General features: G+C 37.8%; 2 protein-coding genes across 2 annotated transcripts in view; both read left to right on the forward strand.

The window, feature by feature from the left end:
* Positions 1–6716: 6716 nt before the first annotated feature.
* XPOT (exportin for tRNA) lies at positions 6717–41264 on the forward strand. Its single transcript, XM_082664993.1, has 24 exons — positions 6717–6862; positions 10752–10834; positions 12767–12823; positions 13827–13896; positions 14664–14882; positions 15757–15941; positions 16042–16210; positions 17918–18154; positions 19829–19867; positions 20002–20064; positions 21446–21570; positions 21947–22091; positions 22250–22369; positions 22724–22818; positions 23402–23471; positions 25593–25831; positions 26749–27034; positions 27981–28170; positions 30806–30922; positions 31097–31212; positions 32508–32555; positions 35664–35735; positions 38225–38281; positions 40667–41264. The coding sequence occupies exons 1-24, from the start codon at positions 6803–6805 to the stop codon at positions 40691–40693; spliced, it is 2889 nt and encodes a 962-aa protein (XP_082521119.1). The 5' UTR covers positions 6717–6802; the 3' UTR covers positions 40694–41264.
* Positions 41265–44649: 3385 nt separating this feature from the next.
* Positions 44650–72089, forward strand: part of TBK1 (TANK binding kinase 1) — a 38978-nt gene continuing 11538 nt past the window's right edge. The window contains exons 1-11 of the mRNA XM_082666484.1: positions 44650–44720; positions 47156–47273; positions 51228–51368; positions 55124–55253; positions 57341–57522; positions 61922–62082; positions 64984–65094; positions 68473–68652; positions 70441–70637; positions 71499–71557; positions 71954–72045. Coding sequence (XP_082522610.1) covers positions 47187–47273; positions 51228–51368; positions 55124–55253; positions 57341–57522; positions 61922–62082; positions 64984–65094; positions 68473–68652; positions 70441–70637; positions 71499–71557; positions 71954–72045 — 1340 coding nt within the window. The 5' untranslated portion in view covers positions 44650–44720; positions 47156–47186. The remainder of the gene's footprint in view (positions 44721–47155; positions 47274–51227; positions 51369–55123; positions 55254–57340; positions 57523–61921; positions 62083–64983; positions 65095–68472; positions 68653–70440; positions 70638–71498; positions 71558–71953; positions 72046–72089) is intronic.

Consider the following 72089-nt stretch of genomic DNA (forward strand, 5'->3'; position numbering starts at 1 on the left):
TCTTGTAACACAAGTTAGGAGTACAGAATCTTAGAACCCGAAGTAGAGAATGGGAGATTATCTTCATAGAAATGAGTGTTGAAGCCATGGAAATAATTACTGAGAGCAAGTGCAGAAAACAGAAAGCCAGATGGCTAAGGAGGCAGCCTTGGGGAAGACATGGTAAAGAGAACAAAAGTAGAAGTGCAGTGAAGACAGAGTAGTCATCAAAAAAAATAAAAGGATTTTGAGGATAACACAGGGTCAGAGTCAAGAGAGGAATTTCAAGGAGGAAGGAAATAGTCAACAGAAAAGTTGAAATAAATTAATAAAAATGGTCACAGGGTTGGATCATTTGTAAGAGTTTTAGTAGAGTGATTTGGGAACAGAAAACAGATTACAATAAGTGAGAGACTGGAAGATTAAGTGTAGGCAACATATATGTTGCCTACAACAGGAAATCTAGAATCAAGAATCTAGGGTTCTAGCCCACCATTTACTAGCTATGTGGATAAGTTACTTAAAATAGATCCACCTGTTTTTTAATTTATTTATTTATTTATTTATTTATTTTTGGCTGCATTGGGTCTTCGTTGCTGCGCATGGGCTTTCTCTAGTTGCAGCGAGTGGGGGCTACTCTGTTGTGGTGCGCGGGCTTCTCATTCCGGTGGCTTCTCTTGTTGCAGAGCACGGGCTCTAGGTGCACGGGCTTCAGTAGTTATGGCGCGCGAGCTCAGTAGTTGTGGCTCATTGGCTCTAGAGCACAGGCTCAGTAGTTGTGGCACACGGGCTTAGTTGCTCCGCAGCATGTGGGATTTTCCGAGACCAGGGCTCGAACCCATGTCCCCTGCATTGACAGGCAGATTCTTAACCACTGCACCACCAAGGAAGCCCCTGTTTCCTTTTCTGTAAATTAAAAATGATGATCATGATCATGATCATGATCATGATATCTGCTCCATCCCTACAAGGTTAAGAGGAACAAATTAGAAAAGTTATATGGAGACATATTGTAAACCATAATGAAATATATAAATGTTATCTACCCTAATTCTTTCAAGTACTCTGGCAATTGAAAAAAAAGGGAAATATGGGACAGGAACAATGTTTTATTTTTATAAGAGAGGTGCCTCACCATATTTATAGGAAGAAAAATTGACTTAGCACAATAGTTCTACAGCGTCATCACCATTTAGTGGACCTTCATTTGAGAGACAGGGGTTAGAAGCACAGACTCTAGCGCCAGACTATGCGCGTTTGAATCCCAGTTCTGCTACTTAACTTTTATGCACTGCTGTTTCCTCATCTGTAAAATGGGCATAATGATAGTACCGTGTGAGGATTAACATCTGAACATTCAGGACTGTTTCTGGCACATAATAAATGCTCCAAAATGTTGCCAATTAGTACATACAAGCATTGCCATGTGCAAGCACACATGCTTTAAGTTAAAATAATCACAGCTCTTTGTCAACATTTTGATAACTGGCATTTTATGTTAGTCTGAGATGGGAAACTGTCCATCCCTTTATGGATGGGGGAACCAGAATACGGAATGGTCAAATTTAATATCCCTCTCAGATCCTCTTCAGGTAGATTCCAAGTAGTTTCCTTATTTGTTACGAAATAACATGAATTTACAAAATTCAGAGGTTTTTTACAATCCTAGGTATTTGAACTACCATAAAGGGCCAGTGTTATTAGATAAACTGTAGATAAGCTATAGATACTAGATAAGCTGTAGATAAACTTCCCCATGTGAAGTATCCACAAAATAAATTTACAAATGAAAAAGGCAAATATAGATGGTAACAATACAATAGACTGTATTTTGAGGGTCTTTAGGATGATACAGTGGAATACACTGAACATATGACAGACTTTGGAGCCACTTAGACCACGATTAGCATTAGGCCTCCATATTGTTCACTTATTGAGTTGTAACTACAGGCTGGCATGGTACTAGACGCTGGGGATACACTGTAATAGCACAGGAATCCTAGCCTGACATTTTAAACGAGTAAGTTACAAGCGTGATGCAAAAGTGATTCGAGATACTTTATATATGAAATGCCTGGTGCAGTGTCTCGCACATGGCCGGTCACTAAATAAATGTAGCTGTTAAATGGTAACATTAATTTTATTCTACTTTTCCTTCCATTCCCCTCCCCCAAGTTTTGTTTTTCACTGTAGTTCCAGTGAGGGCAACCTAGTCTGTATTCAGTACATACTTAACAATCAACAATGAAACCTAAATAACGAGCACTTATTGTGTGCCAAACACATGTATTAATTTAATCCTGCCAACAACACTTTGAGGTCAATATGATTATCATCCACCGTTTCACTGATGAGTAAACTTAAGTACAGATAGATTATGTAACGCGCCTGAAACTGAGGTTAACAACTAGTGAGCGGGGTGGTAGGTGACGGGAGTGGGGCGAGCTGTTATCCAAATCTACGCAGCTTGTGCCCACACTACCTCTACTCAGTATTAATAAACTAATCGGTGAATGAATAAACGAAGTAACAGTATCACAGAAGGAACCTACGAATAGGACTTCCTAAGAAAGCGCTCCTTCTTTTCACGAATGACAAATACTGGTACGTTTAAAAAGAAAATTAAAAATTTTCATCGCTCCTCGGAGGATCCTCACGCGGGGGAACACGTGGGACCGCAAAAGAGAATAATTAAACAACTGACTCACACGTGGTTTGGACCACGTGGTGAGGCTCTCCGGGGCTCCATACTCTAACCTGCCAACTACCTACCTAAGCCTTTACGGAACGTACTAAGCAAACCCAACCGTGGGTCTCTGTCCCGGCGCAGAAACAGCAAGGGACTCTACAGCCGGCAGAGATTCCCACGAACCCCCATCCCAGCATGCACCAGAGACCCCGGCGACCACGTCTCCTGGCGAGCGCCCGGCGAGCGCGTGCGCCCCATCGCCCGGAAGTGTCGCCTGCACATTGCATGCTGGGAGTTGTAGGCTCTCGGTCCGGGTTCGCGGGCCGTAGTCCGCACTCTCCATGAGGCTGCTGGCTTTGGTCCGCGCGGCTCCGACGCGGGCGCTGACTCAGCGGCGACGGCGGCGGCAGCGTTAGCTGGCCCTCGCGCTCTTTCCCTTCCTGGGGCGCCGATCCCGCCTGCCAGCTTGCTAGCTTGCCTGCCCGACGCCACGCAATAGAAGGCGCCAGGGGACGCGGAGCGGCGAGAGGCGCGCGGCCCCGGCCAGCTCTGTCTCCGGGGTTAGCGCTGCGGCCGTGGCGGAGGACTACGGTGACAAGGACGAGGGCCGCTCTCCCTGCTCCCTGCTTGCGGCGCCGCTCCGCTCTGCTGACCGGCCCTCGGGAGTGCAGGCTGGGAGGCGGGATGGAGTGATAGGGAAGGTGACTCGGGGCTCGGGGCGGGACTCGGACCCGACTCGGTCCACGCGAGGCTGCGGGGAAGTTGGCCGGGAGGACTGGCCCGGGGATCCCCCATGTCGGGGAGTGGTGCGGGTCGGGCCCTGCATGGCGATGCTCCCAGAGGCTGGGCGGACTGGGTGGGGGTGGGTACAAGCTGCGGCCGCCGAGGCTGAGCGCGTCCCTAGTGCGTGGCCGCTCGTTGCCGGGTGTTTCATCACCCGAGTTGCCACGAGGCTCCCTTTAGGGGAGGGATCCGGGGGAAGGAAGGGGCCAAGGCCGGCCGAGGAGGGCCCCCATTGCCTGTGGCCCCCGATATAGTAAAAGTGGCCGAGCCCGTTTGTAATACTTGTAGCGTGTCCCACCAGTTTCAACTGCAGAGACCTCAGACTTGATTACTCCCACCCCACCCCCGACCCCCGTCCCAGGACAAAAAAAAGTATTATTTCTGTGTAGTAATTTGCCAGCACGGCACGCCATTTTTGCTTTTCCCTTCCTCACAATTCTGCAGGAGTAGAGAAGCGTGATGTTTCCCTGTAACCCGATAAAAGGAGTACCTTTTGAAAGTGCTAATTGTAACAACTAGCACTGTTTGAAAGTGCTAGTTGTTACTGAGGGAAGTTACGTTTTATTAAAGCGACTTGTCAGAGTGGTGTTAAAAGGCTGGAAAGATTCAGTCCTGGTGTTTGATCAGTCTTCAGTAGGTATAAAGGAATTTTTCCAGATTGCTTTGATTCTTGATTTAATGGCTATACATGGGAGAGTTAGGGCTTGATATTTCGAGTATGTTGCTCGCCTTCCCCCGGAACATTTGCTAGATGCGTAATTGAAGTGTTTATCACATTGTAACAAATGTTTAAGCCTGCACCGCTATGCGGTGTTAGAACATTATGCACAACCTTTTACTGGGAACATTGTCACCTTTTTGCAGAGGTTGTAACTTTTCCGTTTTTTGCATACATGTAAGTAATTTACCATTGCATGTTGATTATTATCCAAGTGCCTTCTCCGTGGGGGATTCTTTCTGTGCTGACAACTGTAACAAGTTTTGTTTCCTTAAGTTGTTTTGTTTGCGATGTTTTTACTTGGGACCACTTGCTGTTTCCCTTGGTAGAATCGGAGTGACCAAGTTTACGCAATTTTCCCTAAAGCCATGCCAAATTCAAGGAATCTTTTATAGGACTTAATCTGGGATTCATAGAAATTCAGATTGTCTTTTCTTTCTGTGTGTGCATTTTTCAGGGGAATTGTCATCAAATTTTCAACAGTACCTTTTTGGTTTTCCATCTGTTCAAAATGCCAGTTTACTAGTATAAGAAATCTAGGGCTTCCCTGGTGGCGCAGTGGTTGGGAGTCCGCCTGCCGATACAGGGGACACAAGTTCGTGCCCCGGTCCGGGAAGATCCCACATGCCGCGGAGCGGCTGGGCCCGTGAGCCATGGCCGCTGAGCCTGTGCGTCCGGAGCCTGTGCTCCGCAGCGGGAGAGGCCACAGCAGTGAGAGGCCCGCGTACCGGAAAAAAAACAAAAAAGAAAGAAATCTAGATGACTCCAAGTAGTTCCCATTCCCCCGTGTGCCTAGCTCTGAATGATAGATAAGCTATTGAGGACCCACTAGGTGCCAGGCATGCTTTTACATACCTTATCTCATTGAAGTCTTTGCAACTTTATGAGTCAGATGCTCTTTTTCCCATTTCATAGAAAGGGCTCTCTCTCTCAGGTTTGGTAGTTGTCTATGTGGCCCTAGTTTGAAAATGACAAGATCAGAGTACCAATACAGGTCTTTCCAAATCCAAAATGTATGTTATATTATGTCTTAGGGACACAGTGACAAATAGACAGTCCCTCCTTCCCTTTAAGGTTAATGAGAGAAAAGTAGTAAGCAGACAGTGACAATGTATCAGCATTTAGGTGGGGCATCTAATCCAGTTTGGGAGAGTTGAACAATAGAGGTCAAAGTAGCATTTTTGAAAGAGGTGACCTCTAGGCTGAATTCTGAAGAACAAGCAGAGGTTAACTAAGTAACAAGGAAAGAGCAATGTGTCCAAAGAAGATGAAAGGCAGAATACCACTGGCCTTGCTGGGTTAGGGTGCAGAATGGTGAGGAGTCGTTGAAAAGTGTTTGGATCTTAATCCTGAGGGCAGTGGGGAGTTACACTGCCCCTCTGTAGTCTGCAAGTATGATGGTAATCGTAAGAGAAGGGGTCAAGCTTTCTTCTCCAAGGCTCTCAGCACATATCCTGATTTATCATTTGATTCAGGCAGAGCCAGGGAGACAGAAAAGCATGTTGTAGTAGGAGTCTTCTAACCTGGATCTGATCCTGGTCTTACCATTCCTGAAAGGCTGTGACCCCTTCCACACCACATCCCCCATTTAGGTACTTGACCCCTTTAGGCTCTGATCTTCTCTTTGGTTAGATCAGTTATGGTCAAATTGGTGATGATAATTTTTTTTAAAAAAAAGCCTTACAACTTTTTAATAGGAGTAGTAAGATCTGGTCTCCCTACCTCAGGTAGAGTTTGTTCTTTGTTTCTGCAGATAAATAAACAGTTTATCAGAAACCAAGTTGCCTTTAGGGCTGGTCATGTTCTTACTTGAGAATGTTAGACCCTATATTGTGAAAAAACGCAGTATTTTCCGGAGACTAAAAAAAGTTCTTAAATAAGAAAAATCAGTGTTGTCAATTTTTATAGCTACTGTTAGAAAACAGTTTTTGAAATACATTTCTGGAATTGGGCTGGCAAGAGCAGAGATCTGTAAAAGGCAGAGCTAGCCCATTTTTCAAAAGCTAAATGACTTGTTTTCACTCTTTAGCTCCTTTTTCATTTCACTTCTCCTGAAGTACTTGGTAGACTCTCCAGAAAGGCACTCTGAGATCTGTATTTAGTCAGCCATTCTAATTTTTTTTAAAGGATTGTGATATTGATAAATGGCAGTAAGCAAGTATTATAATTAGTGTAATAAGATGATCTGGATTTGTCTTTTTTTTAACTTAATGTAGTTGCACAATTGCACTTTACTGTAGATGGTAATAACATAAATTAGATACTTCTATTTCAAGAAAAAGAATGACTTTCTGTACTTTATTGATGATCTTGAAGAAAAACATTTGAGAACCTTAATGGCATACCTTAGATTTTTAGAAATTACACATTAGCGGAGTATTTAGCAGACCCAGTCTTCTGAGACTTAGGCTCCTTTAGTTGTAATTTGGATAGGTTCAAAAGTTCTTTTAACTCTTAAACTTCTTTGCATAATGTTACCGCTTGTTATGATATTCTGGATAAGCATCTATTTTGTTTATCAAGTATTGTTTTCTTTCAACTTTGTGTGTGTGTGTGCAGATGTTTGTGGATTCTTCTGTGGGATCAGAGGGCACGCCTATTGTAATCAGAAAACTCCAAGTATAGCAGCAGGGATGGATGAACAGGCTCTTTTAGGGCTAAATCCAAATGCTGATTCAGACTTCAGGCAAAGGGTAAGTTAAGTCGGCTTAATCATTTTTTAAAGCATGTTACGGAAAGATTTGCATTAGAGGACTTGAATCAAAAATATACATCTGATAAAGGTCTAATTTGGGTGGAAATGAATAGAGAAACAAATTTGAGGTATTTGACTGTATTCTGAATACAGAAACAGTGAGTGATTGTGATTTATTTTCTCTTAAGTTGGCTTAAAAGTATTAAAATCTCATGTAATTCAAGGCAGGTCTTTATGTCACATCACTATTTCTAATTATTTAAAAGTTGTAATGCAAAGGATTGTTCAAGGGACTTTCCATAGTAGCCGGTGTACATATTATATTTTCCCATTGCTTGGTTTGGTCTAAACAAGTTGCTTAACCCTCATGTTAGTGATAGTTAACATCCTTGTTATTTAGACATGTAAGTAAGCAGTTATGATATTCCATCAGGTTATGTAAAATGATCACATGACAAAGAATCCATTATGAGGTGCTGGGATATTTGGGTAAGTATAAACAATTAAACATAATTTAGCCTACACCTGTAATCATGACTATGGCTGAATGATAGAAGAATCTAAAGAGCAAGCCTATAATTAAATTTTTTAAAGATGCGTGGGTGGTTTGAAGTATAAGGTAAGTGGATGGAGAGTCATTTTCTTCTTTCTACTTCTCATAACAAAGAATTTTTTTAATTTTTTTTTTATTTTTTCATTTTTTAGTGGTACGCAGGCCTCTCACTGTTGTGGCCTCTCCCCCTGCAGAGCACAGGCTCTGGATGCGCAGGCTCAGAGGCCATGGCTCACGGGCCCAGCTGCTCCATGGCATGCGGGATCTTCCCGGACCGGGGCACGAACCCGTGTCCCCTGCATCGGCAGGCGGACTCTCAACCACTGCGCCACCAGGGAAGCCCCAAAGAATATTTTTTATAAATGAGCTAAACGAGGTTAACAGTTTCACAAAAAATAGCAATTTAACAATTTCACAAAAAATAGCAATTTTTCTGCTTTTAAGCAGAGATTTTTTTAAGTTGTAAAAAATTTCCAGGGGTTTCCAGCATAGTATGTTAAAAGAAGTAACCAGCCCTCCAGATGGAGGTAAATAATAAGAATTGAGATTTAAATAGCTAATTACAAGATACCTATCAAACTGGTTAGGACATGAAAAGTCATTAAAAGTCCATGTTTTCTGTGTATGGACAAATATTTCCTTTCATGGGAGTGTAAGCTACCTGCCTTCAAACCCTTAGTCACATAGTCGAAGCATCACAGACCTGTACCTTTAGTCTGGCTTGGTACTTCATAGTTATTATAACTAAAATCTTTGACTATTTGTTTAGTTATTAAATAAACTTCTGTTATTTTTTACGTTCCTTTTTTGAAATCCTTTGTTTTATAATTAAATTCCACCATCCGACAGGTTTTTTTTTTTAATTGTGCCATGATTTTCTTTTTCAGAAAAGTAAAACTAGTACACTGGCAGTGGTTTTAATATAGAAGTTAGGTTTTTAATCAATAAAAATGGGTTCTATCAGTCACAGGCTTATGTTAGGCATCCTGGTGCAGGCTTAATTTGATATCCCATTAGGCCAGCCTGCATAACAATTAGGATGAAAAACAAGGAATCTTAAGGAAAAGTGAGTTCTGATAGTCCTGATATTGGAATTCAGGAGTAGTGGGAACTTCATTCAGTTTCGTAGTAAGATAAATGACTACCAACCCTGGTTCCCAATTGTCTGTCTGTAGTTCTCTGTTTTCTACATGGGCAGTAAGTAGCTGAACTGACTCTGTTGCCACTTAGAGACAGTGGAGCGTTAGAAAGAAGGTACGAGGAGAACTGGGTGATATGATAAAAGCTTTGACTTGTTCGTCGTTGCCACAGGTTTTTTTTGATGCTAGTATCACATGGATTCAGAGTGCAAAGACTAGCTAAAACTGAAATTTTTCAAGTTATTATCACTTAAAAAAATAGAATATCTGTCTTTGGTTTAAAACTTGCTATTATTTAAAGAAAATGAGGCTTCCCTGGTGGCGCAGTGGTTGAGAGTCCGCCTGCCGATGCAGGGGACAGGGGTTCGTGCCCCGGTCCGGGAAGATCCCACATGCCGCGGAGTGGCTGGGCCTGTGAGCCATGGCCGCTGAGCCTGTGCGTCCGGAGCCTGCGCGTCCAGAGCCTGTGCTCCGCAACGGGAGAGGCCACAACAGTGAGAGGCCCTCGTACCACAAAAAAAAAAAAAAGAAAGAAAGAAAATGGTATGTCAGTGACAATTCTAGCAGCTGAATCACACCTCCCCCTCCTTTTTTGGTAAGTGAAATATTAGGTGGTAATGCAGTATACGATTGACTTGAGCATTGTCCCCTGCCCTGGCCCCTGGGGTATTCCTAAAGGAAACTCTAGGTTTCATGGAATAGATATTGTTAGACACCTGAACTAGATTATTTTGCAGCTGCTTGGGTTCCTATATTCTTAATTTCTAAAGATAGCTGTTACTTACACTTAAGATAGTATTTGGTGATCTTCTTCATCTGCTCACGTTCATTTATCTGGTCCTCTGTCAGTGGGAGCAGCCACTGAGACCACGTCTGAAAACCCATTCCTTCATTCATACAGTTACATAACACAGGAAACTATCACCTAAATACAGTGGATTTTTTGCTGCTTATTTTTTTTTAACCTCTAACTGAAAGGAAAAAATAATTTTATATCTTGACAGTATATGTGTGTGTGTGTGTGTGTATGTATATATAGATGTAAACATAGACACATATACACATGAATATATGACATATACACACGTGACTAAGACAAGTTACACAAAATAATAGTTATTCTTGCTAGGTGCAGTGCAGTCTGATATTCTGTATTGTTTCATTTTAAAAATTGCTGATCAAGACCAATAAAATTGTCTTCATCATGGATGGGGCACAAACCACATTTAAAAAATATATACTGACTAATTGAAATTAGGTTCCTCTAAGGCTTAATATTGTTTCTAACTAATTTCAGGGTTTATATCAGTATGTAATTGCTTTAAAATCATTTAGCAGTGTTTCTAGAGATTATGTGTTATTTTCCTGACTGAGATGTTTTTTACAAGTTGGTGAGATTACTGTTTGTCCATTGTCATGTGTGAAACCTGCATCTGTCATTGATTCCAGTTGCAACATACTAATGGAAAAGTGGCAGAAGTCACTCCCATTTTCCCAACAGTGGTAGAGAGCATATGGACTTGGTGCTGCATCCAGTCTAGAGTATACTTGCTCTTATGACAGGCCCCAGAATTCGTGAATACAGGGATGAGAAACACATTTCCTAAAACTTTGACCATTTCAGTTATTTGGTACTTCTGCAAACTTCATATCAAGCACTTGAACTCCGACTTTAATCTCACTTTTTAGGAAACTTACATGATATAGCTGAAGATTTTAAATAACTCTCCTTTTCTGTTAAACAGTAGATCAAATGACATACAGAGTATGTTTCATCTTTTATAATCACCTCTTTAATAGCATGTTTGCTATTAAATAGGAAAAATATTGTTTATATACCATTTTATAATTGCATATACCTCAATAGTATAGCACTTGACACAGCACTTGAGTGTTTTCTCTTTGATCTTCCTAATAATTCATAGATACCTGCAGGGCATTTTTGTGTTGTCTCCTTTCCTGTAAAGAAACAGGTTGGAGTATCCAACTGATGGAATTTGTTTTTTACTTAACGTTTTTTCCTAGGAATGATCACTAAGTTGCACATACTCAGAAGCCTGAATTCAATGTTTAGCTATTTTTTATTTAGTCACTTTTTTGTTGTTAGTTTGCTACTCCCAGAAAACTTTATCGAGTATTGGCAGAGAATTGAGATTGACTATTCCAAATGCATTTTCTGCTTTGCAATCTTACAGGCCCTGGCCTATTTTGAGCAGTTAAAGATTTCCCCAGATGCCTGGCAAGTGTGTGCAGAAGCTCTGGCCCAGAGGACGTACAGGTGACTAAAACAAAATTTGTGTGATTTGTAGGAGAATTTAAATTTTTGTGAACTCGACAGGATTGTTACATTTACCTGTTTGGAAAATGTTTTCATAAAAACATTTTATGACTTATATTTTGGAAAACTATTCAGTGTAGAAATGAGAAAAATAGTAAACTAATAATTTGGCCATTCCAGAATTGACTTCTCATTAAAATATCCTTTGCCTTATTCTGAGTACCTGGCAGTAGATCCCAAGTGGCATATAGTTTCTATACAGTAGAAACTTCCTTATCTTCTTATGATGGGGAGGGGTAGTTGGTTTTCTAAAAAGTTGGTAAAGGAGGTAATCAAAAATTTTATATATCTTAATTTTTAATTTTAATTTAAAGTATATAAACACATAGTTACTAATCTTTTGATATTGGACCAAGGACTTTTCTTTGCATATATGCCACTAACATTCACTTCATCATTCTCAACGTTGATCACACCCATAATTGATCCTCTGTAATTTCCACTTTGGGTCCCTGTAGTGGATTGAGGAACAGTGAGTACAGATTTCTAAACTTTTTATTTATTTGTTCCTATCTCTCCAAGTTATCTGTCTCACATCACATAGGTCCAAGGTTTTCCCCCTGCAGTGTGACTTCCTATGAACTCTTTCTAAAGCATTCAACTTAATTTTTATGAAAATATAAACTGTCATCATACTCATTTCATTAGTTTATATGATAATTAAGTTACTTACATACAAAAGAAGTACAACACACATAGTGAGGCTTGGGGAAGCACAGCTGACTAGTTGTAAATAAACAACTCTACTAGTGGGAGTAGAAGTTTATAGAGGTCAGTGATGACTCCTAGCTAGAGTTCTTGGCATGCTGTGGATATCAGTCACTACATTTTATAGCCAAAAGGAAGTGCTCCAGTTTAGTGAAAGTTGGTTTTGAGAATATCTATATGTCTTAGAGTAAATAAGGGCTGGCTTTTAATTAAAGGCTCCCTATAATTTATATTTTGAGTGGAAGATCTAAGTCACATAATTAGTTAAAGCTTCAGTGCCATCCATGAGAAGATTAGAAACCCTAGGGTCTTAGAAGAGATGCAAATTAAATGTAACTTTTTAAAAAACTTTAAAAAATTAAGTTTCATTTTCTTAAGTGTGAAATTATTATTATTTTTTGGTTAATTGATGTAGTCTAAATGAAGATAACACCTCCATTCTTGTATTGACTAGTTAGCTTTGTATATGAAAAATTGTTCCATGACTAAGCCTGGCCTAGACCAACTGTATTAAGATGAACAGATTGTTGTTCACTAACGGGACTTGGTCAGAGTTTGTAGCTGGCTCACTGCAGCTCTGCCGTCACCCCTAGAGACACAGTTGGAAGTGGATGATGGGTGGGTGTTGGTTTTTACTCCCCTTTTATAAGGGCAATATATTGGTAACTTGGTTTTCTGTATGAATTTTGGGGGCTGGACTGCCAGTCTGGGTGACTCCGCTTGCTTTGGATTTGACTGCAGTAGAACTTTTAAGTATGACTTTGATGACCATTTCTGGTTTGACTCAGTCTCTGGCTGTTCTACCATTTGTAATTTTACATCTAGCCTTTCTATTGTAAAACGTAGAAGTTGTTCTGGGAATCCTAACGTCTAGAATTTAGGGGGAACGCCTTCTGTTTGCAAAAGCACTGTATGTACTTAAAATGCAGCTCAAATTTTTTTGGTTATTCCATTTGCCAGATTTCCATTGGATATTGTATAACATAAAAAGTTCTCTTAGCTTTTTAAACAAATGGATGTGAATGTAAAACTTGAGATCAATAAGCCAAAGGTTTAGTTTGAGAAACTTTTCAACTGTAGTTTATTCATTACTATTTTACCTTTGATTTGTTTTCCCTAATTCATATTCTGCTTATCTAATTTTTCTTTTTTTTTCTTTTTCAGTGATGATCACATTAAATTTTTCTGCTTTCAAGTACTAGAACATCAAGTTAAATACAAGTAAGGCTTTTCTCCCTGACATTTGTGGGGAGAGGGCTTTTTTTTTTAACTTTTAAAATAATTAATTAATTAATTTCTTTTTGACTATGTTGGGTCTCTGTTGCTGCAGTCAGGCTTTCTCTAGTTGCAGTGAGCAGGGGCTACTCTTCGTTGTGGTGCCCAGGCTTTTCATTGTTGTGGCTTCTCTTGTTGCAGAGCACAGGCTCTAGGCGCACGGGCTTCAGTAGTTGTGTATGGGCTTAGTTGCTCTGTGACTTGTGGGATCTTCCTGCACCAGAGATTGAACCCGTGACCCCTGCATTGGCAGGCGGATTCTTAACCGCTGCGCCACCAGGGCAGTCCCGAGAGGCCATTTTTTAAATTAGTTTTTCCGTCTTTGGGGACACCATAACATAGGTTGTAAATTGATGGTATATGTCATATCCAGCTCATAGATGTATTTTGATTTATCCCAAAAAGTGTTTTAAAAATACTGAGTTCATTGGTTACATATAAAAATCCAGTCATTTCACAGGAAAAAAGTAGATTTCCAGCTTCTCTGGAAGAAATTAGAAGATCTAGCAATACTGAGCCTGTTTCTCTGAACAATGACTCTCTGTTAGAGTTGAGTGGCAGTGTGGGCACTTGTATTTAGAACCCCTGCCTAATTTAAGTAAAAACAGTCAATTGCTGCTCTGGGGATCCTTAGTTTGCCTAATGATTTATTCTGTAAACCACAGAGCTGAGACCATGGGTGTATTTTCGTCTGAAAAATTGTGTAGCTGCCATTTTGTTTTAACATGAACTGAACCACAAAACAAAGATCAGTATTGATACCCCACCTGCCTCTCCCACCCTTGTCTTTAAAGCAATAATGAGAGGTATTACCAATTTGTTTTAGGGAATTTTAGATAGTCGAGTGCTGTACAAATTTTCTCATTCAAATTTATAAGAGGCTGTTACTTTTTTAAAACCACAGACACTAAACATTATCATTGTTATTTTTCTTCCCTATTTTGAACAGATATTCAGAACTAACTACTGTTCAACAACAACTGATTAGGGAGACACTCATATCTTGGCTTCAAGCTCAGGTAAAATAGTAGTTTTTACATTTAGTGCCTCAAATTGCCAGATATTTAAATTTTTATTTTTGCAAGAGTTTGCAACTTCACCTCAAAAATGTCACTCATTTATCCTCCATTTCATCATGTAGCTCTTTTAGAAAGTGCTGTTTTTGAAGATCATGGGTAGATGAAAACTTAGCAATAACTTTAAATTATATTGATAATTGAAGCTGTCATTCTGTCCATGACACATGGTGGAAACTTTGGTTTTAAAATGTAATATGTTTTTAACTACTTGACAAGAGTGGCTTTTCTGTTCACACTTAAGGTGAGCTCTCCTGGACAGCCTCTTAACAAAGAGCCCTTTTCAGAGGAGCCAATAGAGTTCTTTATTCAGTACATTCTTTTTCATTAATTTTAGCTAATCTTAACGTATTAAAGCAGTTGTGTAGCTAGGATGTTTATTTTCCTTAAAGAGCAAGCAGCTAGAAGAAAAATCATTGAATTTTTTTTCTTCTTAGAAAAAATTATAGGAACTACTAACGCTCTGCCCGTGAAACTTTTCTCTGAAAGTGTGAGAGAGGTGTAACGGTTAGCACCTTTGTTCATTTGATTGTTCTCCATCTGGCTAGTCACCTCAGAACTTTGGTAATTCTCAGGCATATTTGTTGCACAGCTGTTCTAGAGCCTAGTGAAGTTTGGTGGAGTTTTGCCTATTATTGATAAATAGGAAAACAACGTTTGAGTCTTTTCCATTTACATTTGATTTTATGAACTATTTCCCTGTTTGTCAGATGCTGAATCCCCAACCAGAGAAGACCTTTATACGAAATAAAGCAGCCCAAGTCTTCGCCTTGCTTTTTGTTACAGAATATCTCACTAAATGGCCCAAGTTTTTTTTTGACATTCTCTCAGTAGTGGACCTAAATCCAAGGGGAGTAGATCTGTACCTCCGAATTCTCATGGCTATTGATTCAGAGTTGGTGGATCGTGATGTGGTGCATACATCGGAGGCAAGTAACTTCCTATTAATTTTAAGTTTTTAATGTAGATATTGTAGGAGGTGGTGGGCATATAATAAAAGGATCAAGAAGAGTTTTTTATTGTTTTTTTTGAGATAAAACTTTATTAAGAATACTTATAAATTTACTCAACGTTTTGAATTTTGTTTTACAAAGGAATTTAAACTTGGGTTTTTTTTCCAGGTGTAGGGTGAAATTAGAGTATTCAGATTTTTTTTTTAACCAGGCAAGAACTTTCTCTAGAGAAATACACAAATTGATTTTTTCCTATGAATCTATAGACAAATGTGCCCTATATTTACTACTGCTTTATAGTCAACGAGTGAGGAAAAAGCATTGCTTATGAATCAGTGCTGGGTTCTTCTGTATTCTCAGTTAGTCACATAGCCCATCACCTTAGTCTTTCTCTATTTCTGTATTACCCAATATAACTTTCTCCTTTTTCTTAAAGAATACAATGGAAATAGCTTAATTCAAATGTGTATGATAATTTGAGGTCATTGTATGTCAAATATGTTTGTAACATTTAAGTAATTGCTATTCTCTTAAGTAATTTTAAGTATTTGTATAATATTGAGAAATAACTTTTATCACATGGTTAAGATTTCTAAGCAATGTTTATTTATAGTTTGTATTTAATAAGAAATTGTGTCTGAGGAAATGAGTAGAATGGAAGGAGGAATTAGAATCACAGGTTATGATTTTAGAGCAGATAAATAGGAAATAGCGGCAGTGAATGTGTTAACAAGTCTGGAAGTTTAGTGGTGAGGAAATTACTGTGTGCGACTATTATTCAGATGTTAAACATTATTTTGGGAGGTAGTCTACTTTAATTGTGTATATGGTACTTTGTTTTGTCTTTTAGGAGGCTCGTAGGAATACTCTCATAAAAGATACCATGAGGGAACAGTGCATTCCAAACTTGGTGGAATCATGGTACCAAATCCTACAAAACTATCAGTATACTAATTCAGAAGTAACATGTCAGTGCCTTGAAGTAGTTGGGGCTTATGTCTCTTGGATAGACTTATCCCTTATAGCCAATGATAGGTAAGTTAACCTATATTTTAAAAATGTAAACCTACAAAATACAGTATGTAAAACTCATGAATTTGAAAATATTGTAACAATTTTATTTCACCATTGCCAGGTTTATAAATATGCTGCTAGGTCATATGTCAATAGAAGTTCTACGGGAAGAAGCATGTGATTGTTTATTTGAAATTGTAAATAAAGGAATGGATCCTGTTGATAAAATGAAACTAGTAGAATCTTTGTGTCGAGTATTACAGTCTGCTGGGTTTTTCAGCATTGACCAGGTCAGTAAATTTATGTATAAGGTTTTGAAAATGTTAGAACAAATTAGGATAGGCAGTAATTTAAATATGCTTTCCTTTTCTTTTTCTTTTTGTTTTGTTTTTAAATGCTGGAAACTTCCTTGTCGTTATAATAATGAAACATTGTATCTAGAAAGCCATAACGTTATCTGTAACATTTGCCTTGAACAATAGATTATACCAGACTTAAACTTGAAGATCTGGGATGGTACTTACAATTGTGCGTTTCTAACAAACTCTCTGTGATACTGCTGATTCATGGACCACACTTTAAAAAGCATGGCAATGCATTTTGACCTAAATTAGACTTAATTATAAATGTTATATTTTCATCACATTCATTTGAGCTGTTAAAGTTTAGCGTCAGCAGAATTAGGGCTGAATGTGGTAAATTAGTAATTTAGAAACTGAATTTGAAGGTTTTTATTTTTAATTTTACCTGTGATATTGGTAAAGAATTACTGAGAAGTCTCTGTATTGTTGATATGTCTGGAGTACAACACCTCTGGTATTTTCCTAGCTGACAAATAGTAGTGTTTTCTTACACTGCTGATAATTGTCTTATTTAGTCCCTGGTAAAAGATTTAAAATGGTGAAGGTGAAAATCTCTTTCTGTAGGAAACATCATAAGGATAATTAATGAAAATAACCTAATTTTAAGTTCTAGAATTAGTGCTGATGTGACCTTAGGCAGATTATTATAATAGCAGTTTTATCTCTTTGTAGTGCAGTTGAGGTTCAAATTAAATAGTATCAGAAAGGGCTGTTGTAAATTCTTATACATAGCATAATATGGCAGCATTAAATTTATTAGAGCATATTTACTAAATTCAGCGGTTTAGAGAGAAGGTTTTGAAACCACAGATCTCTTTTTTTTTTTTTTTTTTTCTTTTTGTGGTACGCGGGCCTCTCACTGTTGTGGCGTCTCCCGTTGCGGAGCACAGGCTCCAGACGCGCAGGCTCAGCGGCCATGGCTCACGGGCCTAGCCGCTCCACGGCATGTGGGATCCTCCCGGATCGGGGCACGAACCCGTGTCCCCTGCAACGGCAGGCGGACTCTCAACCACTGCACCACCAGGGAAGCCCAGATCTCTTTTTTTTAAGCTTTTATAAGTTGGCAATGTCTACATGACTATAACCATTAAAAAAAGTTGCTTTGAAGAGTTAGTACTAATGGATAATAATAGTAGAAGAATTCAAACTCTTAAGATTTCCCAGTCAAAATGGTAGAATTGTTAGTGTCTAATGTTAGTTTAAAAATGACTCCTGGGACTTCCCTGGTGGCACAGTGGTTAAGAATCCGCCTGCCAATGCAGGGGACATGGGTTCAAGCCATGGTCCGGGAAGATCCCACATGCTGCAGAGCAGCTAAGCCCATGTGCCACAACTACTGAGCCTGTGCTCTAGAGCCCATGAGCCACAACTACTGAGCCCCAATGCCACAACTGCTGAAGCCCGCGTGCCTAGAGCACTGCAATGAGAAGCCCACGCACCGCAACGAAGAGTAGCCCCAGCTCGCTGCAGCTAGAGAAAGCTGGTGCGTGGCAATGAAGACTCAATGCAGCAAAAAATAAAAAATAAATAAATAAAATAAAAATGACTCCTATGATTGGTCTTTGACCCATACCTAAGTTTAGAGTTTTCCCTCTTAGGTGGTTGGTTTTAAATTGAAGTATTGATCATTTGTAGGAAGAAGATGTTGACTTCCTGGCCAGATTTTCTAAACTGGTAAATGGAATGGGACAGTCATTGATAGTTAGCTGGACTAAATTAATTAAGAATGGGGATATCAAGAATGCTCAAGAGGCACTACAAGCTATTGAAACAAAGGTGGCACTGATGTTGCAGCTCCTAGTTCATGAGGATGATGACATCTCTTCTAACATTATTGGATTTTGTTATGATTATCTTCATATTTTGAAACAGGTAAGTCCTTATTTTAATCTTTTTGTCCAGTAGATAATATAGAAAAGCAATAGAGAATTGGAAAGTACAGGAAAAATGAAAACAAGAAAATACTCATAATTCTACACTCTAATGACATTTACTGTTAATTATTAATGTATTTTCATCTTTTTTTTTTCTTTAAACTTCTTAGCCAAAAAACAGAAATGGCCAGGTTCTAAAATTCACTAGACTAAAAAGCTTCAGAATTAGTTATAGGTTTAGGGGTTTTTTTAATTTTGAATCTGTGTTTATTTCTTTTTCTTTTTTTAAATCTTGGCTGCTTTGCACGGCTTACGGGATCTCAGTTCCCCGACCAGGGGTTGAACCTGGGCCCCAGCAGTGAAAGCGCCAAATCCTAATCACTAGACCACCAGGGAACTCCATGAATCTGTTTATTTTTATTTATTTATTTTTTTGGCTGTGTGGCATGTAGGGTCTCAGTTCCCCGACCAGGGGTTGAATCCGTGCCCCCTGCATTGGGAGCGCAGAGTCTTAACCACTGGACCGCCAGGGAAGCCCCCTCTGTTTATTTCTAAATACAGTAGAAATTTTGTTAAACATGGTTCATTTTTTTTTTTTTTAATTATTGAATTTATTTATTTTTGGCTGCGTTGGGTCTTCGTTGCTGCATACGGGCTTTCTTTAGTTGTGGCGAGCGGGGGCTACTCTTCATTGCAGTGCATGGGCTTCTCATTCTGGTGGCTTCTCTTGTTGTGGAGCTCAGGCTCTAGGCATGCAGGCTTCAGTAGTTGCAGCATGCAGGCTCAGTAGTTGTGGCGAGCGGGCTCTAGAGCGCAGGCTCAGTAGTTGTGGTGCCCGGGCTTAGTTGCTCCATGGCATGTGGGATCTTCCCGGACCAGGGTTCACACCCGTGTCCCCTTCATTGGCAGGCGGATTCTTAACCACTGCACCACCAGGGAAGTCCCCGTGGTTCGTTATTTTAATTACATATGCATCATTTCTTATAAACAATTTTTTTTTTACAATTAAAAGTTTCCCCCTAGAGAGTTGCTTCCAATAATAGACCTTAAAATGTAGAAGGTATGAACCTCCCATATTATATTGATAGCATGTAGCCTTTTAAAGAATTAGTGATTTCTCATTATGACATTAGGTGAGAGCCATTCCTATTTTATTGATATTTACATAGAATTAGTTGAATTGAGTCAAGCTTAAAATAATTTTTTTCCAAACTGAGTTTAGCTTCTGTTATAAACCTAATATGTTTCTGCATGCATATTTTAAGAAATTTTAGGCAATGTGGAAAGGTATGAAGAAAGTTAAAATTGGTATCAGTATTGATAGTCCCACTGTGTATCTCATAATGGATTTCTAGGCTTTTTTGGCCTTGTTTAAAAACAAAGTGAGATCATACTTTGCTGTTCTATAATCTACTTCTTTGCTGAATACATTTATAAGTGCCTTGTAAAATCAAATTCATCTACATGTCTTTGCCTACATGTCAAGTTACTTACTAGAAGTGAAATTGATAGATCTTAGGTTAGGTACATTTCATATATAGAAATGTACTGTCAAACTGCCCTCCAGAAAAGCTGTGTGCATGTTTGAAAAGATCTTAACTGATCAGAAAAATATTCTGATAAGCAAGTATAACTTTAGGAAAGCTAATAAATGATTGCTTTCTTTCAACAGCTTACAGTGCTCTCTGATCAGCAAAAAGCTAATGTAGAGGTAATTGACTTCTTTTTGTTTCTTTTAAACCAATAATAGAATCTACATCTGCAGTCTGCCTTGAAATGTAGCTTAATTTCAAATTATATGAAATTAAAGGAGACTGACAAAAGGTATTTTGTTCTTAATTTTAGGCAATCATGTTGGCCGTTATGAAAAAATTAACCTATGATGAAGAATATAACTTTGAAAATGAGGTAAGAATTTTGCATTGAGGAGAAATCAGTTTTAATTTTGTTTACTTACATCAAATTAATATTCCAAGTTTTGATTATCTTAAAAAATTAGTCTTGGGGTTTTGTTTTTGTTTTTTGACTGCATTGGGTCTTCATTGCTGCTCACGGGCTTTCTCTCTAGTTGTGGCAAGTGGGGGCTACTCTTCTTTGTGGTGCATGGGCTTCTTGTTGCGGTGGCTTCTCTTGTTGCGGAGCACAGGCTCTAGGCGTGCAGGCTTCAGTAGTTGCAGCACACAGGCTCAGTAGTTGTGGTTCATGAGCTCTAGAGCGCAGGCTCAGTAGCTGTGGCGCATGGGCTTAGTTGCTCCACGGCATGTGGGATCTTCCCGGACCAGGGCTTAAACCCGTGTTCCCTGCATTGGCAGGTGGATTCTTAACCACCGCACCACCAGGGAAGTCCCTAGTCTTGTTTATATTGACCTCTACTTAGGTGAAATTAATGGAAACTTTCATAATCCTTCATTTTTTTGTATTTTGTCCCTCTTTAAAATGACCCTTTTAAAAACACTTTGTAGCATTGAACTTCATAAATATTGACAGTATTATTGGTGATCATATTTCACTTTATATTTAGTAAGAGTGATCAGTTGAAGCCCAGTTGATGGACCTCAGATCATAATTGTCTGTGGGAGAGTAGGAATGAGGTACTGAACCATCTCTGGACTTGTTCTGGTTAAAGACTTGTCCAGGGTTGTCAGTGAGTCAGCTTCTCATCAATCACAAGGGTTATCGGTGCTTTCTAGCAACTCAATGATGGCACGTACTGTCTAGTCGTGTGCTAACGTGTTCTGTTACCCACTTCAGGCATTCAAAAACTTCTAACTGTAAAAGAATAATGGTGATGATCACCAACACACCATGCACTTATGAAGTGCTAGGCTCATTACATATAATATCTTCAATCATGTGATATTATTGCAGTTCTTAAAGTGGACAGTGAGATACAAGGAGTGTAAATAAGATGCCAGAGTTCTCACAGAGCCCTACATGAACCCATCCTGGCTTAGACTCTTGTTTTTGTTTTTTCCCCAAAGCCTTGCATTATCTGTCCTTTGCTTAATTGTCCCTCAATAACTCTTTCCTGTTAGACTTTTGTTTTTAACATCCTCCCTATGCTATTTCTGGCTCTAGGCTTTCATGGTCTAGGGCTGTGTTCAGAAATAATTATTTGTGAGCAGGAGGGGAAAGGCTACTAAGCATAGTACATTTTCCTACATAAATAAATATTAATGAAAAAATAAAAGTGTATTAAATTTATAAATACAAAAACTAGTGAGAACTCACCATTTTATGTGTTTTAAGATCTTTTATGTTTTTTAATGGAATTTTTAAAATATCATAGGGTGAAGACGAAGCCATGTTTGTAGAATACAGAAAACAACTGAAGTTATTGTTGGACAGGCTTGCTCAAGTTTCACCCGAGTTACTGCTGGCTTCTGTTCGCAGAGTTTTTAGTTCTACCCTGCAGTAAGTTTGTTACGCTGTTTCTAACAAGTCACCTCTTTCCTTTTCTCCCTGATGATGGTCTACCATAAGTGATTCACGTGACTTATTAATTTATGTTACTTATGAAGATCTTACGTGTATCTCTGAAACAATGCACTTGCCTCTGATTTATCTTGATTCTTGGGGGGAAATACTGCTCTTTGGAATGTCAATAAAATGGATTTCATTAGTTTTGTATACTTTTGTGATATGAATTATGTTGCCTGGCAAAATTAACAATTGCTGTGACTGTTTAATAATTAAAGAGGCTTCGGTTGGTGTCTTTTTATCCCGTGCATCACTAGTTGTATAGAAAGTTTATATTCAGATTTCACCGACATATTATATACCTTGGTAGGAATTGGCAGACTACAAGGTTTATGGAAGTTGAAGTGGCAATAAGATTGCTGTATATGTTGGCAGAAGCTCTTCCAGTATCTCATGGTGCTCACTTCTCAGGTGATGTTTCAAAAGCTAGTGCTTTGCAGGATATGATGCGAACTGTAAGTATACTAAAGATAATTTATTTTGAACATAATTTTCTGTTTTCATATAAGCTAATGTGAGTTCCTTAATTGTTAGAGCTTAATATATGTTAATACTGGGACATTTTGATGTTGCAGTAAATAAGGATAGATTTCTTAACTTTTTCCTGCTCCAGTTGGTAACATCAGGAGTTAGTTCCTACCAGCACACATCTGTGACATTGGAGTTCTTCGAAACTGTTGTTAGATATGAAAAGTTTTTCACAGTTGAACCTCAACACATTCCATGTGTACTAGTAAGTATACACTTTACTCTCAACTTTTATTTTCCGTGTGTTTCAGCTAATGAGCAGATAGTATTCTATCTTTCTTTTATTACTTTTTCCAGAGCCAGAAGCTCTCAAAAACTCTTCAACACACTGACACTAACCCCTCCTCCATTCCTTTAAAATGGAGTGTCTAGTCAGTTATTTAAAACAAATACTCAAGGGCCTGTTTGTGTGTAGTGTAGGCTTACTTTTTATATGTACCTAGTTCTTCCCTTCTAGAGCTAAAAAGTAGAATTCGGTATGAACAAAAATGTGTCATGACAATAGCAATAAAAGCCTTAAATAAGTACAGAAATAGTAAAAGTGTCTCTGTTTCTTTAGATGGCTTTCTTAGATCACAGGGGTCTGCGGCACTCTAGTGCAAAAGTACGGAGCAGAACTGCTTACCTGTTTTCTAGATTTGTCAAATCTCTGAAGTAAGTACAAAATTTCATCTATAATGTTTAATTCTTGTTTTTAAGATTGTTAAGTAAGATGTAAATTATTTTCTAAGAGCCTGTGGTAGATTTGGTCTTTTCGTCCTAAGGCTTTTGTAAAATTTTGGTGTTCCTTTTTGTATCATGATGTTACGATTTCTTTTCCTTCTCTTTAGCCAGGTACTTTGTTCATCATTAAACAGTGATTTGTTTGAATATTTTTGTATGTAACAGCTGTCATCACTAATGACATTAGTTACTTAACGGTTTTACTGCTGTAGATAACTCTATGGCTTCTGTGAAATTCTAAAGATGATACTCCTTGGAAATACATTTTGAACTTAATCTGTTTTATATTGTATTGTTCTTTACTAGTACCAGCTTTTGGTATGAAAACTACTTATTCTTAGGCTTATAAAATCGTAGTTTAAAAAAATCATAGCTAGTCTGAATGATCACATGTGACTACCTTAGCACTGAACTTTTTTTTTTAGTTCTGCCTTAAAGAGGGATTTGGCATTTCCGCACTTTGCCAAGCACTGTTATTTATGTAATTGTGGTTTTCCTTTTTGCCTTTATTCAGTAAACAAATGAATCCTTTCATTGAGGATATTCTGAATAGAATACAAGATTTATTAGAACTTTCTCCACCTGTAAGTATCTATCCTTCTGAGTGATAAGTTTTCCCCAATATTGAGGCTACATATCCCTTTAGCCTTTAGTGTTAATGCCTTTGGGTGTTTTTTTTGTTTGTTTTGTTTTTGTTTTTTAAAGTGTGGATGGAGGGTGTGCAAGGGTTAGTTTTGTTTACCAAAACTCTGTTGAGATACAGTAAACAAAACATAGTAATAGAAATAGAAAGGAATCAAAATTTGACTGATAGATTTAGCAGTGTGAGATATGGTCTGCTCTCTGTACTGTTAAATGCCAGTGAAGTGTTTTTTGGAGAAGGAAAATTCGGTTTCTAAATTATTCTCTTTGTTTAGTACTATGATCACATTAGCCATTCTCAGTGACTGCTACTGGTAGACTGAAGTTTTTCTGTGAAACTTCTGGCTTGGGGTAAAATTTAAATGCTGGTTGATCTGTATATTTCGGTGTTTATTTCACTAGACAGATTTAAGTTGAGATACTTTGTAAGCACATTTTGACTGATACATGTTTTTGTGTAAAGCAAAATACTGACCTTGACATTTTTTTTTCATTTTGATGAAAGTTATTACTAGAGCTGCCACTTGAAAAGTGTTAAACATAAAATAATATTTTGGGTTTTTAAAAAATAAATACCAGTATTCAGGGTACAAAGGTATATAATTTCATTGCTTGAAAGGTTACTAGTACATTATATGGTTAAATTATCTTTGCCTACATATTAAAGAAACATATATATTAAAATACTTCATGGGACTTCCCCTGTGGTCCAGTACGTAAGACTCCACACTCCCATTGCAGGGGGCCCAGGTTCAATCCCTGGTTGGGGAACTAGATCCTGCATGCATGCTGCAACTACAAGTCCGCATGCCACAACTAAAAGATCCCGTGTGCCACAACTAAGACCCAGTGCAGCCTAAATAAATAAATTTATATAAAAAATAAATAGGGGGCTTCCCTGGTGGCGCGGTGGTTGAGAGTCCACCTGCTGATGCAGGGGACACAGGTTCGTGCCCCGGGTCCGGGAGGATCCCACGTGCCGTGGAGCGGCTGGGCCCATGAGCCACGGCTGCTGACCCTGCGCGTCCGGAGCCTGTGCTCCACAACAGGAGAGGCCACAACAATGAGAGGCCTGCATACGCAAAAATAAATAAATAAATAAATAAATAGGGACATTCTCTTTTAAAAGATGAGGTCTTTTTTTTTAATAATAAGACTGCCACATAATTTATCTGTTTTAAGACAAGGCTTTTAAATAATTTCTGAACAGGGAGCTTTAATGTTAGAGCTAGAGGGGCCTCTGATATTTTCCCCCTCCTCCTGGCCTCTCAGACTGCATAAATGTGAAAAATAACAAACTCGGGCTTCCCTGGTGGCGCAGTGGTTGAGAGTCCGCCTGCCGATGCAGGGGACACGGGTTCATGCCCCAGTCTGGGAAGATCCCACAGGCCTCGGAGCAGCTGGGCCCGTGAGCCGTGGCTGCTGAGCCTGCGCGTCTGGAGCCTGTGCTCCGCAACGGGAGAGGCCACAACAGTGAGAGGCCCATGTAACGCAAAAAAAATAAATAAATAAAAATAAATAACTTAATTAAAAAATAACAAACTCATTAATAAAAATGGATCAATATATAGATGTTTGCTTATGCTTGAATGAGATCTTTTTTTTTCACTTGCAGTCTTATTTTCAGATGTTCTAAAGTAACTGTTGTGTATGTGTGTGTTTATTGTGTGGTGTTTATTGTTATTTAACTCTTAAACACTCTTGAAAGTATTAACTTGTGTGGCCTTTTTCCTAACATTCAAAGCACGTTGTATACCTGATTGTTAGCCTCCTAATAATAAATAGGTTTTACAAAAGAAAACAAGTTAGAAAACTAACAGTTACATTATATGACCATTTATGAAGTCTTGTTAGGGGTAGAATTAGACCCATGATCTTTTGACCTCTAATTCCACTTGTTTTCCATTATATGATCTTGGGAAAAATTTTATAAGTACTCAGTCTTCTTTTTAATAATGAGTTGATGTGATAGATTAAATCTCCTGTCCCTCTTGTACTTATTCTCATTTAAATGAGAGGAAATGAACAAAGAAAAACTTCAATAAGACTAAATTTCATTTTAGGAGAATGGTTACCAGTCTTTGTTGAGCAGCGATGATCAATTGTTTATTTATGAGACAGCTGGAGTGCTGATTGTTAATAGCGAGTACCCAGCAGAACGGAAGCAGGCATTAATGAGGAATCTGTTGACTCCACTCATGGAGAAGTTTAAAATTCTGTTAGAAAAATTGATGCTGGCGCAGGACGAAGAAAGGCAGGCATCTCTTGCAGACTGTCTCAACCACGCTGTTGGATTTGCCAGGTGAGTGATTGCATTTAAATTTGTGAAGTGATTTTTTCAACATACACAGAATCATTTGCTTGGATTTTTCTAATTGGGCATGCATATCTATGTTTCCAAAACTAGATTGTCCAGAGAATTGTCTAAATTGTTTCTTTTCTAAATTAATTGAATTAGATTTAACTGAAGAAGGAATTAGGTCATGTAACATTCTGCATTTCTGACTTGACAGTTATCTAAATCCTTAACTCCTCTGATTTCTTTGTTATAAATTGCTTACTTATTTAAGGAGGTTAGTCTAAGTATTTATATACCAATGACATCAAGGGATCAGTTTTGGAACCTTAAAGAGAAGGTGCTGAGGCTTCTTTTTAGTTTTTACATTGTGTCCTGAAGACCACCCAAGCTGCCCTTTCTTTCTGTTTATTGGCAAATAATAACAGCATGAAAGTTATAGTGATTGCTAATTAGAAGCTACACAGAGAAATTGCTCTGCAGAAGACTTCAGTGCAAAAGCTTATGTTAAAGATGTTGTATAAATAACTTGATTCTAAGATTGTTTTAAATATAAATTGGTAGTTTACAGATTGTGTAGTATAGCCTATTCATAACAAATAGATTTTTTTTCTCTTTTCTTCATAAGTTGTCAGCAGGATTTTAGTAAAACATTTAGGTGGACTCACATTTGAGAGATTGTATTAATTACATTTCATTCATTCATTTAATTTTAACTTGAGCTCTTTCTGGAATGGTAACTGGAAGCAATAGTTTACAAATAACCATATCAGCTAAAGCTAGACGTAGCTGTGACATGGAAAATAAAGAAATGGCTTCTTTGTTTTGTCAGTTTTGTAATTTGTTGTGTGTTGTTTTTGACTACTCCATAAAACATTTGAAGAATAAACTTAAAACTAGTTACCTGATAATTGTTTATATAGTCGAACCAGCAAAGCTTTCAGCAACAAGCAGACTGTGAAACAGTGTGGCTGTTCCGAAGTTTATCTGGACTGTTTACAGACGTTCTTGCCAGCCCTCAGTTGTCCCTTACAAAAGGATATTCTCAGAAGTGGGGTCCGCACGTTCCTTCATCGCATGATTATTTGCCTGGAGGAAGAAGTCCTTCCGTTCATTCCATCTGCTTCAGAACACATGCTCAAAGATTGTGAAGCAAAAGACCTCCAGGAATTCATTCCTCTTATCAACCAGATTACAGCCAAATTTAAGGTACCACAAACCTTCAGAGCTCAGAGAATTTCCTGACTTTAAGATCTCCTGACTTCAAGATTAGATGTATTCATCTTTAGGTATATTTTAGCATTTGACCCTTGCTTTTTTTTTTTTTTAATGAGTTTCTTGGGGGCATGGATCATAGGTATTTTTATCATCCCCAATGTCTGCAACACTGCCTGACACATAGGAAATGCTTAAAAGATGTTTTAATAAGAACAGACCTTTTCTGTTCTATGCAGCAGAAGAAAGCTATTAATCTGGTATTTTAGAAAAGCAAATAAAACAGCATTGAATAATAAATGCCTAAAGAATAAATTTTAAGCCCTGTAATTTGGGTGCCCAAGTAGTTTAAAAATAATTCAGTGTCAGTTTTATGTACAAGGAAATGTAACCTAAGCATAAGTTGGCTAATATAAATTACTAACACTTACATAGTGTTTTCTGTGTTCAAAATCTGTTCAGAGCATTTTCTTATACATTCATTTGATCTTTGTAACAACCCTAGAAGTTAAGTATTGTTGTTTTAAGGATGAAGAGACTGAGACACAGAAGTCAAGCAATTTGCTCAAGGGCATGTAAAGCCTGAGAGTCAATCATATAAATTCATTTATAATTTAGCAGTAGAATTCATTTATTGAGAATTTAAATTTGAAAATAATCCATGGCAATATTTGATTGTGAAATATGTCTGACTCCATGTTATTTGAACCTGAATCTTGAACTGCAGGAAATGGGTTGAACTTAACGATCTTGAGGCTTTCAATACTGTTATGCTCTATAGATTTTTGTCTTAACATTGATATTTGCTAACAAAATTATGTAAATATGTGTCCTAACTAGAATCTCTAGAAAAAGGCTTTATGTAAAACACGTTTTTTCTAAGTTTCGTATTACTAATTTTCTTATTTCTGAAATAGTAATAGTTGCTTCATCTCTTCAGATACAGGTATCCCCATTTTTACAACAAATGTTTATGCCTCTTCTTCATGCAATTTTTGAAGTTTTGCTCCGACCAGCAGAAGAAAACGACCAGTCTGCTGCTTTAGAGAAGCAGATGTTGCGCAGGAGTTACTTTGCTTTCCTGCAAACAGTCACAGGCAGTGGAATGAGCGAAGTCATAGCAAATCAAGGTGGGGATGCATGCAGTGCCTAAATCGTCTAAGTACTTGTCACAGTTGTATATCTATATGAGCAAGAGCTAGTTGGAGTAAACACTAAACTTTTGAAGTAGTTATATGTTGGCCCCAAAGATGACATTTTATTACCATCAGGGTGGGAATCATTTTCACATAGAGGACCTTAAAATTAACTTGTATTCAGTTCCCATTTTCCTAAAGCAGTATTCCTTTTTTTTTTTTTAAGTTGATTTACAATGTTGTGTTAGTTTCAGGTATACAGTGAAGTGATTCAGTTATACACGTATATACATATCCTTTTTCAGATTCTTTTCCGTTATAGGTTATTACAGCATATTGAATACAGTTCCCTGTGTTATAAGTAAATCCTTGTTGTTTATCTGTTTTATATATAGTAGTGTGTATGTGTTAATCTCATACTCCTAATTTATCCCTCCCTACCTTCCCCTTTGAAACCATAAGTTTGTTTTCTATGTCTGTGAGTCTGTTTCTGTTTTATAAATAAGTTCACTTGTGTCATGTTTTAGATTCCATGTATAAATGATATCATACAATATTTGTCTTTCTCTGTCTGACTTACTTCACTTAGTATGATAATTTCTAGGTCTATCCATGTTGCTGCAAATTGAAATATTTCATTCTTTTTTATAGCTGAGTAATATTCCATTGTATATATACCCCACGTCTTCTTTATCCATTCATTTGCTGATGGACATTTAGGTTGCTTCCATGTTTCGGCTGTTGTAAATAGTGCTGCTGTGAACATTGGTGTGCATGTATCTTTTCTAATTAGAGTTTTCATGTTTTCCGGGTATATACCCAGGAGTGGGATTGCTGGATCATATGGTAACTCCACTTTTAGTTTTTTTAAGGAACCGCCAGTTTTTTAAGGAACTGTCCTTCATAGCGGGTGCACCAATCTACATTGCCACCAACAGTGTAGGAGGGTTCCCTTTTCTCTACACCCTCTCCAGCATTTATTATTTGGATACTTTTTGATGAGGGCCATTCTGACCAGTGTGAGGTGATACCTCATCATAGTTTTGATTTGCATTTCTCTAATAATTAGCAATGTTGAGCATCTTTCAATGTGCATGTCTGTTTGTCTTTGGAGAAATGTCTATTTAGGTTTTCTGCCCATTTTTTGACAGGGTTGGCTTTTTTGTTGTTGTTATTGAGTAGTATGAGCTATTTGTATATTTTGGAAATTAAGCCCTTGTCGGTCTCATCACTTGCAAATATTTTCTTCCAGTCCATAGGTGGTCTTTTCATTTCGTTTATGGTTTCCTTTGCGGTGCAAAAGCTTATAAGTTTGACTAGGTCCCATTTGTTTATTTTTGCTTTTATTTCTTTTGCCTTGGGAGACTGATCTAAGAAAATATTGCTATGATTTACTTACTTGTTTGTTCATTTATTTAAGTAAAGTGCTTTTATTTGGCTGCTTTGTTGCTGCGCACAGGCTTTCTCTAGTTGTGGTGAGTGGGGGCTACTCTTCGTTGTAGTACACAAACTTCTCATTGCAGTGGCTTCTCTTGCGGAGCACGGGCTCTAGGCACACGGGCTTCAGTAGTTGCAGCATGTGTGCCCTAGAGTGCATGGGCTCAGTAGTTGCAGCACACAGGCTCTAGGGCACACAGGCTTCAGTGGTTGTGGCCCACGGGCTCAGTAGTTGTGGCTCACAGGCTCTAGAGCACAGGCTCAGTAGTTGTGGTGCGCAGGCTTTGTTGCTCTGCAGTATGTGGGATCTTCCTAGACTAGGGATTGAACCCATGTCCCCTGCATTGGCAGGCGGTTTCTTAACCACTGTGCCACCAGGGAAGTCCCCCAGCTCTTGGTTTTATTGACTTTTTCTGTTTTTTTTTAAATCTCTGTTTAGTTCCTCTCTGATCTTTATTTCCTTCCTTCTGTTGACTTCAGATTTTGCGTGTTCTTTTTCTAATTCTTTTAGCTGGTAGGTTAAGTTGTTTTTTGAGGAAGGCCTGAATCTCTATAAACTTCCCTCCTATGACTGCTTTTGCTGCATTCTATAGATTTTCATATGGTTGTGTTTTCGTTAGCATTTTGGTATTTTTTGATTTCCTCCTTTTTTTTAGTAGCATGTTGTTTAGTCTGCATGTAGTTGGAGTTTTTTTTGTTTTTCTTCTGTGGTTGATTTCTAGTTTCATGCCATTGTGGTCAGAAAAGATGCTTGAAATAATTTCTATCCTCTTAAATTTGTTGAGGCTTGTTTTGTGTTCTAGTATGTGGTCTATCCCAGAGAATGATCCATGCGTGCCTAAAGCTGTATTAATTGGTTCTTTCATAGTATACATAGTGTGATAGCTACTTGCCAGAATTGACCTGATAATTAAATCTTACTGGCCACTTAGCTGTTTTGAAATTTAAAATAAATGAGACTATATAGATCAACATAGAATATTTTGCTATATGGAAATCCAGAGGGCAAGATAATAAGAGAAAAGTAATTTTTCAATGTTTTATGCTTAAAATTTAGGAGGCACATTAATAAAAACTGGGGATCTTAGCAACTCTGTAATTGTTTTTGTTATGTTACTATATATGAAGTGAGAGCTTCAGGTTGCCTTTCTAGTTCTTTATGAGATTGAACTCAGTTTTTTTTTCTTTTCAGGTGCAGAGAATGTAGAACGAGTGTTGGTAACTGTTATTCAAGGAGCAGTCGAATATCCAGATCCAATTGCCCAGAAAACGTGTTTTATCATCCTTTCCAAGTTGGTAGAACTCTGGGGTAAGATGATTTAGAAAAAAAAAAAACTTCATTCCCCAACCTGTTTCCTAAGACGAGAGAGATGAAATGGGATCCTGGCCCTAACATAGACAGGAGCTGGGAGTTGATTTTCACCAGTGATAAATTAAATGACTTTCTTTTTATACAAGATGAAAATCTGAATTCTCTTGACAGGAGGTAAAGACGGACCAGTGGGATTTGCTGATTTTGTTTATAAGCACATTGTTCCCGCATGTTTCTTAGCACCTTTAAAACAAACCTTTGACCTGGCAGATGCACAAACAGTATTGGTAAGCACCTAGGAGTCTCTGTTTACTTTATGTACATCTCATGTGTTCTAACTCACAATTTCTTTTTTAATGCCAGGTTGGTTATATTAGATTTCAATGCCTTTTTAAAACAAAAAAAATTTCAAATTAGAATTCATTTTTTAAAAATTGATACCTTTTGGACCTTTTGATTCTTAACTAAATCTTGATGTTAAAGTTGAATGTATAAAATCCAACTCCTCCAACTTTAACAGCCAAGACTCTTTTTCTAGGACCATGAAAGGGTACATGATACAAACATTTTTTTAAAGCTTGATTGAGTTATTAGTTTCCTGCCTCTACTTTCCTTCTAAAACTTGGCTTAATGGTTTTTTCCTAATTATTAAGAGTAACTTTCGGGCTTCCCCGGTGGCGTAGTGGTTGGGAGTCCGCCTGCCAATGCAGAGGACACGGGTTCGTGCCCCGGTCCGGGAAGATCCCACATGCCGCGGAGTGGCTGGGCTCGTGAGCCGTGGTCGCTGGGCCTGTGCGTCCAGAGCCTGTGCTCCGCAACGGGAGAGGCCACAGCAGTGAGAGGCTCGCGTACCGCAAAAAAAAAAAAAAAAAAAGTAACTTTCTCTTCCTCATTTGATAGTTTCCCCAAATCTCATCTTCAGAATGCTTAATGTCAAGCAGTTGCCCTTTACTCACTTACCCAGGACCTAGTAAAAGCTAGATTTCTTAATTATCATGTACTGCATTAAGACAGCATTTTTGTATTTTTCTATTTTTAAAATTTTCTATCTAACCCATTTGTTCCATCTGCCTGCCTGTTACCTTTCCTTTCTCCATCACTTTTTTTTTTGTAAATTTATTTATTTTATTTTTTTAATTTATTTTTGGCTGCATTGGGTCTTTGTTGCTGCACACAGGCTTTTTCTAGTTGGGGCGAGTGGGGGCTACTCTTTGTTGCAGTGCGTGGGCTTCTTATTGTGGTGGCTTCTCATTGCAGAGCACAGGCTCTAGGCGTGCAAGCTTCAGTAGTTGTGGCACACTGGCTCTGTAGTTGCAGCTTGCGGGCTCTAGAGCGCAGGCTCAGTAGTTGTGGCATATAGGCTTAGTTGCTCTGTGGCATGTGGGATCTTCCTGGACCAGGGATTGAACCCATGTCCCCTGTATTGGCAGGTGGATACTTAACCACTGAGCCACCCAGGAAATCATTCCATCCCTTCTTTGGAGGTAAATGTTAATGAGCAGTGGCCAGGGAAATAAAAAGAAAAGTTGTAACAGTAACCAAGAATTGACTATATTAAAATTCTTAAACTTGTTTCTCACAGGCTTTATCTGAGTGTGCAGTGACGCTGAAAACAATTCATCTCAAACGGGTAAGCTTTGTACTCCCTGCCCCTTCGTTTTCAGCTCACATGCTTATTGTTATAGTTTTTTTTTCTTAATTAATTAATTTATTTATTTATTTTGGTGGGCTTCTCATTGCGGTGGCTTCTCTTGTTGTGGAGCACAGGCTCTAGGCGCATGGGCTTCAGTAGTTGTGGCACACGGGCTTTGTTGTTCTGCAGCATGTGGGATCTTCCTAGACCCGGTCTCAAACCCGTGTCCCCTGCATTGGCAGCCGGATTCTTAGCCACTGCGCCACCAGGGAAGTCCCTTATTTGTTGTAGTTTTGAGTATGTCTTGTTCTTGAAAGCTATATCTTTTATAAAAGTTAACTTCAGTTCTGACTTTTTTGGATGTGAGGGGTGGGTCGAATGAAAATAGTAGTATCCTTTATTGTCTTTCATATTTGGGGTAACAGGAAGGTTAAAATGTATGTTTGTTTGGTTTGACAAAGAGTGAGAAAAATTTTAACCAGAATTTCATGATCTAGATTTCACTACCTCGTGGTTCTTCACAGATTTGTCCAACTTCTTAGTATTACAGATTGGTTAGAACACTTTACTACTTCAGAATGTTGTACTGTCCTTGTCAGTTTAACCATTTGTATAAATTATAAGTGATTCTGGGCTGAATCTATCTGGTGTGTTGTTTGCTTTATACAGTATTTTAAATAATAATGAGTTGACTGCCAATATTTGAAAATCAGGTAGCTTTTTTTTTTTTTTTAAACAAAAATTTCTGTCTCAAACTTCACAAAGCTAGGATGCCAACACAGGACTAGCATTCCCACATAGTTGCAGTCATCTAATGAGTCTTCCCTCAGTTGCCTAAAATAAAAGCATGACGTCTTGTTCAGAGTCTCCGTATAGCCCCCTCTTTGTTTGAACTTGAATTTTTGATTCCAAAAGAGATTTGAAGGGTTTTCAATCAAACATTTTCTCTGTGTGCTAGGGTGAGGGGTATGTGTTTTGGGGCTGCAGGAGACCTGTATAAAGATGAATAAAAAGTGCCCCAATATTTGTGGAGCTTAGAATCAGGGGAGACCAGTACCTAAAAACTCAATTGGATGGATTAAGTAAGTACTTTAACAGAGGTATATTAAACTAATACATTTGTATTAAATGTAACATGGTGGGACTAAAGATGAATGAGCAGCTTTGCCTATGAGGGCAGTCTAAGACAGCCGTTGAAAAGAGGGGGTATTTTTCTGTTTTTCTGATAGACCTTGAAACAAATGTACATTCATCGGGCTGACCAGGAGGAGCTGGCACTCTGGGCAAAGTTATGCGGTGGGTGTATGAAGACAGATCAGATGTCACATGGTAGACTTGGTAGAAAATAGTGTTATCCCGTTTAGCTAAAGCATGGAGGCAGAATAGCTAAAAACCAAAACGGAACTAGGTGTGTGTTACATGTGAAAAGTTGGTAAGTCAGTAGTCAGTGGGGTTGAATTTAGGAGAGCTAAGTGGAAAAAATGTTCACAGGGCACTTTGATATACGGGTCTAGAGCAGTTAGAACTAAATACTGATTTTGGAGTCCTCAGGTTGTAGTTTGCTGAGATGAAGTAGTAGGAATGAATGAGACTTTCTAAGACCAGGATAGAAAGAACTTTGGCTAAAGCAAGAGTCAAGAGAAAGCTAGAAGTAGAACCAAAGGAATGAAAGTTAAGGGAAGAGAGTCATGAAAGAGGAGACTAGTTGACATTGTTGGATGCTAGAGAGTCAAGGAGGATGAGGAATAACAAACAGTAAGAATGATGTTTACAATGCAGAAGTATTTATCTTGTCCTTAGAGCTGTTATTTAGATACACAGAGAATTGAATCAAATGGAACATATTAGAAAACGTTTTGCTTCCTTGTTCTGTTTTCTCATTTATCCACCTGACTGACTTCCTCTTGAGGTTTGTTTACTTTTCCTCATTAAAAAAAAAAGTGTACTCCATTTTTAAGTGGTAACAGTGGGGTTATACGCAATGATGAGCAGTGAGTGGGCAGTAAGTATAGGGAGAGTAGACTAAAGGAAAAGGTGAGATATTAATGCAGGGGGAAGTACATTGAGGAGAGTTGGATTGATTTCATTTTGATAACTGTTACTTTCATTTGGACTAGATTGGAGTCATTAACATATTAAAGCCTTTAAGTCAGATTCAAGTTTGAAAGTGAAATAGCTGGGTTTTTTGTTTTTCTTTTTTTTTTTTTTTTAAGTATTGGATTTATTGCATTTGGTCGAGGCCACCGTCTCAGAAACAAATTGCTATAGGAAAACCGTTTTCAAATTGTATCTTAAGTTCCTTTGTAGCTGTTGAGAAGGTGTAGGGCTTAGGGGTTAGTTTGTGGAATTCTCCCTTCCCTCTACCAAGTTTACCCTTAAAAACCCACAAAACTATTAGAGTTTTAGCATCTAGCAGTACCAGCAGTTGGCAATGAAGAGCAATGGTTTTAGAAGTCAGGTGACCTGCTTTTTACTTAGTACAGACTTAATTAACAGCAAATTAGCCAAATCACCCTATCTTTCTGGGTATTGGTTTCCTTACCTGGCTACTAAATTCCTGTTTCCTAGTTTATTGAACTGGAAGGGAGAGGGGGTGTACTTTTATTGCTGTTATCTCCCGACATAGCATTTTGTTCTTTCTTGCTTGTATTTTAGTTTCTAAAGATGTTCATTATCCTGGCACTACCCACAGGCTTCCCCTTGCACACCCATAGACACCCTATAGTCCACCCAATGGTAGATTGAACCAGAAGCCCCTCTCTTTGCTTTCTCCTTTCAGTGCATGGAACCAGGCTTTGGCGTTGTGACTTCCTGCATTTAGAAGAGTATTTGTTTAATCTTTAGCACTGCATAACTAGCACTAAGTAATGTGAACGTGCTATTCTAACAGCTTTACGTTTCTTAACTCATCCAAGCCTCACAATAACTCCATTTTTCAGGTGGGGAAACTGAGGCTCAGAGAGGTTACATAACTTGCACAGGTTACTAGAAATTTGCCAGAGCCAGGATTCAAACCAAAGCAATCTGGCTCCCGAGTCTGTGTTCTTAATCACAATACCATTTTGTGTTTAAAGTATACATATGTTGTTCCAATTTAATTTTCAGGGCCCAGAATGTGTTCAGTATCTTCAACAAGAATACCTGCCTTCCTTGCAAGTAGCTCCAGAGATAATTCAGGTAAGATCTGTCCTAGTGGATTTTCCTCTTAATTAAAGAAATAGAGCTATGTAATTCAATCTAAATTTTGATTCAAGGAAGCCAAACTACATTCTCCTTGATTTACTATGTATAGGATAGCAAAAGTCCAAATGTCAGGGGGCCTATGAAATTGAATGAGAAAAAAACTGTTTTTATTTTCACTACCTTTAACAGAAATTTAATTTCCTACCATTGTGTAGGGGACAAATCACAGTAGTATTTGCATTGCCTGTGATGTTGTCACCCGTAGAAATCACAGATATTTTTATATCGCATTAGTTGTTCCACAGATCTCGAAATATTATTTATATTCATCTTTTTGAAATTATGAGTTATTAGAATATGCCACTAGACCCTGTTATCTAAATCAATAAGTCTTATTCTTCTACCACATGTCACAAATACATTTGATAACCATAATTCATTGAATTAGCTTCCTTTGTAACCCCGTGTGTCACAAGTATGTTTTTTAAAACATTCTGCAAGAAGTCCAGCAGGCTCCCCCAGACTGCCAGAGGGGGCTGTGGCACACGAACCTCTGCTCTGAAAGTTTGTGCCAGGTAGTTCATTTTACACAGGCCAGGCTCACCAGTGCTTAATTTGTGAATCTGAAACCGTATTTTGAGGTAAGTGCCTGGAAAGCTATCTTACATTTTTGCACTCTTTCAGAGTGATTTTTATGATGGCATTCGATTGTTTTCTGGATGCATAGTTATCCAGACCTGTTGTCCAATAGCACATAATTCTAATGAGGTAGAAACAGATCTCACATAAGAGTAATCATGAAACTCATTTTTAGTGAATTTATGATCTCTTATTTTATGACATATCTTTAACTTGAAATTAATTTTCTCAGTTATCATTTGTTACACAAGTAAATTAGTATTTTATGAAAACAATACATTACTAATTACTCATATGACCTTAGTGCACCTCAAAAATAGAAATATACCATTCAATTTTGAATAATATCAGTAGTTTCCCAGATTGCTAAATGAAGCAAAATTATTTTTTCTTTTTTTCTTTTTATTGGAGTTTAGTTGACTAGTGTTGTGTTAGTTTCAGATGTACAGCAAAGTGAATCAGTTATACATATACGTATATCCACTCTTTTTTAGATTCTTTTCCCATATAGGCTATTATAAAGTATTGAGTAGAGTTCCCTGTGCTATACAGTAGGTTCTTATGAGTTATCTATTTTATATATAGTAGTGTGTATATGTCAGTCCCAATCTCCCTATTTATCCCTCCCACACACATACACATTTCCCCTTTGGTAACCATAAGTTTGTTTTTGGAGTCTGTTTCTGTTTTGTAAATATGTTCATTTGTACCCTCTTTTTAGACTCCACATGTAAGCAATATATGATATTTGTCTTTCTGTGTATTATATTTCTATCTAATAATTTGCTTATAAAAGATAATGGTTCCCAGTTTTCCCTTTTTCATATGCCTTCTGACAGCACTTTTTGCACAATCCTTTTTTTTTTTTTTTGGCTGTGCCAGGTCTTAGTTGTGGCATGCAGGATCTTTTAGCTGCCGCCTGTGGGATCTTTGGTTGCAGCATGCAAACTCTTAGTTGCAGCATGTGGAATCTAGTTCCCTGACCAGGGATCGAACCCAGGCCCCCTGCATTGGGAGGAGGGAGTCTTGGCCACTGGACCACCAGGGAAGTCCCTGCACAATTTTATTGAAGAGAATTTTCTCTTTTTCTCTCAGTCTGGCTCCGCTCAGTTACCGTCTTACTAGATGAAAACAGCCATAGCCATGTGGTTTTTGTCCCACCCACCCTTCTGAGGCAAGAGTCAATCTTGCCCAGGAGGCCATGTTCTCAAAAGTGAAAGCAGCCTCTCTGACAAGTATTACATTTGAAAATGCCATATAACCTTTTTGGTGAGGAACTGTTCAGGTTAATTAATTGATAAATTATAATATGAATCCTAGAGATTTGAAGCAGCCTAAACGCTCATTGATGGGTGAATGGATGAGTAAAATGTGGTATATACGTACAATGGAATACAATTGGGTCTTAAAAAAAAAAAGGAAATTCTGTCATATGCTATAACGTGGATGAACCTTGAGGATGTTATGCTAAATGAAATAAGCCAGTCACAAAAAGAGATGCTGCATGATTCCACTTATTATGAAGTATCTAAAGTGGTCACACTCATAGAAACAGAAAGCAGAATGGTGGTGGCCAGGGGATGGGGGCTGGAAAAAGGGGAAAAAGGGGAGTTGTTCAATAGGTATAGAGTTTCAGTTTTGCAAGATGAAAAAATTCTAGAGATCTATTGCATGACAGTTGTCTATAGTTAACACTGCTGGTACTATACACATAAAAATGGTTAAGATGGTCGATTTTATTTTTTTAATCATAATTTAAAAAGAATACTGTGGTTTTGAATTATGATGAATTTAATACAAATAGACTCATTCTTTTCTCTCTCCTCCCCTCCTGGCCCCCCCAGGAGTTTTGCCAAGCGCTTCAGCAGCCTGATGCTAAAGTTTTTAAAAACTACTTAAAGGTAGGTATTTGGAAAAACTTATATATCTTCATACAATTAGGTGATGTTTCAGAGCCAAGAGAGAATATATATTACAGGATACTGTGTCATACTGTAGTTTGATCAACAGTTACATATTTGGGGATCTCTTTGCTCTAAAACCTGCTTCTAAGAATCCATGGTTAATAGATGTTACACTTCAGAGTTTTCTGTAAAGCCCCTTTCAACTGAGCTCCTACAAAAGATTATAGAAAGTCAGATAAGCAAACTGAATGTGTATGTGCCTGAGCATGTTGGTATGAAAATGTAAGTTTCCTTTAAGTTTTGTGATGTAATTAAACAGGAACTAGAGGACTGGGAGAACAAGTAATGTTTATGAACAGCTGCCCATATTGAGTTGAAAGGAAGGAGCTAAAAATAAAGAAACAAGTATGAATTACTTGGTTATATCCTATCTTGAAACTTTTGAATTGCAAAATGGACAAAAAGTAGAATCCTCAGATTTGGCCATTAAGGCTCTTTTTACATTCATAAAATCACCAAATTAAACCAACCAATCAACCTCCAAGTTGGCAAGAAGTACCAAATATGTATTTGGTATTCATTTTTACAGTTAAATCCATGAAGCAGGTATCTTGCTTTCACCTGGGTAGTCAGTCATTCAGTACTCCATGACTGCTTTTTATGTAACACATACTATGCTAACTGCTGCAAATACCAATGAGTGACTTTCCTTGCCCTCAAGGAGCTCATGGTCTGGAAATAAAGTTACAGTGTGACAGGATGAGGAACTATTCTTTATTTTTATTTATTATCTTCATTCAGCAAATTTGAGGGTAAAGCACTGTGTTAAATTTCTTAGGGGCAGGTAACTTAATGGCTCCCTCGTTCTTTTGCCCATGGCATTCAAGTCAAGGGGCTTTGCTGATAAATAAATGTGCTATCCTTTGACTTTGGTGCTAAGTTTGTCAGCTTAAACTGACAAAAGAGTTTGTGAGAAGATAGAGTTACTGTCTGTCATTGAGAACCCTCCCCTCTCCCATTTCCCCATAAAAGCAAAGTGCCTGTGGAGGTAACCTCTGTTAAGTAAGAGATCAATCACACTGGATTAAAGGACTAAAAACATTGTAACTCTCTGTTAGAGGTATCTGTTATAGCAGATGTGTGTACATTGTAGCAGGCTTGTGCCCCAAACATATTTATCCAAACAGCATTTATAAAGTCTTCCTCCCCAGCCCAGCTTCTCTTCAGTGATAGCGTTATTCTTCTAGTTGGAAAAAAGGAAGTTCCTTCTTTTGTGCCTACTCTGTTCCTATCTGATTGATCCTTAGGTCTTGCTGATTGTTTCCTCCTTGCTAACTTCCTTTCTGTCTCTACTGCTGCCACTCTGGTGTAGGCTTCTTATCTCACTCTGATTTCCCTTCCATTGTTCTATCCAAGCTGATCTGTTTGAAAACATTGAACAGTCCTCTGAAATTCCTTCCTCTTCCTCATAATCTTCATAACTTATTGACTAAAAAGTACATATTTCTTAGTTTGGCATTTAGGTGTGTTTTTTTTTCAGATTCTGATCTCAGACTACCTTTCCGGTTTCTCTTGCAGGAACAGTCTTTACTATTCTTGCTGTTCTTCAAGAATTCTGCCTTATTAGCATGCTTCGCCTTTATGAATTCTACCCATTCTTCTAGGCTTATCTCAAGCATGGCCTCTTTGTAGGGCTATTTTTTGCTCTATATTGATGATTCTTTTCTCTCCACTTAGTCAATAGACAGTTAATAATTGTTAAGTGAATGTCTGACCTACTAGGTGTTAGCGATATAATGACGAATGTGGTCCTTATCCATAATGAGCTTACTGCCTGCTATTTATTCTTTCGAATACTCACTTAACATGTACCCAACTATGGAAGGTAGTAATACTGAGCCAGTGCCTAGCACAGCCTCTAGCCTACTCGTTCATAGTCTCAAGTGTTGAATTGGAAGTATTTTTTCATAATCAAATAAATAAATAGTTAAGAGATAGCAGCTGCTGTCTTTAGCTTTGACTTGTTTGTTTCTTCCTCAAAATTTAATTTCCTAGCATTAACTTTGACAGTAGTGCCAATCAGCAAAAAGGTGTCAAGAGCATCTTTTCCTCTGACTGCTTGAATCTCACAGCATTGGAGGTGATACCATATTTTCACTAGTAAATGGCAACATAAGTTATCTCTAGACCTTATCAAGTTGTCCAGAAGAGAATGTTCCTGACTTGCATTATGTGTGGATTTATGGAGTATATTAAATGTTTTACATAATCTATTGTATTTTACAAAAGAGTGACTAGCACCCAGTAACCTGGAGCCATTCTTCAGGTAAAGGTGATAATCTTCTGACATCAGTACTAATTGTACTAATACTTTATTTACAGGTGTTTTTCCAGAGAGCAAAGCCCTAAGGACTGGATCTCCCTGTGCCTACTTCATGATCAGGAATTCCAGTTAATAATTTATAAAGAAACAATTGTTGTGTGCCATTCACACTGGTATTTTTAACACTGCTTTGAGCTTATTGCAGTATATGCATTGGGATTTTTCTGTAAAATGGGTGTAATTTTCCCTAAATTACTGGTATGTGACAACTAGAGAAGTTGCTTGCATGCCAATTCAAATCGTTCTATATAAAAATGCTGTTATAAGATACAGCAGTTATCCTAGTACCTTTTTTTTTTAACTTGAAAATTTAAGTCCTTTATAAAGACCATAGCAGGAAAACAGTGTACTTTTTTTTTAATTGCTGAATATAAAATGTTTGAAAATTTTAATTTTCTTTTATGTGTGCAGACTCATCAAATATGGGGGAAATACAACAAATCAAAACTAATTTTTTGTAGATAGCCATTACATTTCTTTAAACCGTTTCAATGCCAATGTGTATTCTACAAAAGAGAATGGTTTCATAAATTAACTGATTGAAGAGTAGGTGCTGGTGTTATACATTTTTTATAAAAAAAAAAGGAAATAAATTTTACGTAGTGAAATCTACTGAGTCTTCTTTGGAATTATTATAAATACTGGAGTCTTATTTTCTCATCTCTCCCTGATTTCCCATTTAAAGGATTGCACATATAAGTGTATGGATGATTTATTTAATTATGCTCCTAAAAGATTACATGTGACTTAGTTCTATTAAATAATTCAGAATCCTTTTTTTAAGTGAACTAGAAAAAGCCTGTGTCAGTATGTTGATAGAATTAAAAATCTAATATTTTCCATCTTACTAGATTTACTTAGGGCACAATATACCTATGTGTTTATGATGCTTGTAAGTAGTAGCTGCCCGTTTAGTTCCCCTGCCTTCCCCCATTTTTATTCATGACTATGCAGGAAACCAAGAAGACAAATAATATCAGTAGTAGTATTGGAAAATTAAGAAACGGTGGACAAAACTGAGCAGCACACTTACTATAGCCATCATTTAAGTTTAAATTTTAAAAGCCCAAGTAAGGTTTTAGGGTGGTTGAGGGTTTTTTTAAACCTTTGGCCCATATGGTCCCTAGAGGTTTCATGGATGGGCTTCAGTGGTCTTCTAAATTCCCTAAAATTGTATTCAAAATTTTGCACATAAATCTTTTCCTGGTGTTAATTCCAGAAGAGATTATAAATATTTTCCTTACATCATAGAATAAAGGTACTAAACTAAGTTGCAGTTAATTATAAAAATAGATCAGTGGAATGTATATTATACAGTCAGCCCTCTGTAGGTGCAGGTTCCACATCCATAGTTTCAACCAACCTTAGATCAAAAACACTTGGGAAAAAAAACTTCCAGAAAGCTCCAAAAAGCAAAACTTGAATTTGTTGCACTTGGGAACCATTTACATAGCATTTACGTTGTGTTAGATATTATAAGTATTCTAGAGATAATTTAAAGTATATGGGAGGATGTGCGTGGATTACATGCAAATACTATGCTATTTTATATAAGAAAAGAGCATCCAAGGATTTTGGTATCTGTGGAGGTCCTGGAACCAGTTCCCTGTGGATACTGAGGGATGACTGTACTTAAATAAAAATGGTTTTAAAAATAGATGAGTGGGGCTTCCCTGGTGGCGCAGTGGTTGAGAGTCCGCCTGTCGAGGTAGGGGACACGGGTTCGTGCCCCGGTCCGGGAGGATCCCACATGCCGCGGAGCGGCTGGGCCCATGAGCCATGGCCGCTGAGTCTGCGCGTCCGGAGCCTGCGCGTCCGGAGCCTGTGCTCCGCAACGGGAGAGACCACAACAGTGAGAGGCCCGCACCGCAAAAAAAAATTAAAATAAAAAATAAAATACGGCATTGTTTCTCATTATCAAAAAAAAAAAAAATTAAAAAAAAAAATAGATGAGTGAGAGCTAATTGTTTCTTTTACAGTGAGAGAGATCATTGCATCTATTGCAGTGATCTTTGAACTAATTGTCCAAAGTATACTGAATTGCATAGCATAGTAGTTAAGAGCTTAGACAGGCTCAGGATCCAGATTAAGTAGGTTCAAATAGCAGTGCTGCCAGTAATTGGTTTCAGCAGTTACTTGAGCAGGTTAAATAACTTCTCCCTGCCCCAGTTTCCCCATCTGTAAAGTGGGGGAAATAATGATAACTACCTCATAACTAAGAATTCAGTAAGTTAAACATGAAAAGAGCTTACTACAGCATCTGCAAATGAAGCCTTGATAATAGCTATTGTTATTGTACTGTTTATTCCGTGTATGTAAAGGCAACACCTCCTTTTCCCCTGGTTCTTTAAAGCCCTTCAGGAGATTAACAAGTTTTCAGAGCTAAGAGAAATCAAAACGTGGGAATTAAGAGTCTGTAACAGAAATTAGAACTTCATGTTATCTAATCATGTGTAATAATTCCCACCTTCCTTCCCTGAAGTTGCCTAGCGCACTTTACTTAGGGAGTACCATAGCAATTAGGAAACTGTTCCACCATGAATTACCTTTTCTGTATTGTTCTTAGTCTCCAAAAGCAAACACCCAAATAATTGTCTCAAGGGTGAATCTCATCTGTTAACAGCCTCATTGAGGCAGTAAGACTGAGCGATTTGTATGACTTAACTATGGAACTACAAGAGTTTTATGAGGCCTGGTATAGTTCTGTGCCTAACAGTTTATTTAAATCTTAAATACTAATATTAATTGGTTCACAAACGGCTTGATCTTTAAGAAAATGTATTTCAGTGTTCCTCACTCGTGGTAAACATGTGAATCAAGGCCTTCAGCTAATCACATTTTCTCCCATTCACCTTTGAGATGTGAGTTATAAGGAACTTGGACAGGTTCTCTTCTTGGCATTAGATAGGGGACAACTAAAATTGGTGGGAATGTAAGCAGTGAATAGATTGTTGTTACAGTAGAATGATTCCATCACTTAAACATTGTTTAAAGGTTTAATCAATTCCTTTGTAACAAGCATTACAGTGGTCTTATCTCCACTGTATATATGATATGTGATTAAACAGGCTTACAGAGGTTTTTTAAAAAATGACTTAAAGTCAGTATTTGGCAGGGAGAGCTGGGACTGCAACCCTAGGTCTATTCCATTCAAAAGCCTCTGCTCTTAACCACTCTGCCATAGCTTCCTATTTCACTGCCGGCTCCTATAGTTCTCATCTGAGAAGAACTCCCTCCTTCCGCCTCCCTCACTCAGAAATTTAGCCCTTATCTGCAGAGGTCTCTTCGGCCTCTCTGCCTCTCGTTACGCTGAGAAGGGCTGCAATTCTGTCAGTGGGCAACAAGGATCACTCGGGAATAGCTGCTTGAGATCCTAGCGGCACGAATACTGCAAGGGGACCTGATTTTAGTCCCTAGATTCTCCAGTATTGCCATTTTCCAAAATACCGTCTAAAAAGAGGGAATTAAATGAGCTTATTTACATTAAGAATCTCACGTCCGAATTACTCGCAGCCGATAATCTGGCTCCCCTGCAGCCAATGTGGTCTTTAAGATACATACGAATCTATCCCTGCAGAGTATGATCCTCCAGCGATGTCCCCTCAAGTGTCCAGCATTCTGCACACCCGTGATTATTTGCATGTTTGTAATCACCCGTCCACCGTCTGTCCCACTATCACCTCACTCCGCCTTTGGCTGCCGGGGACGGGGCGGGTTCGCAGTTGGAATCTGAATCCTTGCGCTCACTGCGCAGGGCTCTCCGGCTTCACCCTCAGAGTAAGAGGGGACAGGCAGAGGGTGTGACGAGGTCCAAACGCCCCACAGCCTCTCGGCCCGCCCCACAGAGGCCTCGGAGAGCCGGGCGAGGGAGGAGCGTTGGCAGCAGAGGCCGAGGCCCAGATCGGTGCGCCGGAAGTGCGCACGCGCATCCGCACCCGCACGCCGGCCGTCGGTCACGTGACCCCCGGCCCGTGCTCGCGAAGCCGGAAGTGGCCTGAGGCACAAGGAGGCCGCGGGAGCCCGCTGGCGGTGGCGCGGCGGAGACCCGGCGAGGTAAGCGGGGCGGGCGGGGGCGGAGAGGCCAAAGGCGCGTGGGGCACGGGCTGCTGAGCCGGGCACGGCCCTCACGGAGCGCTCCCACCCCCAGTGGGAAACTGGGATGCTGAGTCAGGGCGGGGGCGGGGCGGGCAACCGGAGGAGCACAGCGGGACCCCAGGCCGAGCCCTCCCCGACTCTGGTTGGGCTGACATCGCCTCCCGGGTGTCCGGGGCGTGCGAAGCCGGCCGGAATGGTCGCGCGGGCCCGTCCCCTGCGTCTGGACTCCTCGTCCTACGGCCGGCTGTCTGACTCGGACCCTCCCTGGTCTGGTGGCGCTGGGCAACCGAGAAAGAGGATGTGTCTGTTACCGGGGTTGGGCCCTGGCCGCCGGGACAGGCGGATGTCCCTCTCCCTTGGAGTTAGGCTGGCCGCTTTCTACCCCTCTTTCCGAGCGTGGACGCTATTGGCAGTGTTTAAATCGTTTGATTTTTTTTCAGACGATTGAAAAGAGACGTGTTTTAGTGAAGCGGGGGTTGACTCGCCGGAAGCCAGAAGCCAAAGACGTTTTTAATGTACACACGTATAATGCAAATGCCCAAACCTTTCCTTTGGGACGTAGCTTATGAGTGTAATTTCCAATCCGTTTCCCAGGCATTTTTAGTAGGTGGCCTCAGAACAAGTTCTACCCAGTAATTGTCAAATGCATAACCAAAGACCGACTTTTTTCCCTGAAGAACGCTGAATATAATATCTGTTTAATAAATGATTCACTTAGTGGTAGGGTTTGGAAATCCTGGAACTTTGTCCATATGCAGCGTCACCAAGCCTGTTTTCATCTATGGACAGATGGTAACTTTCATTTTGGACAGCATAAGGAAGTAGACTTAAGGCAGGATTACCAGTCTCATACTTGTTGATTGCCTGCCTATATTGTGTCCAAATTTTGGAATGATTTATATAGCAAGTACCTTCTGGGTGTGCTGAGTCACGTTTTAGTATGCAGTTATTGTGGGGTTATTGGAAGATAATTTCAAAAGACATTTCCCAGATCATTGTGACACCATAGTTTAATTTCTGCATATAGAGAGCAGATATCTTAGCTGATAAATGTGTTTTATATTACCCACTAGGTATAGATAGATACTTAATGATATTATTTGCCAATTATAGTTATCTCAAGCAACAGTTACATTAATGAGCAAAGCTTTTCATATTGAGAAGTATTTGAAAATATTATTGAAAAGATATTTGAGAAGTTTATTATTATCTCAGTAGCTGACAAATGTGTATTTCATATTTTGAAAAAGGAATCGTATTTTTATTGCTTATTTCCAGTAAGTTGCTGTATGTAAAATTCCCTTATCTGAATTAGATGGGTGGTAAAATTATATACATCTCTCTGAGTATATCAAAGATTGGTGAAATTTGGACCCCTGGCCATTCTTTGTGTACTTAACCCTACTTGGAATATTGGCAGTCGTTAATTCATCACTGAATACCTAGTCCATTCTAACTTACTATGAAGGGAGAGCAAGATCTGTTTTGATTCAGCCTGACGTTACATCAGGTTTAAGGTGGCATGGTGGGACAAGTGTTTATGCTATTTAGCATACCTCATTTTTATTCCAACATGGAGCTCAAATATTTACAATATACTTTTACAGCTTTTCAATATTGAAGGACAAGGCTGGAGTGGTGCTTTTTTTTTTAATAGACTTTATTTTTTAGAGCAGTTTCAAGTTCACAGCAAAATTGAGCCGAAGGTGCAGAGGTTTTCCATATACCTCCTGCCCCCATACATGCTGAGCCTCCCCTTGCTTATTTTTTAACACTTGCTAATACACATTCAGTATGTGTATATTTATATACGTGGAGGTCGAAGAAACTATCCCTAAGTTAATCTCAAAATTTATTGCTGAAAGGTCACCTTTGCTTCCTGATTGTCATGCTTTGTGTAGGTGAAGTTTTAAGTTATAGAAGTGTTAGGCCATGGCAACAGTTGTTTTCATTAGTGTTGCCCTGCCCTGGAAGGAAACAAAGTAATTTTTTTCTATATTTCTGTTGTATTTTACCTTATTACTTTATTTTAAAACACTTTATAATATGATTTATCATTGATTAATCTCTCAAAACATTTTAAGGAGGTAAATGGCCAATATCACTCTCATTGACAGACAAAATTAGAAGGGAAGTTGATGTTTTTTCAGCCCTGTGAATAAGTGAATTAAATTGAATATATAAGATGTTATTGGTTGATGTTTTTTCAGAGCTCATGCAGCATTTTAGTCTTTAATATTGCTGGAAAGTTAGATTTTTTTGGACTGTTTATGCACTTTGATTTAGTAATAAATAATAGGTGATCTTTCTTGAGAGTAAAAATAGCTAACATTTGTTTCTTAAATGTATTATTCCCTGAAAACAAACATGCAATTTTTTTTCTTTTCTCTTAGTATAACAAGAGGATCACCTAACCACGCCGAGATGCAGAGCACTTCTAATCATCTGTGGCTTTTATCTGATATTTTAGGCCAAGGAGCTACTGCAAATGTCTTTCGTGGAAGACATAAGGTTGGTACAGAGAATACTGTGAAAGCACCATATATGTAGTTTTCTGAGACGCACACTTGTACTAAAGTGAGACTTGGTGGTTTTGATTAATTTGTCTAGAGAGAGTATCTGTTTTTGTGGTTGCTTAAGGTATAGCTTGTGTCAGAGGCAGTAATATCTACCCAGTGGTGGCAGAGGTCATGTGTTGGGGAATGGAGAAAAACAGAAGGTTGTTTGAAAAAAGGAACTGGGGAAGATTAGTGTTGCGCCGTTTGGTTTTTTCCTCGACCTAATCCTCCTATGTGAGTGAGTGATCTCACTGACCGAGTTCAGTGCAGCAGTGATTTGGGTTAGGAGGTAATAGAGGGAGGCATGGTGAGGAGCAGATGGGTATTTTTGAGGGAAACCCACAGATGATTCTGCTGTGCTGTAGTAAGGCTTCATGCCCCCAGAGTAAAACATTCTACAAAGTAGATTGGAGTAAAGTGAGGTTATCATCAAGGAGCCCAGGTTTAAAAGACTATATATCCCGGTAATCAGAACTTGTTAGTGCAAGTGAGAATAAAATAAAAGGGCTAATCCCAGAGGCATTTCAAGAACCAAAAGGACTTTGTGTCAGATTCTATATTGGAGGATGAAGTAAAAGGTAATTAAAGTCATTTAAAATGAAGAGATTTAAGATCATTTAAGTTTCTATTCTGGGAAGGAAGCTGGAAAAGTAATGGAATAAAAACATCCTTTTATAATGCAAATAATCATTCACTAGTTTTTCAGCACTGTGAATTCAGCACAGGAGCTCTAAACATTTTAGGAAGGAGGAGTTTCCTTATATTTTTCTGTAACCTTGAGACCACCAGTCAGTTCTGTCTGTGGCAATGAGATGAACATTCATAGATGCATGCTGTTTCCGCTGGCTCTTAGAGAGTGAATCGGAAGTAGTGTCGTACAGTTTTTAGCTTTTTTTCACCTCCAATTCTAGCATTGTCCGCACCTTCCAGTCCTTGGTCAGATTCATAGTGATCAGCCTTGGATATTCCTGTCCTAGAAATTGTTTTTGTTTTGTGCACGGTGCCAAGAAGAGAAAACGGGTGGCGTGGCACCTCTGGGTTTAGCAGTGAGACGCACCTGACCGTCTGTGTTCCTGTGACCCTGGTTAACTTAACAGACTTTAGTAATCACTTGGTATGTGTCAGACACTATGATGGACCTAGTGATTTGAGCTACAGATAATGTGCTGTACCTGCCCACGAAGCGTGTTGGGTTTAGTAGCAAGGTGGTATTGGAAGGAACGTAAATTAGAAACTGATGGAGTGACAGGTAGTCAGTAGTGATAGGAATTGAGGGAGGCATAAAGTGCCTGGCACTAGTAAATATCTCACATTTTCTGATCCTCTTTCCTTACGTAGCTATCCAGTGTCCTTCATGTAAGTGCCTACACTTAGCAGGCACTCTGTAAATGCTTGTTGACTGAAAGAATAAATGAATGAATGAGGACAGAGTAGACTACTGTCCTGAAGTTCTTCTTCAAAGGAAGTAAAACTGTTCTTTATCCACTATAGTTTGAAAGCTTCAAATAAGGATTTGAGAGGCATAAGAACTGACTTAAAATATTGCTAACACCCAGTTTAGTATTCAGTCCCTAGCAGTCTTCCCTGGGATGTGTTTTGAGAAACCATGTTTGTTCTCAGTGACATCAATTTCAAGGGTTTAGGACTATACCCCCCAAATCCTGCTTGCCCTTAATAACTGTTTGTTCAAGCATCTTTAACTATATTAGCTAAACCCTTTTATGTTACTGCTCAGAGTGACCCGGTCCCTAAGTTTACTATTTGTTATTCAAAGTATATTACTTACTTAATCTGTCTCTTTTTCATTAATTTGCCTTGAGCTGCTACTGTGTCTGGACGGGTGTATATGTGTGTGATAACTGAGGTGAAGTTAAAGGGGAGAGAGCTGTAGGAAGGACATGTTGACCTGCACGTTGTATATATATATGTACACGTGCATCTCTAAATATTATTCATCATGCTTTGATTTAGAGACAGTGACCGATAGGTGACTGTGCAGTTGAATAGAGGAACAATGGGACATTCCCACACATATCCCAGTGATCTCACAGGTATGATGTAGACTACAAAAGGCGGGAAAATACTGGCCTGGGTCATAGTGGGTACATTGCAACATTGTGTTCTTTTCCCTGCTTGCTCCTCTGTTAGGATTCTTCTGATTTCAGACTAAGTTTGAGACAGTTGTCCTCAAGAAAAATCTCTCTGTTGCGTGGTATAGATTTGGCAGTGTCCTTACCCTGGCTGATCAAATGGGAAAACAGTGTAGTTGAGCTCTAGTTAAGTTGTTCCATTTTCATACTGTCTGAAAACAGTCAACGGGTCTTCTCCTCTGGAAAGAATATATGGATATTTGGTGTGGGGGGAGCGGGGGAGAAAGTGGGGAGTGATCACATAACACAGGTGGTGGTCTCCAAAGAGGGATCTTGAAGAGTGAGACTGTGATGCAGCTAAATGGTTTTAAGAAGAAGATTATGAAATTCTGGGGTGATGGCTGTAGGTGGTGAATCTGTGTGAGAAGCTGTAGAGAGGGCTTCAAAGCAGGAAGAGCACAGAGGTCCTAAAAGACAGAGACCCATGAAACATCTTTAGGCAGGGCATGCTTGAACCCGAGCTCACAGGAGAAACGAATAGTCTCTCCACTAACTCCAGGCAAGTTCAACCTTGGATTGTGGGAAAAGTAAGCTTAAATTCAGAGAATCTGGCCTGAGTGGCTGGAAAGAGGTGGGAGGGTCTGGAAGAGAGCCTCAAAGAAAGGTTAATTAAATGAAGACCATGACAATGTAATGTTTACCTGAAATTTAGCATGTATTTTGTACCTCTAGGATTCCCTCCCAACTATGGCTGCATTGTAATTCTGTGTTTAATCTACTTCAGTATGCCATGAGAGAGTGAGAGTTGGGGTGCTGCCAGAGCTTTGGTAGAGGAAAGGAAGTGTCTTTGATCCTTTAGAAATGATCTGCTAAGCAACAATCTGCCCTAGTCCTCTAGGTGAAGTTGCAGAAGGTTACCCGAGGCAGCAGTGGTGCAGTCCAATGAGGATGGTCTGCTTTAACCTTATTCTCAAATCCCAGCCCCCCCCCCCCCACATACATACACATTCTGTCCAGCTAGGGAATCTTTTTTTTTGTGGTACGCGGGCCTCTCACTGTTGTGGCCTCTCCCGTTGCGGAGCACAGGCTCCAGACGCACAGGCTCAGCGGCCATGGCTCACGGGCCCAGCTGCTCTGCGGCATGTGGGATCTTCCCGGACCGGGACATGAACCCGTGTCCCCTGCATCGGCAGGCGGACTCTCAACCACTGCGCCACCAGGGAAGCCCCCAGCTAGGGAATCTTAAAGTTAGTTGCCTTACTTTGAGATTCTTACTAAAAATTGCATATGTGGAATATAATTTTTAATCTTTCATTTCCTACTTTGATTAGTTTAAAATTGTTAGAAAAAAAAAAAATTGTTAGGCCCTGGAGAAACCCTTGTGAGTTTCACTTTCTATTTCTTATTCAAAATACACATTCACATTTGGTACTGTTAGAGCTCTTCTGATATGTAAATGACTATCTTTGCCACGTGTATCATAAGGAAGCTTTATGATATGAAATATATAAATAAAGGAAGCTTTATTTATATATATATAAATATAGAGAGAGAGAGGAAGCTTTATTTTATAAAATGAAAAAAATAGCCTTTTCTACATTCCAAAGCATTCAATTTGAAAGAAATACTGAACAGTTGATTGATTTATTTCAGCTTAAAATAAAAAGGTCAGGAGTCGTAGTACAAATTACCTAATGCTTAAAAATATTCAGGGTGTTCTATAAAAAAGATAAATTGCTGTATCTAGTGCTAATGGTACCTTTTGTATCTTCTTTATAACATTATAAATAAATAAAACCTTTCTCTCTTTTTCTTAGAAAACTGGTGACTTATTTGCTATCAAAGTATTTAATAACATAAGCTTTCTTCGTCCAGTGGATGTTCAAATGAGAGAATTTGAAGTGTTAAAAAAACTCAATCACAAAAATATTGTCAAATTATTTGCTATTGAAGAGGAGGTAAGTAGTCAAGCTTTAATTAACGGTGTCATGTTTATTGTAGTTATTATGATTCGGGAGAAATAATCTAATATAAAAATCGTTTTATAAACAGTGGGCTTTTTAATGGTGAAAATTAGGGCTCATACCACCAAATATTTATTCTCAAAGATTCTTGAGCAGCTATAACAATGGAAATGAAGTCTCATGGAATCAGAAAAAGTATATAAGAAATAAAAGAATATAGAATATGGTTACTGGTATTATTACTAAAAACAAAAGCTAAAGTTAAATTGACATAATTATATAAGGATCAAGGAGAAAGTCAAACAATTCAAAGAAGGCTTTATAAAAAATAAAAATCCTTGGAATCCAGAGAGTGATATATGAAGTCCAGTTGTAAAAGACAGAATTGATTTTAGTGGGGAACAGTGAAAATAAAAATGTCATTAGAAAAATATAAATCCTGTTAGTGTGGGTAATCAATAAAATTACACCTTTTGAAAAACAGTTTGGCAGCTTATACTCCTCATACCAGTGATTTCTTTCTTTTTTTTTTTTTTTTGTGGTATGCGGGCCTCTCACTGTTGTGGCCTCTCCCATTGCGGAGCACAGGCTCAGAACACGCAGGCTCAGGGGCCATGGCTCACGGGCCCAGCCGCTCCGCAGCATGTGGGATCTTCCTGGACCGGGTCACGAACCCGTGTCCCCTGCATCAGCAGGCGGACTCTCGACCACTGCGCCACCAGGGAAGCCCCAGTGATTTCATTTTTAGTGATTACTTCTTAGGAAGTAATCAGAAGTGTAAATTATAATTTTATGCACAAAAATGTTCATTGCTGCCCTGTTTATAATAAAGAATGGTTAAATAAGTTAGAATGTTTGGCTAGTCACCCAGAGTTAGCTACACTCGAGGTTAAGAGCATAGCCCTCCAGACTGCCAAGTCTATTCGAAACTTCTGATGCAAGCTGCAGAGGAGTTTGGCAAACCATGCAGGTAGATACAGAAGTCCCCACCAGACTGCACATTGAGACACGAGCTGCAGGTTCAGGAGTCACCAGGGCTATCTTCCCTTAAGACCAACTGGCTACCCATTTGGGGCTTCCCATGACTGCCCTCAGATTTGATAATTTGCTAGAATGTTGAATGACTCACAGAACTCAGGTAAGCACTGTACAGTTGATTCTTGAACAGCACAGGTTTGAACTGCCTGGGTCCACTTAAAAATGTGCGTTTTTTCCACTAAATATGTACTACAGTACTACACAATCCGAGGTTGATTGAATCTGTAGGTACGGAACCACAGATACAGTAAAGTTATGCGTAGATTTTCGACTGTGCAGAGGGTCAGCGCCCCAACCCCTGCTTTGTTCAAGGGTCAACTGTACTTACATTATAATTTATATTTTAGTATAGCAAAAAGATATAAATCAGAACTAGCCAAAGGAAGAGATCCATAGGGCCATAGGGCAGAATATAGGAGGGTTCCAAACATGAATCTTCCTTGTCCTCAGGGATACATTATCCTCTTGGCATTGATGCATGGCAATACGCACAGAGTATTGCCAACCCTGGAAGCTCACCTGAGCCTTTGGTGTGCAAAGTTTTTATTGGGGCTCAATCACATACTGCCTGCATGGCTGACCTGTAGTCAGCCCTTCCCATAGGTTCTGATAATACTTTTAGCCTCCATTTCCTCTGGAAGTTGGAACGGATGTGCATGTCCAAAATCCCCATCATAAATCACATTGTTAGACTGTCACATGGCCAAAACCCACAGACAGAGACACTTCTAGCAGATAGGACATTCTAGAAGCCTAGCATATCACCTCCCAGTAGCCAAGGGCAATGACCGGACCTCTCTGGCTAAAATTAATTCTTTACTACACAGTGGTTAAGCAGTAATAAAGAGAGATATTTAACAAATTTCAATCACCTGGGAGCATGCTTGTGTATAATGTTCTGTGAGAAAATCAGTATTAAAAATATATATGCAGTGTGATCTTTTTCTTTTTTTAATTTTTTAAATTTATTTATTTATTTATTTATTTATCTTGGGCTGTGTTGGGTCTTCATTTCTGTGCAAGGGCTTTCTCTAGTTGTGGCAGGCGGGGGCCACTCTTCATCGCGGTGTGCAGGCCTCTCACTATCGGGGCCTCTCTTGTTGTGGAGCATAGGCTCCAGACGCGCAGGCTCAGTAGTTGTGGCTCACGGGCCCAGTTGCTCCGCGGCATGTGGGATCTTCCCAGACCAGGGCTCGAACCCGTGTCCCTTGCATTAGCAGGCAGATTCTCAACCACTGCACCACCACGGAAGCCCTGCAGTGTGATCTTGATATATACAGTACGGTATACAAAGTGTTAATGTGTCTGTAATAAGATTTGATACATAGAAAAAAGACTGAAAGGAAACACACCAAAATATTAACATAATTATCTCTGGGTGCTGGGATTATGGGTATTTCTCAAATTTTCAATTCATCAGCATTCAATTATTTCATTTTTTCAAAACAACAGTTTTTTTAAACATTTCTTTTATACTACTCAATCGTAGAGAAATTTAAAATATTTTATGGGTATATATTGGGGATATGTAGAAAGAATTATAAAAGGAAGGAAGAATTAAAAGTTGGAGATGAATACTGGATTTAAGTCTCATTCATATTTTTGAGTTTCTGAAATGAGCACGTATCTTATAATCAATGTGTATTTGTAATTTGGTAATACTTCTTTTTCTCTATAAAGCTGTTATTAAATTGATGATGTATCTTATATTCAGTGGTACATTAAAATTAAGGTTTAAAACAAATCAGCAGCTCAGATTCATATGAGCAGACTAGAACTTTGCTGCAAGAGGACGACTCAACTATTCTGCCACCTATTTATTTTTAAGGCTAGAACTCTGGGAACTCCTTGGCAGTCCAGTGGTTAGGGCTTCACGCTTCCCCTGTAGGGGGCACGGGTTCGATCTCTGGTCGGGGAACTAAGATCCCGCAGGCTGCAAGGCGTGGCCAAAAAAAAGTCTAGAACTCCATTCTTTGAAGTAAAAGTGCTTGTCACAGGAAGAATTTCAAGTTTAAGAGATTTGTTAGAAGAACTAATATCCTAAATAAATGTACGTTATGAATTAGAAATTAAACATAATTTTGAAAGAATCATTATAACATTGTAGCAGTGATTTTCTAATTAGACTTGCTGTGGTTTGTCTTCAAAGACAAACCCAGTTGTTTTTTTTTAAATTTATTTATTTTTGGCTGCGTTGGGTCTTTGTTGCTGTGTGCGGGCTTTCTCTAGTCGTGGCGATCAGGGGCTACCTTTTGTTGCGGTGTGTGGGCTTCTCATTGCGGTGGCTTTTCTTGTTGCAGAGCACAGGCTCTAGGAGCACGGGCTTCAGTAGTTGCGGCATGCAGCCTCAGCAGTTGTGGCTTGTGGGCTGTAGAGCACAGTCTCAGTAGTTGTGGTGCATGGTCTTAGTTGCTCTGTGGCATGTGGGATCTTCCCGGACCAGGGCTCGAACCCGTGTCCCCTGCATTGGCAGATTCTTAACCACTGCACCACCAGGGAAGCCTGACAAATCCAATTTTAATATGAATTTAGAAGATGTTAATTCTCATCTGTACAGTCAACAAATATTTAACAAACCCCAGGTAAAAAGCAATTTAAAGTGCCTTCATTATTGTAGTAAATCCAACTTTTAAATGAAATCAGGTAAGTATTGGCATATAATAAAAATTTATTTTTTATATTGAGCCCCAATCAGTGATTTTTTTTTTCAGGTAACAACGAGACATAAAGTACTTATTATGGAATTTTGTCCATGTGGAAGTTTATACACTGTTTTAGAAGAACCATGTAATGCCTATGGACTACCAGAGTCTGAATTTTTAATTGTTTTGCGAGATGTGGGTATGTTTGTTTATTTATATGATTATATATGTGTGTATATATAACTTAATGACATAAGAATTTTAAAAAATAAATTTCTTACATTCAAAGCCAAAGACCTTTATGGAGTGCTTTCTTAGATATGACACCAAAAGCACAAGTACAAAAAGAAAAAAGATAGATAAGTTTCATCAACATTAAAAACTTTTGTGTTTCAAAGGACAACATCAAGTAAAAAGACAACCCATAAAATGAGAGAAAATATTTGCAAACTGTACATCTGATGAGGAATTTTTATCCCAACAAAACAATAAAAAGACAACCCAATTTAAAAATGGGCAAAGGATTTGATAGACATTTCTCCAAACAAGATATACAAATGGCCAGCAAGTATATAGAAAGGTCATTAGTTGTTAGAGAAATACCAGTCAAAACAATTAAGAGCTGCCACTACACACCCACTAGGATGGCTAAAATCAAGAAGACAAAACAGAACCAAGTGTTGACGAGGCTGTGGAGAAATTGAACCCCTCATATACTGTTGGTGGTGGTGTAAAAATGTGCAGCCTCTTTGGACAGCAGTCTGACAGTTCCTCAAAAGGTTAAACAGAATTACCACATGACTTAGCAATTCCGCTAGTAGGTGTTTATCTAAAAGAATTTAAAATCCACACAAAAACTTGTACCAGTATTTATAATAACCAAAAAAAAAAGGAAGTAGCCCAGTATCCATCAACTGATGAATAGGTAAACAAAATGTGGTATATCCATACAATGGAATATTATTTGTTCATTACAAGAGTGAAGTAGTGATACATGCTATAATATGGATATAACCTGAAAAATGCTTAGTGAAAAATGCCAGACACAAAAGGCCACAATATTTGTATGATTCCGTTTACGTGAAATGTCCGGAATAGGCAGATCCATAGAGAGAGAAAGCAGAGGAATGGTCAGGGCCTTGAGGGGAGGGTGGAGTCGAGGAGTGACTGCTAATAGACGTGAGGTTCTTTTTGGCGTAATGGAAGTGTTCTGAAATTGGTGGTGACGGTTGTACACGCTGTGACTCTTAACTACTTTAAAAAATGAGTTTTATGGTATGTAAATTTTATCTCATCAAAGCTGTTATTAAAAAATATATGGCAAACAAAGGGAATAATATCTTCTTGGAAAGAAATGAATCAATATTCGAAGAATAGGAAAAGCCCAGTGATAAAGTATGAGGTTAGTGGGAATTCTTGAACTTGACACTGGAAGCAGTAGAGACTACTTAGGTGAGGGTAAAATGAAAAAGAAGCAATATATGCTACAGCCTCGTAAATCAAATAGAAGTTATAGATGATTGATGCCTTCCTAAGTATACTGGTAGTTCTGAGCTTTCGTAATTGATTGTTGATACCCCTAAACTTATTTTTATATGTCATGCTTGGACATTCATCTGTCAGCTGTCAAACAAATGTTTCAGACTATCACTCTGTGACATTGCATGTCAGTTAGCCCAAACAGCTTAATTTCAGCAGTTTTGCCACCTTTGTCCTTAAAAAAAAAAAAAAGAAAGAAAAGAAAATGGCATTTTTAGAAGAGCACTAAGCATATGAGAAATATATTTTTGTGGAAACAAGTCTGACACTTTGCCTCCTTCTATTACTTTTTTTTTTACTATATTATGTATTGAGTCCAGTTTACTCTTTTGTGGAATTTTTTTCCCAAGGTAAAAATGTAAAATTGTGGTGAAAGATTATCTTTCTTGGGAATCTTCATTCTTAAGTTTAAGCAGATGGCCCACAGGTGTATAACCAAAAGTAATTCTGGAGGTCATAGGCTTAAGACTGTTGTGTTCCATTTTCTTGATAGTGTTTAAGAGAGATTGGACTCTTCCTTAGACCATATTGGTCCTTATCATTCTAAAACTCCTCATTACTCAAACATGGAGTACAAAATATAAGTATAATCTGTTACTTCTTTGATTAAAATGACTTTGGACCAACTTATGTAAAAACTTACACTGAGTGAAAATGAATTAATGTTAATTAGTGAGTCTGATGCACACATACATATGCATAGATACCTACATTATGATTTCCTGTGTTTTATATTTATTGTTGAAGTGGGTGGAATGAATCATCTCCGAGAAAATGGCATAGTTCACCGTGATATTAAGCCAGGAAATATCATGCGTGTAATAGGGGAAGACGGACAGTCTGTGTACAAACTCACAGATTTTGGTGCAGCTAGAGAATTAGAAGATGATGAGCAGTTTGTTTCTCTGTATGGCACAGAAGAATATTTGGTAAGTCATGTATCACTAATAATTTTATTTAAAGAAGTTGGATATATTGTAAATATGGATAATTGGTCAACCAGTTCACTATGAAATGTCAACTTTTATGGCAAAAATTAAATTTTCTATTCTAATGAATATGGTTTGTAATGAGGTATTAAATATCGGTTTCTCGGGGGTTATTTCTGTTAAAAATTCTTACAAGTTTTATAATAATCTTAAATAATTTTACTAATGTTATTCATCTATATTAAAAGAAAGAACTGTCTGTACACTCCAGAAACATCTAACTAGTAAAGGCTTCCTTATTTGGAACAGAGCAGTTAATACATTACAAGCTTGTTATAGTACTCTTCCCTGTAGAGGAAACTTCATTATAATTCTGAAGCAGAAGATTCTCTTCAGGGAGGTTGGTTATTGAAAGACGAAAAGAATAGTTGTTAGAAACACACATAAAATTGAATGCCTCTAAAAGATCTAATTTGAAATGCTAGAAAACTAGAAAAGCTCTGTGGTTGAAACAGATTATGTAGATGTGTTTGTGTGAAGTTAGTAAACATTTGAAACACTTAAGAAAAGACACTGAAAAATAAGTATATTTAACTTGTAATCAGGAAGTTTATAATATACAGCTATCACTAATTGCTCATGGCTCTGGGTTTTGTTTTAAAAGTCTTAGAATCTGTGACTTTTTTTCCAACTGGATTCTGCCATTGTAATCTTAACATGAATAAAGTCTACCTGGCCCCATAGCTTTATTCAGATTATACTAAGTCTGGCATGAATTAAGATGTCTTGTTCTATCAATATATCTCCCCAAATTAATCTATTATATTTTGATAGTCTTTATTAAGAATACCTAAAAATGGATTACATTCATCCAACAGTTATTTAGGTACCAGGCACTGTTCTAGGAACTGGGACTTCTGCGATGAACCAAATGTACATGATTTCTGCTCTTATGGAACCCACAATCTAGTGAGGACAACAGACAAGTAAATAAGATAAATTCAGATAATTAAAGTGTTGGAAAGACAATATTAGGTAATAAAATAGTGACTAGCAGGAGGAAGATAGCTGGGGGAAGCCTCCTTTCAGTCCTAAGTGAACTGACACTTAAATGATAAAAAGAAGCAAGCCATGCAGAGATTTAGGGGAAAAGCATTACAAGCAACTGCAAAGGCCTAGAAATAAGAATGACCTTGGATGTTTGAGAAACAGGGAGGATGACAGAATAGCTGCAATTTAGTGAGTGAAGAGGCAGGTGGTAGGAGTTGGAATTGGAGAAGTAAGCAGAAGGCAGCCGGAGCATACAGGCTAGTGGTTTCTACCGTGTATGATCGCCCCCTTTTTATAATAAATGTTTTACAATGTTCTTTTCAGTATCTTAAAAAGAAATTCTTAGATAATATAATCACCTGCATATCTAATTAAAAGAATAGCATAGTATCTTAATAATAATATAAAGGAAAATATAATAAAAATCATAGATAGTTAATATGTAAAAGTTTAGGAACACCTTCACTGGCAGAAAACGTAAGTAATCAGACGCTTTCACCTGTATGTAATAACACCTCCAGTGCACGTGCAGTGATAACTTGTATGTTGTATTGGTGAGTCACATATCACAGGTGTTGTGTTGTCACTGACATGATTTTCCAAAGCAGTGAATAATTCTTGATAAAGTTTCTAACTAAACAAAGTAGATTTACATGTACTGCATTCCTGTAGCTGCAAAAATACGTTGTTTACTTTATGTACAAAAATACATTGTTTATATATAAAACAAACTGAGATCATTATAAACCTCTTTCCTGCACAAATATCTGGCAAGATATTCAAAAGTCATGCAGGATGTCAGAAGCTTATTTTTCAGAACTGTTTCATATTTGACAGGATGTCTCTCATCTCTGGTCTCTGCCCACTAAGTACCAGTAGCCCTTCCCAGTTACTGTGATAACCAAAAAAACCAAACAGCAGTACAGTACTAGCGTTCATGAGGTTGATCCCTATTACCAACTGTCAGTCTTTCACATATTCTCCTAGGACCACAGGTTAGCTTTTGCCTCTAACAGACTTTTAAAATGGAAAGAACGAAACATTTAAACATTATTTAAATTATTAAATAAATTTACTCCAAGTCCATGCTGTTCTCTTGGCTAAAATTTTACTCGGATCTGTTTTTCCTATTTCAGATTATGCCCAGCCCTGTTTTCTAATACAGTACACCACAGTTATAAAATGAGACACATAATGGCCTGAAGCTCAGCAATCTAGAAATATTTATGTATTTAAATGAAAACTTTTCTCATTTTGGAATTCCCAGACCAGATGTTGAATCTTCTCCTTTTTGTGTGTTAAAGACCAAAGGAAACACCAGCATTTTTTCTTCTGCCATTTTTAATATGATGGCTATCTTAATAATATCTGAGAACTTGCAGTAGGTTTGTCCTTATGCTCCTATCTCAGATGCAGACGCCCAGGCCCAGTAATACTGATCCCTACACAAGTACAAGTAGCACATTTGAGACAGTGCCACTGGGCACAGATACGTCAGACCAGCATGTGTCAGGCCACAATCAGTCCGTCACTGCCCAGGGAAGGCCTTCCAGCTGTACCAATCAGGCAGTGTATTATTGCACCGTTTGAGGAGGTCCCCCTTTGTCTCCTTCTAGAATCGCTGTATCTCCTCTTCCCAGGTTGGCGGCCTCATGTTCCAGAAGATATCAGGCATGTCCAGGTACTCTTGGCCTCTTCACAGCACCTTGATACACTAAGTACTGGCTGCTGGGTCAAAGGTCTGGCCAGCGCTTCTTTGGCCAGTAGTTGCTTTAGGTGCTCTGCCACAGAACCAGCAAGACCACTCAGCCCCCATGTGTCTGGTAGGCATGTTGGGACACTCACTTAAGCTCCTCATGCTTATCACCTCTTCTGATTTCTCATTAAAATGTATTTCCCAAAAGAGTCCCACCCATCCCCCCAAAAAATAATAATCCAGGGCTTGTGACCCTTTGAGAGTCAGATTCATAAACTGCATCATTTAGAAACACCCTCCCATCACTGTTATCTGCATGGGTTCCCAGTCCCTTGGGTCACTGCCAAATACCACAATGTCGTAAGGCATTGTTTTCGTTTGGCATCATTTGGGAGATGACTCTACTTTGATCGAGAGTACACTCTTGTAGCTTTATCTTCGAAAAATCTTTTAAGTTCCAGCGCATAACTAACATAAAGACAAATGTCACGAGGCTAAGCATGTATGACCTCTGGTTGTCCTCTGCAGAGCTTAATGTCCATCACAGTCTCTGTCTGGATCTGTAAGCTCCTAAGCCATGCCCTATAAGTTCCACCTGTTCTCCACAACTGTATCATAGTGTATTCTGTGCTTAAGGACGTGTGTTTAACATCAGACCAGCTACTTGTCTCAGTTGCTGTATCCCCCAGTGTACCTAGTCAGGCTAGTCCTCCGAATTAATTCTAGAAAATTAAATTTTCATCTCAGAGCCTATATGACTTGCTCAGCTGGATTGCATGTGAGAGATGAGGGAGAGGAGTCAAGGCTGCCTGATATGTTTTGGGTATGAGCGACTGGGTAGATGATGGTACCATTTACTTAAAGGATAAAGATTAGAAGGAAACAGGTTTGAGTCAGAAGACCAAGGATCTATTTTGGATACCTTAAATTTAAGCTACCTTTTAGACATTCAAGAAAACAGTAGGATATATGAATCCAGAGCCCAGGACAAGAGATAGTTTGGGGAGTTAAAGGATATAGGTAATATTTAATGCCATAGGCTTGAATGGGAGATGAGGAAATAAGGCAGTTGTAAGTGTGGACAGCTATTTTGAGTTTTGCTATGGAGGGAAGCAGAGATTTGGGTGATAGCTACAAGGGGGTCTATTTACGGTTTTTTTTTAAATGGGAGATATTAAAGCATGTGTGTACGCTGAAAGGAGTGATCCATACGAAGGGAAATTGATGCATAAAATAAAAGTGGTAGTTACAGGAATTGATTTCTAGAATTGGTGAGATGATATGATGGGCCCCACAACACAGATGGGAAAGTTAGCCTTTGATAGGAGCAGTTCCATTATAACTGGAAAGTAGGCTTAGCTCTGGACACAGATTCAGGTAGGTTGGTATTTGGTAACAGACATAAGGGAGAGTTGATCTCTGATTTCTTCCATTTCCTCATTGAATTATGAAGTGAGGTCATGAAAATTGAGGGTCGAAGGAGACGGTGTTGGAGGTTTGAGGAGAACGGGCAAGATGTGAAATAGCCTCTTCAGATTGGGAAAGTGAAATAATTAGGAAAATATAATAGAATTTCCAGGCATCATTGAATACCCATTTTTGTGTAATGTATTATAGAACACAAGTTAGTAGCTTTTTCTTTTCTTTTTAAAGCATCCTGATATGTATGAGAGAGCAGTGCTGAGAAAAGATCATCAGAAGAAATATGGAGCGACTGTTGATCTTTGGAGCATTGGAGTAACATTTTACCATGCAGCTACTGGATCACTGCCATTTAGACCGTTTGAAGGGCCGCGTAGGAATAAGGAAGTGATGTAAGTGGTTTCTCCATCTAAAATTAGAAATAATTTTTTAAATGTATCTCTATCTTATTTTGTTTCGTCATGTTAGAGGGGTACGCTACTGAAAATTGATCTAGCCATCATTTCTGATATTTTAAGCTATTTGTTTTTTTAATAAGAATGCAGCCTTATCAGAGTGTATAGGCATACTGTTTCATACCATGTTTAACTATCTTATGTACAAAGCATAAATGGCATCCAGTCTTTGATCCATATTAAAAATATACTGCTTTCTGGAGTTTATTTCAGTGCACTGTATATTTAGTTTTCTGTGTCCTTATCAGGTTTTTTCCTCCATGTAACCAAAAAAAAAAATAGAACTTCTGTGGAGTACTAGAACCATTACTGGATCAAAAAGAAATACAGGGGCTTCCCTGGTGGCGTAGTGGTTGGGAGTCCACCTGCCGATGCGGGGAACGTGGGTTCGTGCCCCGGTCCTGGGGGTCCCGCATGCCCGCGGAGCGGCTGGGCCCGTGGGCCATGGCCACTGGGCCTGCGCGTCCGGAGCCTGTGCTCCGCGGCGGGAGGGGACGCAGCAGTGAGGGGCCCGCGTACCGCAAAAAAAAAAAAAAAAAAAAATACGGTTCTTACCCTGAACTGACCTGATTTCTTCAACCATTTCAAAAATAACGTTTAATGTAATATTACATTTTTTTCGTGTTGCAGTTTCAGTCCAAAGCCTGAATGCATTTTACTAGTACATTATACATTTATGTACTGACATAATTATTAGGAAATAATTACTGTGTACAGAGTCACTACTGTAAACCAAATAATGGAAGAAAAGAGGGATGGATTTTTAGATGTGAAATCTATTATAAAATTCATCCATACATTGGCCACACTTTTTATGTTAAAAGAAATTAGTGAATGACCTTGCCTTATGAGAAACAGCCAACCTATGTACACATAAAACTATGAGGTTATGATTGTTTGGTTTAGTGAAGTAACTCATTTGACAGCCTAACATGTTCAACCATTCTTTTAGATCTTAACATTTCTCTCAGAACTTTATATATATGTTTGACCCTGCCCTTTATAAGCAAACATGATAAAGTAATAATCACAACTGTAAATATACAATCTTTTATCTAATCTCATCTCAGAAAATTAGTAGAAGCATATTTTCTCTTTTGTTTGTGGAAGTAAACCAGTTCAACTGGTAACGATGACTTTTGCTAAAACCTGGGTATCTAAATGTTTTCCAGCAAGGACAGTGTACAAATTCATGGGAAGAAGTTATCCATTACTGTACTGATGATTTTGGTATAGCATCATCTTGAGACTGCTTTACAGCAGTGTCCTTTTTATAAAATCTCCTCATTAATGAAGGCTAAGAGTCAATTTCTGTTTTTCCTCATTAAACATAAAGTGTGTCCAACAATTAATCATGTTTTTATTGTCATAGGTGTTTTAAAACAGTATCAGCATGTCTTGCTCCCCTAAAAATAGATTAAATAAAAGTGTGATGCTCCCTAATAAAGGAAACATGACTTATAAGCAACTAGGAATACCTGATGATTTTATCTGACCACCATGTGGGCAGATAATACCATTAGAAGAATTTTTTTCTTTATTTGCACAGAAACTCAACTGTTTATGAATACTGATGCTAATGATTGTTCAGAAGCGCTTAAAGAAGTAATAATGACTGTTTTACTTTACTATTGAGTGATGTATTCATCTCACATTATAGCCATGATGATCCCTCAGCATCTCATTTACATGTTAATAAATGTATTTGTATATGGATCTTAACAAAATTAGTTAAGTTTTTTCAAGAATTTATAAGCGTTACCTTGATTAAGAATTGTCATTCATTCTATTCACTTCTCTTTTCTTGCATTAATCTCACATATCTCTGCTTATTTCTCCACAATCAAATGGTTCTCACATGAATGCAACTTATTTTTCACATTAATTTCCTTCTTCTCTGAAAAATCTCTTAAGGCAGAAATCCTGGCTGCCTCTACTGAAGAAGCAGCAAGCGGTCCAAATCAGTTGTACTGGTTTCTTCTGCTCTTTTAAAGAATATATTAATTTGCTCAGAGCGCATTTATGTAGACATTAAACAAACCAAAAAAATTATGCCAGAAATAATATTTATAAACTTATGTAAGATTCTGCTGTGTTATGATTTACATTTTCATCTGGAAGGCATGAACCTTGTTTTCCTCTCCTACTTTATGGTTTTGTTTTGGAAAGTGCTGACACCTGAAAGGCTGCCTTGCCTCTATCATTATTAGTATTCTCTAGCTTCCCATCCATCTCTTTCTTTAAGTCATCTTTATTTTTGTCACCTTCCTCGAGAAGCAGATTAAGTTTTGACTTTTAATTTTGGTACACACATCTATTCCTATATGTGTATATATGTTTTCAATATGCAAAAATTTTCTGTTACTGTGCTATGTGTAGTTTTATCTTTTTTTTTTTTAAAGAAAGCTATTGTTCATTCTCCAGTAATTTCATGGTCCAGTTGACTGTGCCTTTGGATAATCTGGGTAAGAGGGATTAGATGCTTTTTTTATGGTCTAGAGATATTCTGTAACATAACTTTTTTTGTGTTTGCTCAATTTTTTCAGATGGAAAAATTAATATTTTTGTTGTGAACATCAAGATGCTGTTTTATGGCACTGTGAGAACCCAAATGAAAATTAATTATGGCATAAGTAAAGTAATCGTACAGCCACTATTCTACTTCAGTCAGTCAGATTCAAAGTATTTTGATTGTTTTATGGATCCTGTGAACATCAATCACAAAGTTTCGTCTAGTAGATAATTGTAGGTGCAACTGAGGAAATATTTTTGCAAAGCCCATTGATAGGCTATGCAGTAACAAACTACTTATTTTAATCTGCTTTTATTCCCCCCAAGGTATAAAATAATTACTGGAAAGCCTTCTGGTGCAATATCTGGAGTACAGAAAGCAGAAAATGGACCAATTGACTGGAGTGGAGACATGCCCGTTTCTTGTAGTCTTTCTCGGTAAGTATAGTGTACCCAGTTCTCTTCTGCACTTTGGTGTTTGGAATCTTTGTTGACTAAAGTCACAAATACTTAAGCGTAGTTTTGTTTTGTTTTGTTTAATGTTTCAGTAGATATTATTAAACCATATGCCTTGATTCGTGATTTTCATCTTTGGCAATATAAAGATCGATTTGGGTCTATGTAAATAATTTTGCCAGATCTCTTTTAGGACATAGAGTGTACATACATCTTTGAGATTGCTAATCACTGGTCTTGGAATTGTGTGCTATGTGGGGATCCAGCTAAGGACCTTGGTATCTCTTGTGCTGACCTTCATAATGACATAGCACAAATAGTGGCACAGATAGGAATAACTAGAGTTCTAAAAAACAAACACTCAAGAAGTTTGATATTTTCCTCATTTTCAAAAAGTAATCATATTGTTCAAAAGGTGAGAAATAACAGTTTTCGGGAGTTCCCTAGCGGCACAGTGGTTAAGAATCCACCTACCAATGCAGGGGACACGGGTTTGAGCCCTGGTCTGGGAAGATCCCACATGCTGCGGAGCAACTAAGCCCATGCACCACAACTACTGAAGCCCGCGCACCTAGAGCCAGCCCATGCTCCACAACAAGAGAAGCCACCGCAATGAGAAGCCCATGCACTGCAACGAAGAGTAGCCCCCACGAGCCGCAGTTAGAGAAAGCCCGCACACAGCAACAAAGACCCAACGCAGCCATAAATTAATTGATTAATTAATTAAATTTTTAAAAAAGAAAGAAAAACAGTTTTCTACTACTTTTTCCAGCATTTCAAATGTTCATATAGGTCTTACTTATTATGGCAGCCAGAACTCAAATTATATATGAATCCTGTTATCACAAAGAGAGATTTAAGGTAAAAGAAATTAAAAGTAGAGGGTAAATTTTTTTTCTGTTGCTATATCTTTTTTTTTTGGAAGTATATTTGATTTACAAAGTTGTGTTAATTTGAGAGTAAATTATTAGATTTTACTCTAGAAATAAAACCAAGACACTCATCAATATTTAGAATTTGTAATTACTGAATTAACTTCTATTTTTCCTGAGTGTAGGAATTGTATAATCCACAAGTGAACACACACAGGTTATGATTTACTGGCTTAATGCCTTTTATAATCTGTGGGTGCTCTTTGTATTACTTTCAACATATAAGTAAATAAATATATTTATTCAGAATATTTATTTAAACTATATATATATCACAAGCTAATAAAATATGTCCTATTATTTTATATATTGCTGTGAAAACTCATTTAAACTGGTAGTTCCAGTGCTGAAATCATTTTTGAAAACCACTACCCTGACAGTTTCATTTTTCTGTGTTACTTAAAGAAAAGTCTCCAGGGCTTCCCTGGTGGCGCTGTGGTTAAGAATCTGCCTGCCAATGTAGGGGACACTTCGATCCCTGGTCCTGGAAGATCCCACATGCCACGGAACAACTAAGCCCGTACACTTCCAACTACTGAACCTGTGCTCTAGAGCCCACGAGTCACAACTACTGAAGCCCAAACGCCTAGACCCCGTGCTCCACAACAAGCAAAACCACTGCAATGAGAAGCCCACACAGCTGCAACAAATAGTAGCCCCGGCTTGCCATGACTAGCGAAAGCCTGTGCACAGCAAAGAAGACCCAGTGCAGCCAAAAATAAATAAAATAAATTAAAAAAAAAAAAAGTCTCCAAAATAAAATTGTGTCATGCAACTAGAATTATCAAGAGAAGGTCACTTTATTGGAGAGCAGAAATTTAATATTATAATAGTGATCTGTGTTAAATTTTGATTTGGAAAATACTCATTTTGGAGATCTCAGGCAAAACTGATAACATTTAAAGGGGTCAGGAAATGAGCACCTGCTGTTTAATAACTATATTGCTGACACGCAGACTCAATAATTTGACAATCTGAACTATATATTGCATATTTCAGGAGGGTAACAGGCCTTATTTATCTAATTATTCTTTAGTACACCAAGTTATAAATTTTTTGATAAAAATTGCTCAGGTATCAGAAAGTATATTATATGATTTTTTTTTAATAGTAAGGACTTTAAGTACTACCAATCAGCAATAAAATCAACTACCAAAAATGTAACAACCACAGAAAAAAGATAACCATCCTCTTTCTTGTATGTATTAATTAGTCAAGACTGGATAGCCAATGAGAAAAACCTAACCCAGTTCGTTAAAGTGAAACAAGATTTAAGTGAAAAATAGATAGACATTATAATTCAAAGTTCACATGTGTATGTAACTCAGAGCCCAGTGGAATCCTCAGATTCAGACTGTCATCAAGACTTGGTCTCTTCAAATCATTCAGTTCTGCTTTTCTCTGATTTCTGTTTACTTTCAGCCAGGCTCTTTCCTGGCAGCCACAAGATGGCTGCTGGCATTCCCAGATTCACATTCTCACAGCTTTGGAAGCTCAGTGGAAAGACAGACTTTCTTTCTCGATAGTTTAGCAAAGAGTTCTGGGTTGATTCTTATTTAACAACTTACATGCTACCACCTGGCCACTTCTGACCAATCATAATCACCAAACCTGACTGTCATGCCCATCTATGCACAGGGAGTAGAGTTAGAGAGTAGAGAAGTGTGGATTCTCTTACAAAATGAGGGAGCATAGATACTTATTAGGCAAAAATTTTAATGTCCACTGCATACCTTAAAAACTGTTAACAGGCACGGAATTATTCCAGTGTCTGTCGTGTAGTCAAGAATATATTTTTAAGACTACTTGAAATTCCATAATTGAGTCTATTTAAGCAGATTTTAAAATTCAGTGAAAGCATGAGAAAGAATAAAGGTCCTTCCATTCTTTTTTTTTTAATGTTTAAGTTTATTAGTCAAAGATTATTCCTAGTTGAATTGGCATTCATTGATTGCTAAATGATTATAGTAATTTTCCTTTCTAAAGAAGTGTACTACAAAAGGCATATGAATTCAACATAAAAAATTAACGTATTGGAGTGACGTATTAAAAGGACATTAATGACCCTGAAATTAAACCATTATCTTATCCTCATGACCACAGGGTTCCAATCAACTTATCTCACCTGGATAGCATGTATATACAATGTTAGAATATGTTTGGAAAAGTGAGGAAACTTGAGGAGGAGAGAATCAAAGAAAATAATCTGTAAAAGCTAACATAAAAATACCGTAACCCCTGGTTCATTGACAGGCAATATTAAATCAAGGTTACCTGGCTTTCTGAAAAGTTGGCAGATTTTTTACAATTTTAAATTAATCTAATCTAATAATAGTTCCTTTGATTTGTTGGTAAATATTATGATTTTGTACCTAGACAGAATATAACACATTCACTCTTCATGTAACTTTTTTCAATACTATTTTAGGGGTCTTCAAGTTCTACTTACCCCTGTTCTTGCAAACATCCTTGAGGCAGATCAGGAAAAGTGTTGGGGTTTTGACCAGTTTTTTGCAGAAACAAGTGATATACTTCACCGGATGATAATTCATGTTTTTTCGCTACAACAAATGACAGCTCATAAAATTTATATTCATAGCTATAATACGTAAGTACCTCTTTATATTTTTTTCCTGTACTGTAATGTCTTGTTATATAATAATTACGTATCTTCATAAATCAGGAGAGGAAGTAGAAAGGATGTCCCAGCTTCACCAGAGGTGCCCATTTTCTGCTTAGAAAACGTTTGAGTGCTGAGTAAATTCCTTTTCACTTATCTTTGGAGTAAAAGGATTAGTTTTCTAATTTTCTAAAATTTACAGGTAAATTAGCTTGTTCTTACATTGCAAGTTTTACAGGACTATTTTCCTTTCTGTGCTTTCTCTTAAATTACATAATCACATAACTACAAATAGCATTTACTAGTAAATGGGCCATGTTTTATTAAGAATATTGTCTTGTCACTTAAAAAATATTAAAGTGTAAGTCTTAAAGATAGTTAGTGTAGTTATTATTTGCATATGTGGCATAAAGCCCTTATTGAGTACTAGGGAAATAACCATTTGTTTTATCTTAAAAAAACACATTACACCCATGTGATAAAAATCTACCCATGTGATAAAACTACATAACTAAATCATACACATCCTTACATGTGGAACTAGGGAAATCTGAATAAAATAGATGGATTATACCAGTGTCAAGATCCTGATTGTAATATTGTACTATACTTATGCAAGATGTTACCATTGGGGGAAACTGAGTAAAAGGTATATAGTGTCTCTCCATATAATTTCTTTCAACTGCACATGAATCTACAAAGATCTCAAAAAAAATGTTTTTTAAAATGAAAGGGAAAAAAACATTACACCCTTTCTATATGCCTTAATTGCTGTTTGACAAGACTCAGCAGTTTTGATGCCTCATAAAACTCAAAAAGAGACTTTCACTGATAATTTATTAAGGAATAAAATCAATTAGATGGAATAATATTTTAGACATTTTTGTCTAGTCTATATCTAACAATATTATAAACATTAAATATAATGTAAATATAATGAATAAAATAATATTCATATAACGTTGGTTAAAATATATTATTCATTTTTATTTTGGTGCTTAATAGCCTGAATAGATATGTACCATAGGTGTTGGCCACTATTTCATCTTAAGAGTGCATGAACATAAAAAGCCCACCCAAGCCTGAGCCAAAAATCACAGCAGAGGCTTTTTGAAAGTGGCTTTTTTTTTGTTTGGAATCACAACGTTGCTGCTGGAACGTTTATTTGATTTCATGAATCTGTTTAGGGAGAATCTACCTTTTTCCCCAAAACATCATTTTGAAAATGCCTGATTTTATTAATTCATTTAACAAACATTACATAGTCATGTTGTAAGTATTGTTCTCAGTTCTTTATATATTTAAATCATTTAGTCCTCACAGCAATTCTGTGAGGTGGAGACTGTTATTCCCATTTTATAGATGAAGAACCTCAGCACAGAGGAGTTAAGTAACTGAAGGTAATACAACAATTAAGTGGTAAGTGGAAGAACTGGAATTTGAATCCAGCTGTTCTGATTCCAGAGTCTGTGCCCTTAAACTCTCTGCCATATTGGCTCCCTGTTATTAAATATTAAAACTCCTGTGTATTGCACATATCCAATATAGGTATCAAACATAAAAATATTTTAGAATTGATTGCTGTATAGGCAGATTATGTGGAATTTTCAATTTAATAGACTTTATGGTATCCACATCAACAGAGCAGCATTTCTGTGGACTGGTCATGATCTAAAGTATCACTGAGAAATAGATGTTGTGGCCCTCGTTAAAAAAATTTTTTTTACCTCTTTTTTTATCCCAATTATGTTGTCCTTTTGGATTTTTCTCACACAGTGCTACTGTATTTCATGAACTGGTGTATAAACAAACCAAAATTATTTCTTCAAATCAAGAACTTATATATGAAGGACGACGTTTAGTTCTAGAACCTGGAAGACTGGCACAAAATTTCCCTAAAACTGCTGATGAAAATCCCATCTTTGTAGTAAGCCGGGAACCTCTGAGTACAATAGGATTGATATATGAAAAAAGTAAGTTGGGATTTCTCTTATTGTTCTTACTAGCCATTTAAAAAAAAAAACCCTGAGAATTCCCTGGCGGTACAGTGGGTAGGATTCCACACTCTCACTGCTGAGGGCCCAGGTTCAATCCCTGGTCAGGGAACTAAGATCCCACAAGCCATGCGGCACGGCCAAAAGAAAAAAGAAAAAAAAAACTATAAAAATGATTGTCATCTTCATAAAGTCGACTGATGATGACATTAATGTAGAACTTTTATAAATATTAAAATTTTGTAAGTTAATTAGAGTAGTAGTAAAATTTAAAACCCTGTGTGCAACAAAATTTGACGTTAAATATTTTGTTTATAAAATGGTAAAAATAGTTTGTCATATATGTTTTATTGTAGCTCTTTGCTTTTACTATTTTACTAACACTCAAAATAACCTTTTGTATCATAAATCTCAGCAAATATTTATTGTTTCCAGGGTGAATAGGACACTTTTCCAGGCTTTGAAGTTTAAGAAAAATTAGATCTGCATTTTGGAATCTTTTAAATTATTAATTCTAGTGGTGAAAAAAAATTACCTGGATTTTTATATTTCTGTTTAGATCTTGGGATTTGATTTAGATTTAAAGGAAAGCATTGAGCTTGTTATGTTGGAATATATTTAAGAAAAAGAAATGAAACTCCTTAGAAATAATGCAGGAAATTTGTTAAGGAATGAGCATTTTGTTCAAGTGGTTTTCTTTAACCAGGAAAAGAACATTAAAGAGTTTTACCACTAACATTTAATTTAGAGGTAATTTAGAGGTTAATGTTTAATTTGGAGGTTGATGTATGAAGGATGAAATAATTCATAATTTTTTATTTCTGATTTTAATTATTTCAGTTTCCCTCCCTAAAGTACATCCACGTTATGATTTAGATGGGGATGCCAGCATGGCTAAGGTTCGTATTTAATTAAATGACTGTATAAACATCTGAATTAAAATTATCTTATTAATAGTGGAAGCAATAAAAAGTGTATCTTTATATACACCTATGTAATTTAGGAAATTACTCATTTAGATTGTTACCCATGACAAATTTTTGTGTTCTTTCTTCTTCGTATCCTTTCTTGAACTCATAGGAAAATTTTCTCCATTGAGACAGTGCATTTTTACCATCATTATGTTTATTTAAAATTTTTATTGCAGTTATATCTGTCCTTAGCTTTTAGAAATTAGTAGCTTACTGTGTTTTTAATGATAAAAACACAAAAGCTTGAAAATTTTTATGTGAAAGTTTTTCTTACCCTGTACCACAGTTCGCACCAAATATTGACACTTTGTATTTCTTCATTAGGCAGTAACAGGAGTTGTGTGTTATGCCTGTAGAATTGCCAGTACCTTGCTGCTTTATCAGGAATTAATGCGAAAGGGGATACGATGGTTGATGTAAGTAATGGATTGAAATTTGAAAATTGATCTTCGCATAGGCC

This window comes from Grampus griseus (genome assembly GCF_964374135.1).
Source record: "Grampus griseus genome assembly, chromosome: 11".
Classification (NCBI taxonomy): domain Eukaryota; kingdom Metazoa; phylum Chordata; class Mammalia; order Artiodactyla; family Delphinidae; genus Grampus; species Grampus griseus.

Excerpts from the sequence above, each read along its gene's own strand:
- XPOT (XM_082664993.1), top strand. The coding sequence starts at position 6,803 with ATGGATGAACAGGCTCTTTTAGGGCTAAATCCAAATGCTGATTCAGAC. Across the intron at positions 13,897-14,663 it reads TATCTTGGCTTCAAGCTCAG|ATGCTGAATCCCCAACCAGA; the intron begins GTAAAATAGTAG and ends CCTGTTTGTCAG. Across the intron at positions 16,211-17,917 it reads GGTTTTTCAGCATTGACCAG|GAAGAAGATGTTGACTTCCT; the intron begins GTCAGTAAATTT and ends GATCATTTGTAG.